The sequence below is a fragment of the Anolis carolinensis genome, chromosome 5, assembly GCF_035594765.1.
Source record: "Anolis carolinensis isolate JA03-04 chromosome 5, rAnoCar3.1.pri, whole genome shotgun sequence".
NCBI lineage: Eukaryota > Metazoa > Chordata > Lepidosauria > Squamata > Dactyloidae > Anolis > Anolis carolinensis.
The window spans coordinates 155585752-155657840 of record NC_085845.1 but is presented as its reverse complement, the minus strand read 5'-3'; the positions used below and the strand labels follow the sequence as shown (position 1 = coordinate 155657840).

The window sequence follows — 72089 nt, the reverse complement described above, 5'->3', positions numbered from 1 at the left end:
CTTATTTTCTGTACCCTACTTTGGAGTGCATAGTATTTGTTACCATATTGTATAGAGTGGGTCATAAGAGGCAGGATGGAGCCTTGTGGATTTTCGGAGGCTTCCGAACTGCAGAGTTTTGCCAGAATGCCTAGTTACAAGAAACAGTTCTAGAAATAAAGGCAATACCTAATACATTTGTTGCTAGGTAGCTTAAGACCAGGTTTGTTCTAATGCAATATAGACTATAATTTCTTCCTTTTCCTTTCAAAGACAGTTTTAAAAATCGGGCTATCCTTAAAAGAAAATACTACCGATAACCTCTTTGCAATCACCACGTGCTGCTAAAATATTAAAATGGGTGCATATAATAACATGATTACATTACAATTAAATATATTTTTGAAATAGAAAACTTCTATCATTGTACAGGTTCATAATAAAACATAATAATTACAAATGTACCAAAAAGGAATATAAAAAACCCGTTTGCAACTACACTATTATGAGTTCATTTCAAGCACGAATATCACAGTTGGATAGCATGGTACAATGGGTTCATACTTATTTTATATCCAGGCTCAAAAGGTATGTTACATATAAATATATCTATTAAGCTACCTATGACTAAAGATTTGAGTTTTAAAAAAAACTGTGGAGGAGGGATAATTCAACTGTCTTTTAGTTCTTTGATTATTGTAAGGACACCTCATAGAATCATAGAATCATAGAATAGTAGAGTTGGAAGAGACCTCATGGGCCATCCAGTCCAACCCCCTGCCAAGAAGCAGGAAATCGCATTCAAAGCACCCCCGACAGATGGCCATCCAGCCTCTGTTTAAAAGCCTCCAAAGAAGGAGCCTCCACCACAGTCTGGGGGAGAGAGTTCCACTGCCGAACAGCCCTCACAGTGAGGAAGTTCTTCCTGATGTTCAGGTGGAATCTCCTTTCCTGTAGTTTGAAGCCATTGTTCCGTGTCCTAGTCTGCAGGGCAGCAGAAAACAAGCTTGCTCCCTCCTCCCTATGGCTTCCCCTCACATATTTGTACATGGCTATCATGTCTCCTCTCAGCCTTCTCTTCTGCAGGCTAAACATGCCCAGTTCTTTAAGCCTCTCCTCATAGGGCTTGTTCTCCAGACCTTTGATCATTTTAGTTGCCCTCCTCTGGACGCTCTCCAGCTTGTCAACATCTCCCTTCAACTGTGGTGCCCAAAATTGGACACAGTATTCCAGGTGTGGTCTGACCAAGGCATGATTTCAGATATTTGGTCACTAGATAATTGGTAACCCCTCCCCTCCCTTTCTAGGTCATGGTTTGCATAAACCTAAATCCAGTTACTGGTCCAAAACAGAGTAGACCCATTAAATGAGTGGGTCTGATAGTTCCTATTTGATAGAAGATCCAGGTTCTTGTGTCTTGAGGAGATGATAATGTGAGCTCGTGAATTAAACTTCCTCACTTTTGTCTCTGATTTTATATGCCATTGTAACCTATGGCTCTTAGTGACCATAGCATTTTACCTCAAGTGGAAGGAAGGCCATCCTTTGTGGAAAAAATATGTTTTTCTTGTTGGGGAAAATCATATATAGATTCAATCATAGAGTCATACGGTAGAGTTGTAAGAGACCACAAAAGCCATCCAGTCCAACCTCCTAGTGTGCAGGAACACTCAATCAAAGCAATCCTGACAGATGCCATCCAACCTCTGCTTAAAAACCTTCAGGGAAGGAGTCTCTATCACACTCGCAGGTAGCAGTGTATTCCACTGATGAACAGCTCTGACCATCAGGAAGTTCTCCCTAATGTTTAAATCTCTTTTCCTGCAATTTCCTACTCTCTAAAAATCAGGAAACAAGCTTGCCTGCCCCTCAATATAATATCATTCCAAATATTTAATATTATGATTGTAGGCTGTGTTGCCAATTGACTTTAGAGTGGTTGAAACATTAATAAATCATCTGCAGACCTACCTTCTTTAGTTTCTTTAATCTATTTGCTAGAGCTGTCCCTATTATTCAGCAGGCTGGAGCAACCAACTCAAGCATCAGATTGGCTGGTGAAAAAGCATATTCCCATGAACATTCTACTTCAAATCTCTCTGGCTGCTCTGCTCCCCTGATGGACAAAGCTGTACAGTGGCATATATGTCCTTCAAGTGTTCCGAATTGGTCATAGGAGTCCTGATTAATTTTCTCTCATGGAAATTATTCAACTGCTTAAAAATGTCCCACTTTCTCTTTCCTCTTTCCACTTTTCCCCTTTGTCCTCAGCTTACTTCAACTGAGGCAAATTGACTTCAAAATTAAATACTAGTGAATATTCAATTATATTCAGCAGAGGGAAAAAGAGAAGAGAATATGTAATCTTCCCAAGACAAAAGCTTCTTAACTTGTTTGTTCTTCCTGACTGATAACTTTTGACTACATTTTGACATTGCATGGCCCAGCTTTCGTGAGTGAACTTTTGGAGGACATGTTTCATACTATTTCTATTGAGTCTCCAAATGAGCCTGCTGTCCATGGGCCTGGAGAAAAATGCTATTTTTTGCCATGGGTGAGATAAAGATTCAATTACAATACTCTTTGGCTTCTGCATGTAAAGCAGTAGTTCCCAACCTTTTTTTGGCCAGGGACCCCTTTAACCAGGGACCATGTTGACCAAGGACCACTCTCCAACATTAGTACCAAAAAGGTTATGAATCAGTTTTTGTTCAACTTTAAATTTAGTTTGGTTTTTTGGGGTGCTGATTCAGAAAATTGCATTGGATAGACCACATCAGCTCTAGTTTCTAATACAGAACATATGCCACCCAGTAGTCTCCATCTGCTCGCCCACAGAAAACCATATTTAATAATCTAGAGCTGATGTGGTCTATTACATGCAGTTTTCTGAATCAGCACCCCAAATAACCCCAGGAATAGGCCTAAAAACAAAGACACTAAGAAAAAAATAATAATTTTGTTTGATTGGGTTATGTTATGATCTGTAACGGTGGGGCTGCGAACCATATTTTAGTTCTTGCGGACCACTGGTGGTCTACGGACCACAGGTTGAGAATCACTGATGTAATGGAAGCAGAGTTTTATATTGCCGTTTGCCTCAGGCAGCAAAATGTCTCATAAGAGCCCTGTGTTTTGTATACTGTCACTTTGCTGCACTACACAATTGCTGCAGAATAATTATCTCAATCCATGGCATTCTGCCACTTCCAGATTTGCTCGAAGTTGTGATGTTGTTGCTGTGCAGCAGTCTTTGCACTCTATATTTACTGTTTCAGAGGCATTTATGAAAGGATAAGGTCTCCTGAAATCAGTGAAGCTTGCCTTTAAGTGAATTCCTTTAGGATAGAATTTAGAATATTCTCAGTTAATCCTTCCATCAGTTTGAGGAACAGAATGAGCTTGATTTAAAAGCAAACTGAAAAGCTACTGGCAAATAATGTGAAAATCCATGGGTCTGTAATGTTTACCAGCTTGGCTGGCTGCTTCAAGCTTGTTTTGTTTCTCCTCAGGACTATAGAAACAGAATACTGCAGGGTATTTCTTATCAGCATCAGATAGCCAGAGCACATCAGAAGGAAATGCTTTCCTTGACATTTCTGATAATACTGAATAACATTTAGCAACTGTGTTATTGTCTGGCTGAACCTCCAATCATGCAACAGAAGGTATATCTGAATGTAACACCAATTTCATCCATGCGTAACTTTCTCAAAGAAAAACAAAAATAAAACACACAAGTGGTTAGCTATAGCATACACAGTTGACCCTCCACATTTGCATGGTTAACTTTTGTGGATTTGATTATATGTGGATTTCATTAAAATGTCGACTTCTTCCGGTGTAACCCTATGGTCAGCTTTCAGTGGAAGTCAACCTAGAGTCATGCAAGAAGACCTAGAAATTCCTCTATAGCTTGGATTTATTTTTTTTGGCAAGGTTGGGAAGATATCTGTGGTCTGGGGGACATGCGTGGCTCCTACTGGACATTAAGACAACCATACTTACCTCACTATAAAACCTCATTAAAAAAAATCAGAGCCCTTGCATCTTCAAAGGGGGGGAGTGGAAGCATTTTGCGAAATTCTTCTCCCATTTATTTAGTCTTAGGGCGGATTTTTTCAAAACTGGAAGTGATTTCTTATAATTGCTAGATTTTAAACTCCCTCCTCACTCACAGGAGCCAGTGTGGTTCAGAGATTTGAGTGTTGGATTAGCTTTTCATCTGCAAGAATAATCTTGGGTCTAAGCCCTGGTTCTCCAAGTTAATATGCCCTATATCAGGGGTTCTCAACCTTCCTAATGCCACGAGCCCTTAATACAGTTTCTCATGTTGTGGTGACCACAAACCATAAACTTATTTTCGTTGCTACTTCATAACTGTAATTTTGCTACTGCTATGAATCGTAATGTAAATATCTGATATGCAAGATGTATTTTCATTCACTGGACCAAATTTTGCACAACTGCCTGATACGCTCAAATTTGAATACTGGTGAGGTTGGGAGGGGATTGATTTTGTCATTTGGGATTTGTAGTTGCTGGGATTTATAGTTCACCTACAATCAAAGAGCATTGTGAACTCCACCAATGATGGAATCGAACCAAACTTGGCACAGAGAACTCCCATGACCAACAGAAAATACTGGAAGGGTTTGGTGGGCATTGATCTTGAGTTGTAGTTTACCTACATCCAGAGAGTGCTGTGGACTCCAAACAATGATGGATCTGGACCAACCTTGGCACAAATACTCAATATGCACAAATTTGAGCACTGGTGGAGTTTGGGAAAAATAGACCTTGACATTTAGGCATTGTAGTTGCTGGGATTTATAGTTCACCTACAGTCAAAGAGCCCCTTGAACCCCACCAACGATAGAATTGGGCCAAACTTTCCACACAGAACCCCCATGACCAACAGAAAATACTGTCGGGATCTGGGTTCCTAAGACCATCAGAAATATGTGTTTTCTGATGGTCTTTGGTGACCTCTCTGAAACTCCCATCGCAATCCCCCCCCCCCCGGGGTCCCGACCCCCAGGTTGAGAAACACAGTCTTATATACTCATGTATCAGTCTGAAATTTGAGACAAAAATCAACCCAAAAAATCTGGATCTAACTTATCCACAAGTCAATGTGAGATCTCTACCTTGACTCTTATCAGAAAATGAATCTTCTCCTCTGAGTAGTGTGGTGAAGGGCAAGAGCTTATTCCATTCAGGGAAAACCTAAAAGAAGCACTGAGTCAGTGTACACTGTTTACAGTAGCACTGCTTCTGTTTTTTTTTTTTAATGTTTGGGTTAGGATATGGTGGTGGAGGTGGCTGGTCCAAGGTGGCATTGATACTTTCTCCTCTCCTCAGAGTGACCTTTTACTTGTCCATGGATCATCTCAAAATCCATAATGTTGACCTAATGTATTAGTTGAGGCAACCCCTATGGAAATCAGATCAAAAGGAGGACCATGAAAATTTAAAATAAATAATTAATATTTTAACTAAGTTTGAATATTACAAATATATAGATCTAGGCTATGCAAATGTATTTTCAACTGTTAAGATGTAAGCAGAACACTAATCTAAATAGGGCTAAGAGGATAACAAGCTGTACATCCGCTGCAAGAACTCTGATGCTAGAGGGCTGAAATGACAGTGTTAAGAATTAATCTGAACATGGTAGACCATAGTTAAAAAGAATGAAACAAAAAGGCTGAGAATTAATCAAATTGCAAAAATAGAGCCTGCTTGATTATAACAGCAATTAATAATTTATGCCAGCCGCACTTGATACGGCAAAGAGTTCCCACATCAGAGAGTACAAGGAAAAGGAAAGGCATTTGATAAGCTATGGGTAAAGATAGAAACTGATCCAGCAAATTTTAAAAGGTGAACTTTCTACAGAGGATTAAATAGGAATTTGGCCTGAATGAAAAACTGCATTGCCGAGATTTCTTCCTCAAGCCAAAGGGGCAATTGTAGAGCTCAGCCAATAGCGTCTTGTAATATGCAACCAAAAGCGTAGGAAGCATTGTGTTGCCGAGCCACAACACCCCTCCCCAAAAGTTTCTCGACATAAAGAGACTTAAAGCAAGAGATGTGATTTTTATTTTTTAAACATTTTCCACAGCTCCAAAGTTGCAAAATGTCAAAGCTGCTATAGGTTCCGGGATGGACCCAACAGGAGTTGTACCCTACATGCTCTATCAAATCTAACCCTTCAATAAAATGTATCAACTTGATGATTTATGTGTAACTTGTATCTTTTAAGTACTGTGTCAATTCTTAAAATGTATGCTGCTGCTGTTCAGTCGTTTAGTCGTCTCCGACTCTTTGTGACCTCATGGACCAGTCCACGCCAGAGCTCCCTGTCGGCCGTCACCGCCCCCAGTTCCTTCAAGGTCAACCCAGTCACTTCAAGAATACCGTCCATCCATCTTGCCCTTGGTCGGCCTCTCTTCCTTTTTCCTTCCATTTTCCCCAACATCATGATCTTTTCCAAGCTTTCCTGTCTCCTCATGATGTGGCCAAAATACTTCAGCTTTGCCTCTAATATCCTTCCCTCCAGTAGGCAGCCGAGCATTATTTCCTGAAGGATGGACTGGTTGGATTTTCTTGCGGTCCAAGGCACTCTCAGGATTTTCCTCCAGCACCAGAGTTCAAAAGCGTCTATCTTCCTTCGCTCAGCCTTCCTTATGGTCCAGCTCTCGCATCCATAGGTTACTATGGGGAATACCAAACATAAAATGAATAAACTGTATCAAATTTATGAATCAAACTATATCTTGAAGGCAGTTACCTTTCTGTGCCCTCAGTTTGCATAATCCCCTGAGAACAGATATTCTGGCCAGGATCCCTCTACTGTTTCCCAAGTTGAATAACATTAAGATCTTTGTGTATATATGTTAGACTGATGATCCTCTTTGTTAATAGAATGAGTTCAGGATGTTTGTCTATTCATTTAAGGTTGAGAGTGTGCCACTCCCGCAGAAGAGGAGTGTTGTGGCGTGGTCAGATTCTGAGTGCTCAGAAGAGGAAGTAGTCAATGCTAGGAGAGATTCAGAGGGCCCAGAGAGAAATGTTGTGGAATCTTCCGGCAACAATGTTTTGGAATCTCCTGAGTTCCCAAGAGAACGGTGAAGGCCGGTCCCATGGGAACCTGCCAGAAGTACAGATCAAAGAAATTTGGGAAGACGAATTGTGACGGCGCGAGTGGCGCCATCTATATGTCAAACTATAAGTTTCAAGATTTGAATTGTTGTATCATGCCTGATTTTGCCCTTACCCTGTAAATGTAGTTGGATTGGTTATTTATATCTGTCAATCAATGTTGTTTGCACCTGTTATATTGCTCATTCTGCTCAATTGTTTGGCTCCACCTCTTCCTGGAGTAGGACAGTGTTTCCTCCCTTTCATTCCACCAGCAAGCTCTCTATCGGATGGATGTGAAAGAGAGGCTTGGCTCTGAAAGCCCTTGAAAAGTTACCTCTCAGCACCAATTCTGAGGTTCTTACCCTTGGGACTCACACTTCATGTTCAGGGCCAACCTGAACAACGTTGAGGAGTCTCAAGCGCCTTCACATCAGTCCTTTGGCAACAGAGGAAGACTCTGTCTTCAGATATAGGTCATTGGACTGAGGCTGAGTTTGCTCCGGCATTCACAGCCAGAGAAAGAGGGATCTGGAAAATCTCCACGCAGATCCTAGCTTGCCTCTCTTTTTAGCCAATTAGGGAAGAGAGCAGGAAGCCTAAATAGCTGTTAGAACTGTACAACATGTCATGTGTTTTTATGTGAATTTGTGCTTGTACATTTTGAAGTGTATTGCTTGTACCTGTATCCTATTTGGCCAAATTGTAATCAACCTCTGTAGCTTTACCTTCAACCTGGAGTGCTTGTTCTCGATCTGGGCTGATCTGGTTTAGTGGAAGATGGGCATGGACCTCCTTATCCACAGTCTTAGCTGAAATCACTACAATTGGAGCAAAAGATAGGTTTAATGCAGGGCCAGGCCAAGGCTTTCAGCTGCTTAATGCAGAACAGAAAATTCCCATCAAGGTGAATAGTACTCAAAGGTAATCAAAGTATTTTGGCACATGAGGCAGAACCCCTCATCACCTGTTCCTCATTCCGCTAGTAGAAATACAGTAACAAGAAATGACTGTTTTCTGTCTTTTCTTGATAGTTGTATACCAAAGATTGCATTGAACCTCCATGCAAAGAGTTGAAGGAAACCCAGAAACCACTGAATTCCCAACCCTCTTCTATAGAAATGCATAAAAATGTTGTGGTTGCTTTCAAAGTTGCATAGTTTATTATCTGCCAGTAACTATTAAAGCCCTGAAGCTTAGTTTATACAGTCTGCTCCTTGCACGAGTATTCCCAAGGAACAAAGATAGATGAATCCCTTCTCCTAGGATTTGTAAAATGTAATTTTTCTTATAGGGTGGGGTTAGAATGAAACGAAAAGGGTCCTTTAAAATCATATGAAAGAGCATTTTAAATCTTAATGTTAAATAATTAAACAGGCACTTATTTAAATACAGAAGCATCAGGACTCAGATTTTTCTGCCTTTTGGCTCCACAAGCCTAGGAACTATTCAGTATACTCATGTACAAGTCTAGAAATGTTATTAAAAATATTGACCCGAAAAAACCTGAGTCAACGTATCCAAGGGTGAATCAATATAAGTACTGTGCATTAACACTTATCAAGAAATTCTGAGTTGAGTTGCATAAGGCAAGAGCTTAGTCTGTCCTCGGACAACCAAAAATGAGCATCTACAGGGAAAGGTAACCCTCTGTCCTTACTTCGTTTCTTCCCGTGTGCTGAGTTAATTGAGTGCAAACTACATCTGCAGTTTCAACTCAGTTTGCAGCAACTGATTTTAAGTCAGAATGGAGAGGAAAACAGGAGGAAGAGAGAATCAGAGACATTTACAAAGTAATAGAAAAAGTGAGCTGGTAGAGACCTAATAAGGACTATTTCTGCTTTGTCTGTTATGGCACCACTTCCAAAAATGTCTGGGCAAGAAAATGGCAATAATGGCAGGCAGGGATGGCTGGCCCCCTGCGGCTGCACTGCCATTTCTGTCCTCTGCAGAACGAACCTTGATTTATCTACGGGTCATATCAAAATCCATAATTTTGGCCTCCAAATCTCTTCTCTACTTGCTTATTCATGAAGTCAACTTATCATCTGTCCTGATTAATCAGAAATAGTCATTAGTTCTCTACCAGACCACGTTTTCAGGCTCCTTCTACACTGCCATATAACCCAGATTATCAAAACAGATAATCAACATTATTTGCTTTGAACTGGATTATATGAGTCTACACTGCCATACAATCCAGTTTAAAGCAAATAATATGAATTTTACATGGTAGTGTAGAAAGTATAATCAGTTGATGCAAAGTGAGTTGAAACTGCAGAAGTAGTTTGCACTCAATTCAGCACAGGGGGAGAAACGAAGAGAGGACAGAGTGTTAACTTTCCCTGCAAAAGGTAGACCACCTGCTTTTCTGTATGACTAGATATAAAATGTTCCTGCTGTTAGGAGACATCTGCCTTTCTTACAAATTGGCCAGATCTCACAGACAAATGTGTCTGTGTAAGAAGGACAATATAGGTTGAGTATCCCTTATCCAGAATTATGAAATTTAACATTTTCCAAAACCCAAAATTGTCCACATGGGTGGCTGAGAGTGTGAAACCTTTGCTTTCTGATGGTTGCACACACAATTTGTTTCAGGCACAAAATTATTTATTGTGTGCAAAATTACCTTCAGAATATGTGCATAAAGTATATATGAAACATAAATGAATTTCATGTTTAGACTTGAATTCCACCTCCAAGATATTTCATTGTGTATCTACAAATATTCCAAAATCTGCAGAAATCCAAAATCCAAAACACTGATGCATTTTATAAGTCTTGGTCAACTTGTAATCTGTACTTCTGACATATTGCTTCTGATCCTGACACATTAAGAGCAAAGGAAATATCCTGGTGGTTCTTGCATAAAAATGTCTTGGTTTACACAGATTTTTATGATAATGCAGTCATTTTGCATGATCAGATTTTAGCACAACAGGAAAATTGGCTTACTCATTTGTGGTGCATAGTTGAGTGCCTTCTGTCTTGATGTCATTTTTCTCTTGTGGTGACACTGTATTCTCCAAACAATGGATGAGCTATATTTTATACCTGAGGAAATGTGATGCCTTATCCCCAGAGACAGTGCATTCGTCACTATTGTCATTACTGAAATATTGTTACACAACTATCAGGGCTTCTAGCTAACATTGACCATAAAACCATTTGGGATGATTAGTTTAAGTCAGGTATGTGGACAAATTTAATGACAGTGTACCTATTGTTGGCAATTTTCAATTGAGCTTTTATTTCTAATAAACTCCAGTTTAGATTCTACAAACTGATTGTGTTGTCGAAGGCTTTCATGGCCGGGATCACAGGGTTGTTGTATGTCTTTCGGGCTGCGTGGCCATGTTCCAGAAGCATTCCCTCCTGACGTTTCGCCCACATCCATGGCTCAGAGGCTGTGAGGCATGCCTCACAGTCTCTGAGGATGCCTGCCATAGATGTAGGGCGAAATGTCAGGAGAGAATGCTTCTGGAACATAGCCACACAGCCCGAAAGACATACAACAACCCTACAAACTGATTGCTATGCACCACACATTAATTTTACTAAGAAGAAGAATATTGCAGCCACCCTCCCAGAGTTCAGCATGTTCTTAGAACCATTAAAGTTTCTATATCAGAACATTTTAAGAAAATTATTATACGAGTCATGGCTATTAAGCATAACTTTGTAACATTGTTAACTTTTCAAATGCCTGGAAAATATATTAGTTAGGACCAGAGCTCCGGAAATCCCACAACTAGCATTATTAATGCCTCTTCCAAAATGCTTGGGAACAGGACTTATAGTCCAAAAAATAACATTTCCATACTTTTTCAAGGTATAACAGCTGCAAGCAATAGCAATCACTCCCCAGCTGATCAATAAATGATAATATGTAAACCTTGCTAGGGATTAGCTACTGTGAATCGTTTCATCTTTCCATGTAAATCAACTTTCTAATAAATGGGGGGAAAGTATGAGATAACCTTGTTTGCTATAATTTAAATCATACCTATGAATACTGAGTCTGTTTCTTTGTTGTGTATGCTGACTTCAGTACTACACTGACCTTATATTTTTAATGTAATTACTCTACAATATTTGCAGTTCAAACCTCAGACAGTACAGAATACTGGGATGCTACAGTTATTGATCCTGTTCCAAAATAAACATTATTTCTCACCATATGATTCATTGGAGTTCATTTTTATCAAGCTACATTCTGCTGTAGATATTGAGAAAACAAATCTGTGCAGCAACTTTTTTTCAATCTATAGGCTGTCATCTGAATGTGAAGCTTGTATCTAAAATAGCCCCAACTGAGTCTCACAAAGGCTTCTCCCAAGACAATTTGCGTGTTTTTTTAAAAAACATCTCATAAATTAACAAATGGCCCAGGTTGTGTTTCCCAACATCTATTCTGCCAAATCCCCTCCTTTCTCTTATGTGTTGGAGGACCTAGAGATTTCCTATACGTAAAGATAAAGGTTTCCCCTGACATTAAGTCCAGTCATGTCTGACTCTGGGGATTGGTGCTCATCTCCATTTCTAAGCCGAAGAGCCAGTGTTGTCCGTAGAAACCTCCAAGGCCATGTGGCCGGCATGACTGCATGGAGCGCCGTTACCTTCCCGCCAGAGCGGTACCTATTGATCTACTCACATTTGCATGTTTTTGAACTGCTAGGTTGGCAGGAGATGGGGCTAACAGCGGGCGCTCATTCTGCTCCCGGGATTTGAACCTGGCACCTTTCGGTCTGCAAGTTCAGCAGCTCAGTGCTTTAACACACTTCGCCACCAGGGCTCCCCAAGAGATTTTCTATAGATGACGTTAAAAATAGAAATAAAACCTCAAACTGGATATATATTTTTAGTAAGACTTGTAGGCGATCAGAAAATATACATAAATGAGAAATCACATCAGTGCAATTTACCATTTTAAAATGACACACTGGTAGATTTGTAGTAACAATTTCTAAAGCCTTAAGATTTGTTTCCATGTTGCATAAAAGAGACGTGGGTGCATACTTCCATATCTAGAAATGTATGCTAATTTTTCCAAGTTCTATTTAAAGTACACCATAATGTGTGTGTTGCTTCAAAGAGACAGTACATGAATGCCTTTCCACCATTGTGTACCTTCTATTGGACACAGAAATATAATTCCATGTGACATTTTTTAAAAATTAAGATTTAAGTATATTATATCTTCCAAAATGAGAAGCAACCTTCTAAAGTAGGATGATTTGGATAAAGTCACCAAAAGAAGATACCAGGAAATACTTTATTTTGACATTCTTGAGTCAGGGTTGTTGTGCGTTTTCCGGGCTGTATGGCCATGTTCCAGAAGTATTCTCTCCTGACGTGTCTCCCACATCTATGTCAGGCATCCTCAGAGGTTGTGGGGTATATTCTTGAGACATGTTGAATGTAAACGTTGTTGTGTGCCTTCAAGTCACTTCTAACCTATGGCAAAGTGAAGCCAAATCTATCACGGTTTTTTTCTTGGCAGTCTTTGTTTAGAAGGAGTTTGTCATTGCCCAAAATTACCCAGTAGGTTTTCAGGGCAAATAAAGGTTCAAATCCTAGCCTCCATTGGCAGAGTCCAAATCTCAAACTATTATGCCACATTGGCTCCTGATATGTATAAAACATATTCAAGGTTTTAACAGACAAGCAATATTCAAAGGTGCTAGTACTTTATATACAAATATACAAAGGTGTACTAGTACTCACAGGTACGGCTGGTGGGGACGAGAGACAGGGCCTTCTCAGTGGTGGCTCCTTGGCTGTGGAACTCCCTTCCTAATGACATCTGGCAGGCTCCATCCCTTTTGAGTTTTAGAAAGAAAGTGAAGACCTGGCTATGTGAACAAGCGTTCAAAGAATAAGTTTTGTTGGCTTCGTCTCGGTCTGGACTAAGGTTTATGTACAAGGTTTTTGTGGATGAATGGCTCAAGTATTTTGTATTGTTTTAAATCTGTATTTAACTGCTTATGTTTTTATTCTTTTGTATTGTTGTGTATTGGCATCGAATTCTTCCAGTTTTGTAAGCCGCCCTGAGTCCCTTCGGGTGAGAAGGGAGGGATAGAAATGATAGAAATAAATAAATAAATAAATACTTTCCTCTAAAACAGTGGTTCTCAACTCCCCAGGTGTTTTGGCCTACAACTCCCAGAAATCCCAGCCAGTTTACCAGCTGTTAGGATTTTTGGGAGTTGAAGGCCAAAATATCTGGGGACCCACAGGTTGAGAACCATTCATCTAAAATATAGCGAACAGCACCTGGTATTTGTTATTGATCTCCCATCCAATAACCTGGTCCATCCAAGTACCAACAAGATCTGATACTACTTGGCTTCCAAGATCAGATGGGATCTGTGCCTTTAGGGTATTTAGGCCTTCTACTATCCAACAAAGTATACCAAGGAAATACAAAGATAGCTTAGCTATTGGTGTGTATTTAACAGCATTCCATGCAGTCATGCTGGCCACATGACCTAGGAGACATCTACGGATAAAGCCGGCTCTCCGGATTAGAAATGGAGATGAGCACTACCTCCCAGAGTCAGACTTGACTAGACTTACTGTCAAGGGGAATCCTTTACCTTATTTATTTAATGTCATCCAGACACCACACTAGATTCACAGAATGCTAGAACCACTGAACTGGAAGCACCCAAAAGTCCAAGCCTCAGTCAGTAGAAGAGTCCACTGCTTCAGCTCCTTGGAAGCTGGACATCTGTTTAACATCTTCTACCCAGTGAGAAATGGTCCTTCCACAGTCTCTCTCATTTTATCTGGCCCTCCAGGCAACATCTCCTATATTCTAGAGCTTATGGGAGTTGTGATACAGTAACACCTGGAAGGCTGCAGTTTCTTCTGTTTGTAGCGGATCAATGATGATAAATGGAAGCTCTTACGTGTGCCCGCGATCCATAATCACCCGCAGAACACTAACATGCCACTCAGGTTTGCAGAACAAAAATACAGGAACTTTACTGATTCCAAGAGATCAAAAACAGTAGTATTTACAATGGTCCCTCTGATCACTTACAGAAGTCCACAGTCATAAATGGTCCTTTCTCACTCCACAAATCTGTTTCAGAGAAGAATACAGTCCTGGTTTTTCTCCCTCTTTTCGCAGCAGCAAACAGGCCTCAAAATAGCAAGGCCTCCCAGTCAGCACTGTAAACTTGTTCATACTGGTTCTGCAGCAGCAGAACAGAAACAGTATCAAATTAATCCCCAGATCTTTGCAGGCTCAGCCAATCGGCTTCATGCACTTCATTTCCCAGTTAACACACAGCACAGTGCCTTTGCAAACCATGACACTGTTTAATAAGGATAGTGGCATTTGAAGTTCAATACAAGACTTGTGGATAGGCTGACTGATGTTAAAATTTCCTTGAACCTTTCCCCAAACTCAGAGCCACAAGTTGGGCTGCAATGCTCATTATCCCCAGTTCACATGGTGGATAATGAAAAGTGATGAAGTCTCGTTCAAAAACATCTGGGGACCCAAACTGAATAGAAACTAAAGAGCACTGACCCATGTCTAAAAATTTAGTTGGCCCTCTATATCCATAGATTCTCCGTGCATGGATTTAATAGTCCTTTAAAGACAATCATAAGGCTGATGTGGCCTTAGATGAAAATGGGTTTGACACCCTTGCAGTACACAATCGTAGCACTATGATTCTACTTTAATGGCATGGCTGCATCTCATGGAATCTTGAGGTTTGTAGTTTGGTGAAGCACTATAACCCTCTGATTGAGAATTCTAAATACCTTTCCCTGTAAGGCAAATCATTGTACAAAGAAGAGTATTGCAGCCTCACTACAGGAGTTCTGTGCATGACACTCCGTTTTATGAAAACCTCTATATTTAATCTTTGGGAACGTAATATGGCCAGTATGCTTCACTACACTAGCTGCTTTTCTGATTGTGTTGCAGACATAAATGGGGTTCCTCAGAAGAAAAAGCAGTTTAAAAGTGAAGATGGTGGAATCTACATTGATTTAAAATGGAATGAGAAAGAAAGGGCTAAGTAGCCACTAAACCCACAGCCTTTGCATCAAAAACTGCAGCCTCCCACTGCTTTGTTTTTAAAAATCTGACAGGTCTTTATTATAGGCACATTTTTTGCCATGTAAATCATCCTGAGGAGGGTTTGTCACAATGGGCAGTATAAAAATAAGTTGATCAATAAATAAATAAATAGACTGCAGTATATTCTTGCGAAAGGGTTAAGGAAGTCTCTGCCGTTCTCTGAGATTTATTACATTGGTACTATTTTGCATTTTAAGCTGATTTCTGGTCCGCTTCAGGCATTCTTGATCTCTGTCTGCGTGAGCAATCTTTGTAGTGTTAAGGCAAGAACCATGATTTGTCCCAGAAGAGCTAAAAAAAACCCCTAAGAAATAGATACTTTAAAGAAAATCTATTTGCGTCGCAAAAGGTGTATAATCACATTTCAGCCTTTCATTTTTTCCCCCCACCATACCATATCCTTTTTCTTTTTCATCAGGTTTCAAAGGTTGCATATATTGTGTTTCTCTGCTTTGCTACTGTGTTCCCTGTGGGGAAATCTGCTCTCTTTTCACCAACTTGGGGGGGGGGGGGGAACAAGTGTAAAAAGAAGAAAAAATATGAAGGAACCTAATTCAGACATAGGTAGGGAATGAATTCCTTCCCTTGTTAGTTTGATAAAGTCTCAGTCATGCTGTCAGTCTGCCTTTTTCCTGATAAATTATTAGGCTGCATCTGCTCTAAAAATATCAATCAGGAAGTTTAAAAAATGGTAAGAGTCCTTCCCTGAAATATTTTCTTGATCAAACATGTCGCGGGTTCATTATCTAACATGGAAATATCATGTTTGATTCCTCAAAACACCTATTGTGTGTGTATTAGATACTAGTAGACTCGAAGTCTGTGGTTCTCAACCGGGGGTCCCCAGATTTTATGGCCTACAACTCCCAGAAATCCCAGCCAGTTTACCAGCTGTTAGGATTTCTGGGAGTTGAAGGCCAAAAGCATCTGGGGACCCACAGGTTAAAAACCAGTCATCAGGGTCCTAAGACAATGTTGGTATTATACATTGCCAGTTACCAGCGAAAATCTGTAGCCAGATTGTTAATTGGGGCCAGCTACAGAGAACATACAACTCTGTTGTTGCAACACTTGTACTAGTTGCTAGTTTGCTTCTGGACAAAAATCAAAGTACCATACTGATGTTAATCTATATAGCCCAATATGACATGGGCCCGTTGTAGATATCCAACTTTTCATCCCACCACTTTCTCAGTCATCATGGTTGAAAACAGGAGAGAGGACCTTCTCGATGGCTGCTCCAATTTTGGAGCTTCTTCCCAAGGAAAGTCTGGCTAGCTGAATCCTTGCTCGTTTTCTGTCCTTAGGTTAAATCATTTTTATCCCTTCAGGCTTTTACAAACTGACTGGGATGGATTTTTTATGCTGTGACATGGTTTTATTGTTTATGTATAGCTTTTTTTAAATGAATTTTAATGTTTTGACTTCCTAAATTAACTTCCTAAATGTTTTCCAGCTGTTGTTGTATTCTAATTCCCATCGGTTCCAGATAGCCTACACAATGTAAGACATTATGGATGTTGTAGTTCAGAAACATCAGGAATGAAATACATTCCTAATCTCAGCTATACATATTATTAGCTCCATTTTTTAAACTAACACATTCTCATCCTGAGCTGAATTTTCTTATTTTTTTCTTAAAAATTATGTAGCACAATAGTGCCAACTCATGATAGCTCTACCTCTAGATTAGGTAGGAGGGGAGAGAGAGCAGAAAATACTGTAATACTTTTTTGGTCTGATATGTCTCACTTGAGTGTGGGAACAAAATGTTGCTAGGAAATTGTGCTAGAAATCCCAGAAAACTGTCTGAGACAACAGCAGGAATAGTATTTATGTAACTCTTAAATAGGAATGTTTGGATATATCACCTGACACATTTCTTATTTCCTGATCAGCCTTGTTAATAATTACATAGATACCATTTTACTTGTATTCAGTAAAGCTGAATTCTAAATAAGCACACGCAGAACTGCAGTGCCATAAATGCAAGACCTAGAAAATGGAAAATGGGTTCAGTCCTGGTTCAAACCAGATCATAGAGTTGCAAGTTGGGCTAAATACCTGCAAAAGTAATAATGGGATTGTTTGGATGACAAATTAAGCCAAGATCTGTGAAAAGTCTTGCTCATTGCCTACAAGCAGTCATAACATACAAGAACTTTCATGTTTTAGCCAAACTGTAGTTTATGGGAGACCAGTTTGACACTTACAAACTGCAATTTCACTACAACTGGAAATATTTTATATTTTACAGTATGTGTCTTGATTTTGAAGCCAGCTAAAAGTGTAATTCTCATGAGAATTGGCAGAATTATGAAGTGAGGTACTGGCATGGTTTCTCTCCAATGTACCAAGAACTGATAACATATTTGTGTCCACAATATAATTGTTTCTTTCCTGGAAACTTGCTGCAGATTGGCAGCCAGAAGTGCATGGATTGGCACTTGTTCATGGATCCACTCTCAAGCAGCACTGTGGATGGATTAAAAGACTCATTGTTCCTAGACTCTCAATGTACACCAGATTACAGTGGGAAATGCTGTCCCGCTGCAATCGTGCTAGTTTAATTATAGAAGTATGCCATTTTGCATTACTCTTTCTCACAATAGTCTCTTTAGCTCCTCAGTGATCCATTGTTGCGCAATCTGATTTTGGCGCCATTGTCATTGTGCTGTCTTCAGACCCCTGCATATCCTACTCTGCAAATGCATGCCTGTCCCCTGTGAAAAAGGGCTGTCATGGCTTCTTTGGTGTAGAGGGGAAATTCAGAAAGGCGATTGTGGTTACTAGCTATGAAAACAATCCGTATCTTTCAGAGGTACTTTCCTATTTGCTAACAGATGTGTCCATATTTGAATATTACTTCACAAACACCAGGATTGTGCCCTAAAACAAAACTAGTCCTGATGCTGGATCTTACCACAAATTAATGTTCGACAATGCATATCAGGATCTATGTTCATTGCCTATTTTAGCATAAAGATTTTGTGGATATAAATATAATATACACCTAAGAAAGCTCATGCTAAAATAAAATCTAGCTATTCATAAAGATGGTGCTACATCCTTTTTTCCATCCTCCGTCTTCCTTCCCTTTTTATACTGCAAGAATTAACAAGGCTACTTCTTGGAAATCTGTTTCAATTGCTTAGAAACTCAGATGTGAAGTGGTGGGGCTTATTTTGAAAGCATACATCTTGGTTTAGGATTCTTGCTAATTCCAGGAATGTAGGCAGGTAGTGTTGACAGCAGTCTTTAAAAGTGTTAAGAAACGTTTACAACAGACAGTATGATGAAATATTTCTCTTTCAATACAAAAATAAAATCTGAGACAACTTTTCTGTTAGTAAAAACGTGCAAAAATAGTGTACTTGGTTATTTCAAATTTATTCCTTTCCTTGTTCCACTTTGGTAATCTCATCTCTATCCAGCACTGTGCTGCTGCTGCTGCTGTTGTTGTGTTTTTTAAACTTTGTTTCTGCTTTCAAATACATTACAAATTGTACCCGCAGTTCACTTCTGACATGATAAATAAATTGTACTGCCAAAACTATTCGAAGTCGCACGGCTCTGATCATGTGGTTCCATCTTTAAAGCACATTAGCTTTTGTTCTATTCCCAGGTGCAACAGGCCTAATCCTCTTCTTTACCTTCAAAGCTCTCCACAGATTTGCCTCTCCTCTCCAGATTTAGAATCATAGAATAGTAGAGTTGGAAGAGACCTCATGGGCCATCCAGTCCAACCCCCTGCTAAGAAGCAGGAAATCGCATTCAAAGCACCCCCGACAGATGGCCATCCAGCCTCTGTTTAAAAGCCTCCAAAGAAGGAGCCTCTACCACGGCCCGGGGGAGAGAGTTCCACTGTCGAACAGCTCTCACAGTGAGGAAGTTCTTCCTGATGTTCAGGTGGAATCTCCTTTCCTGTAGTTTGAAGCCATTGTTCCGTGTCCTAGTCTGCAGGGACGCAGAAAACAAGCTTGCTCCCTCCTCCCTATGACTTCCCCTCACATATTTGTACATGGCTATCATGTCTCCTCTCAGCCTTCTCTTCTGCAGACTAAACATGCCCAGCTCTTTAAGCCGCTCCTCATAGGGCTTGTTCTCCAGACCCTTGATCATTTTAGTCGCCCTCCTCTGGACGCTCTCCAGCTTGTCAACATCTCCCTTCAACTGCGGTGCCCAAAATTGGACACAGTATTCCAGGTGTGGTCTGACCAAGGCAGAATAGAGGGGGAGCATGACTTCCCTGGATCTAGACACTATACCCCTATTTATGCAGGCCAGAATCCCATTGGCTTTTTTAGCTGCCGCATCACATTGTAGGCTCATGTTTAACTTGTTGTCCACGAGCACTCCAAGGTCTTTTTCGCACACACTGCTGTCAAGCCAGGCGTCCCCCATTCTGTATCTTTGATTTCCATTTTTTCTGCCGAAGTGAAGTATCTTGCATTTGTCCCTGTTAAACTTCATTTTGTTAGTTTCGTCCCATCTCTCTAGTCTGTCAAGATTTGCTTTCATATCCTACTTATTTACTTAGACAATCCCTTGTTGTCTGAGTATGATGGCCTTCCAAGTGTAGTGTCTTGGCAGTGGATACATAGGTGACTGTGGAGCCCTATTCTTGACCCGCATGTTCTTCCACAGTGAGGGCATTGGTTTCCAGGTGGAAGGTGGTCCTGGTCAGGGTTGGCTTGATGTGCCTTCCTCTTGGCATGTTTCTCCCTTTCGCCCTCCATTCATGCCTCTTCAAATCCCACAGCACTACTGATCACAGCTGACCTCCAGTTAGAGTGCTCAAGGGCCAGGGCTTCCCAGTTCTCGTGTCTATGCCACAGTTTTTAAGGTTAGCTTTAAGCCCATCTTTAAATCCCTTTTCCTGTCCACCAACATTCCGTTTTCTGTTCTTGAGCTGGGAGTATAGTAACTGCTTTGGGAGACAGTGATCAAACATTCAGACAACGTGGCCAGTCCGGCAGAGTTGGTAGCGTAGGAACATCACTTCAATGCAACTTCCCTCCTCCACTGCTGGCCATGACTGACATTAGAAGGAGAAAGGGCCAGGACCGGCATGCCTGTATATCCCTGTGTTTTGAATTTTGTAACATCTTCATAGCACTACAGTTCCATATATGAAGGAAATTCCAATGCATGATTACAACCATGCTTAGGAGTGTGTGTCCTGGCTTTAAAAATGAGATCTGCAAGGTCTGTTCACTTTTACCTTTCTGCGATGAAGTATGGTTTTCACTGTGTAGATCAGGCACAGGCAAACTTGGGCCCTCCAAATGTTCTGGACTTCAACTCGCACCATTCCTAACAACCTCAGGCCCCTTCCTTTCCCCCCTTAGCTATCTCTGAATCGGGTTACATGGTCAGCGTAGACGGGGCCTAAGGCGATTTTATAACATGGATTTCTTGGCAAGATTTTCTCAGGGAGGTTCGACTTTGCCTTCCTTTAAGGCTGAGAGAGTGTGTCTTACTCACGGTCACCCAGTGCATTCAGAAGGATTGGTTTATAAACCAAGAAATTTTAGAAAACACCCCAAAAACCAACAAATTCTAGAAAACAATAACAGTTACAGCCAAGTACGCGTAAATACTCCATAAAAATTGAACAGCTGGAAGATTGGATGCCCTCTCTGTTAGGGAACACTATCCAAAAATATAGCAGAGCATCCAAAAATACAAACAGGATACTAAAAGTTGAGCATTGAGCTCACAGCAAGATTGTGAAGTGCCGTTGATTGTGCCTGAAAAAGAATTTAGAACATAGGCAGGCAAAAATACAGAGTTCAATATTAAAAATCACAAATACAGTAGAGTCTCACTTATCCAAGCCTCGCTTATCCAAGCTCCTGGATTATCCAAGCCATTTTTGTAGTCAATGTTTTCAATATATCATGATATTTTGGTGCTAAATTTGTAAATACAGTAATTACAACATAACATTGAACTACTTTTTCTGTCAAATTTGTTGTATAATATGATGTTTTGGTGCTTAATTTGTAAAATCATAACCTAATTTGATTTTTAATAGGCTTTTCCTTAATCCCTCCTTATTATCCAAGATATTCGCTTATCCAAGCTTCTGCCGGCCCGTTTAGCTTGGATAAGTGAGACTCTACTGTAGTTTATTTTACATAAAAAAGAATAACATTTCTCTAATAGTAAACCACTGGGTCTGAGCTAATCTAACACCAATCTCTTCTAAGGCTTCTAGAGAAGGAAATAACACCAATAACTACATCTCTCCTGACACACAGACACACGAGATCTCAATTCACACATCAAATACAGAAGATGTAAAAATAGAAATCAGAACCAAAAGCATGCACCTGCAAAGTATCCAACCTACACAACCAATCAGAATGAGAGCAGAAATAGAGAAGAAATAGATACATTCCAACTGTCATTCAGGAGAAAGGGGGGAGGAGGACTTCCTCAGCCTATTCTAGAGCTAACTAACTGTTCCTCATTGAGGACTGGAGACTTGGGCAGTGTGGGGACTGGAGACTTGGCCAAGTGTTTGTGGAGGCTCCTTCTTTGGAGGCTTTTAAGCAGAAGCTGGGTGGCCATCTCTCAGGGGTGCTTTGAATGCGATTTTCCTGCTTCTTGGCAGGGGGTTGGACTGGAAGGCCCATGAGGTCTCTTCCAACTCTATGATTCTCTGAATCCCAACACGCCCTTCCCATTTAGATAGCGCCCCAGAGGCTGAAGGATAATATTAATTATAATAAAAACTTTATTTGTATTCCGCCCTATCTCCCCAAGAGGACTCAGGATGAAGTTTTGAGGCCAGCATGAGCCACTCTGGCCACTTCGCAGAGCCGGGGCCCTCCTGCTTTCTCTCTCACTCTCTCTCACTCTCTCTCCTTCCCAACTGCCACTGTCATCCTCTCTCTGCCCTCCTCCTTTCGCTCCCCCCCCCATCCTCCTCACGCGCACGCGCACTCTTGTTTGTCCTGAGGAATCCGGAGGAAGCACGTGTCCAGCCCGTGAAAGCGCGCGCCGGAGGGGGGGGGGGGCTTGCCCACTCGGGGCCCGCTGATTGGCTAGGACAGGGTTTGGCGGGTTGATTGGCGGGCAAAAAAGAGAGAAAGAGAGCTAGATTCTCCCCCCCTCCTTCCCCTTTTGGCTTGTCACTAGGCAGCGAGTTTGGCCATTCCGAGAGGTAGGGAAGGCGGGTGTGCGCGCGAGCGCGGTTGCCTAGCAACAGGAGCGCGCGGGAAAGGCGAGAGGAGGGGAAAGAGAGGTGTGTGTTTGTCTCTCTACGAGGGGAGGGAGGGAGGGGGAAAGCGTTACGTGGTGACGTTAATTCTATATGAGCGCGAGCGGCGGGAGCTTGGGTCCTTTCCTACTGCCAGCCGCGCGGCGCTGCTTGCTTCCTCCCTCGCTCCTGAGTCACTGCGAGACTGAGAGGAGAGGAGACGAGAGCCGGCCTCGCGCAGGTATTGAGAGAGAGAGAGCGCGCGAGCGAGCGAGGGCGCGTGGCGAGGGAGGGGGCGAGGGAGAGGCTGGGGCTGCCTGAAATGGCGGCATGACGACGATGTTGCGTTCGATGAGGCAGGAAAGAAAGCCCACTTGAGGGGGAAGCTTGGCGCTGAGGGGAATGAAGGAAGCAGGCGGGCAAAGGCGGTTCTTCCTGCTCTCCCGTCGCGTGTTTCTGTGGCTTTCTCTTTTTATTTGAGGCCACTTTTACCTCAGGAGAGCGAGGCAGGATGGGCAGGCACCTCTGCCTCGGCTTGGCCTAGTCCATCCGTTTGAAGCCACGGCCAAGCACGTGGGGACGAGGCCTCCGCTTCCCCGGCGCCACGTAGATGGCGTGGCCGGGGTCGAGGTGGCTTGCGAGGCCTGAGGCGCAAATATAGACGCCTCTTCTGTTGATTTTTTGGGGTCTCAAACGGAGAGAGGGAGGGAGGGAGAGAGAAGGGCGTCTCTGTTTGGCGGGAAGGTTTGCTATACTTGATAGCGCATACTAGATTCCTACAGGAATAAAAGCAACCACGGAGACCCGCTCAGGGCTTCCTCACACTAGAGCGGGCATGGGCAAACTTAGGCCCTCTGGGTATTTTGGACTTCAACTCCCACAATTCCTAACAGCCGGTAGGCTGCTAGGAATTGTGGGAGTTGAAGTGCAAAATACCCAGAGGGCCTAAGTTTGCCCATGCCTGAACTAGAGTGTGGATCAACTTTAGGGAGGAGCCTTTAGGGAGGAGCTCAACCAAACAGGTCCCGGGCTTCATCAAACTACAAACCACAGGATTTTGCAGGAGGCAGAAACCGGATTTAAAGTGGATCCATGCTCAAGTGTCATGAGGCCCATAAGTTGTTAGGAGAGCTATGAGAATCTGGTGTGGTTGTCTCCACAGGTGACGCAAGACCTCTGACCTCCATTTCTCTCCTTGGCTGTTGATTCTAGGAGGCAGAAAGCCTCCTTAGCCAATGGCAGCTATTTGTTTAGCGGAAGGAAACAACAATACATATATCTCAGAAAGACATTGCTGCTACCCTCAGTAAAGCTAGCACATTGAAATGTCTTGTCATTTTAAATTTTTCAAACAGTCAAAAATCTAAAGACAGAAATGCCTAAACCACCTTAGGGAGGGTGTTTACCAGAACTAGATTTGAACAGCTAGGTAAAATGGTCAAACATGGAAGGTTTAATCAAGTTCATATAATGAACGATTTTGTATCTGTGGAGTAGCTTTCTCTTACTACATCACGCCAGAGTTTGCATCCACTTTAAATCCACTTTAAGGAGGGGCCTTTAAACAGCTCAGCCAGACAGGTCCTGGACCTCACCAAACTACAAACCCCAGAATTCTGCAGGAGTCAGAAACCGGATTTAAAGTGGATAAATGATCAAGTGTGATGAAGCCCTTAGTGTTAAAATGTTGCATATGCATATGTTTAATTGTTTTATTTATTTACTACATTTATATCCTGCTCTTCTCACCCCCAAGGGGACTCAAAGTGGCTTACAAATCAAATGTACATACAATATATTATTAGAATAGCACAATATGAGCATTAAATTACTATATTGTATTATATCATTATATGGTAATATTATTAGTAATATTACATTTAATATATTATATATAATTAATATTATATTGTATTATTAGTATAATATTGTATTACATTATATTATTATCAATATATGCATATACAGTATATTATATATTTATAAATTATTGTATATTATATATGTATATGTATATAAAATTAGCATAGCATGTTGCTATGGCACAGGAGACAAGATGGAACTACAGTAGAGTCTCACTTATCCAACACTCACTTATCAAACATTCTGGATTATCCAACACATTTTTGTAGTCAATGTTTTCAATACATCATGATATTTTGGTTCTAAATTCGTAAATACAGTAATTACTACATAGCATTAATGTGTAATGAACTGCTTTTTCTGTCAAATTTGTTGTATAACATGATGTTTTGGTGCTTAATTTGTAAAATCATAACCTATTTTGATGTTTAATAGGCTTTTTCTTAATCTCTCCTTATTATCCAACATATTCGCTTATCCAACATTCTGCCGGCCCTTTTATGTTGGATAAGTGAGACACTACTGTATCTTATTTTAATTACTTTAATTTATAGCTATATGTTAGTGTTTAGTTATAATTTTTTTCTATTATATGTATATTGGCACTGAATTTCTGCCATTAAAATGCTGTAAACCGCCTTGTGTCCCCCCCCCCCAAAGGAGTGAGAAAGGTGGTATTTAAATATAGTAAATAAATAAAATAGAAGATATCACACATGTACTGTTTACTTGTAACTTGTATAAGAAAGAAACCAATATCTCAGGCCATATGTTATTCCAAAGACAGACAGGGATCCTTATATTAAAACTACATTTTTATTGGCCGTCTGGAGTGCTAAAATAACATACGAAACAGCCCTTTTTCTTTTTAAAGCAACTCAGCTGAGAACTGCATATTTGGAGGCAATTGGTGCAAATTGTAGGGGTGATGCAAATATTTGATCTGGTTCAAGATTTTGACCCATTGTTGTAAACAGCTTGTTTATATTAACTTTGGTTGTAATATGGGATATATGTTGTATGTGTTAAATGTGTTTGTCAAGTGTTTTGATACAGCTGATAGGCTAATCAATACAATGTATTTATTTATTTACACTGAGAACAATAGGCACACTTGAACAACAATTGCATTGTAACTAACTGCACAATTTATCCTATTGACATCAAATGCAAATAAAAGAAAACAAACCTACACATACATAACATAGACAGACTTGAACAACATTATAACTACAAAATTTATCTTAACATCAAACACAAAGAACACATCAGTACTTATATGCATACATAAATATAATGTACTTAAACTGTGATTGAATATGCAATTCTTCATACCAACATCAAGCATAAATAAAGAAAACAACAATGCACATAAATGCTGGAGCACTCTTAACAACCACCATGCCAGACTACAGAGAAGCCATTGAAATTCACAAGCATGTGGACAATTTCAACAGAAAAGAGGAAACAATGAGAATGAACAAAATCTGGCTACTAGTATTAAAAACTCTAAAATCAGGACAGTAAATAAAGAAGTAAACTCAGAAAACGGGAATTCCAGTTATGAAACAATCAGGGCCAGCCAACGCCTCCGAACAAAGGATTCCCCCAGGCAGGAAGCTGCCAGGCTTTCAAGCTGAAACGCCATTCAGTGCTAATCAAGGTGATTAATTGCAACACTCACACTTGCCTCTAACAGACACGAGATCTTTCTCCCACCCTGGATCTTCCACAAATGTATAAACCTCCCTTGTCTAGTTTTCAACAGACTTCACAACCTCTGAGGATGCCTGCTATAGATGTGGGCGAAACATCCGGAAAGAATGCTTCTGGAACGGCCAGACAGCCCGGAAAACTCACAGCAACCCAGTGATTCCGGCCATAAAAGCATAAAACAACACATAAAACAACAATACTAACGCATACATAAGCATACTTCAACAAAAATAGCATAACTACACATTTTCTCTTAGCATGAAACATAAAGAACACATCAGTACTTATATACATACATGATATGCTGTACTTGAACAATGATTGCATAACTACAATTTATCTTAACATCAAACACAAAGAGTGCAGCAGTACTGATATACATAAATCTACTGTACCTGAACAACACTTGCATAACGATACAATTTATCTTATTTTGTTTATATCCTGCTTTTTCTCTCCATACAGAGACTCAAAGTGGCTCACAACTAAAAGCATTTCAATACAACTTAAAATATACAAATATTGTATACTGTATTGTATACAGTAAATACTGCGTTGTATACTGTAAATAAATAAATAAAATATACAAATATTAAAACAGGTTAAAACATAAGCATATGAAATCACCTCACAAAATCACAGCAGTCCTTGATGTTCTTATCAACATCAAACACAAATAGAGAAAACAGAAGTACTTACATGTACATAAATATATTTGAACAAAAACAGTTGCTCTTAACATGAAACACAAAGGACACAAGTACATATATACATACACAAAATGCTGTACTTGAATCATTGCATAACCACAATTTCTCTTACCAACATCAAGCACAAATGAAGAAAACAACAGTACTTACACATACATAAACGTGCTTAACAATTCAGTTATAACATAACTACATTTTCTCTTAACATACATCTCCAATTACATGTAACTAAAATAAACATATACATAATTTGTTTTAAAGGCAGATTTTGTGCTTAATATAGTTTAATATTTTTTCCTCCACTTTATATCCAGCAAGTTACTTGCTTCTGTGTGCTTTTATGTTGACAAATGAATATCCCAACAGTTTATATTTCCACAACTGTACATAAAGTCTTTCTCTTTCCCTCAGATATATGTTGATAAAAGGGTTTTAATTCTTCTGAGGATGTGTTCAATGATTTATCCTTCAGTGAAATTGTTAACATCCATTTCTCTTAGTTCCCATATCTTCACGGTCTCATCTTTAATAGTTGACATTTCTGTTATTTTCCATCTTTGAACATATAGGATTCTTGCAGCTGTTAGTATGCACTTCAGTATTCTCATGTTGCGGGGTTTATTTATTTATTCATCTAACAGTCCTAGTGAAATGAGTTCTGGCTTGAAGCTGATTCTTATTTTAAGAATTTCTTGGATTACCCTGTCACCAGTGGCAGCTATTTTGAGGAAGGACTCAGGAAAAGGGGAAAATTCTTCTGCTTTCTTTTTAGGGCTCAGTAAGTCTAATAGACATGTACTAGTTCTGCCTCACTGGGGTGATAGAGCAGGGTAAATCATTCCAAGTTTTGTTCATATTAAAGGGTTATGTTTTTTTTTTGCCTCAGATTACAGTTGCTGTATTTTAACCCTGATGCTGGGGATTTCAGGGGAAGTGAGGACACTTTCAAGTATCTGGAAGTAATGTCAGCTGCTAGTTGACTTTCCAACTAAACAGGTCTTTGTATTTGCCACTAAGTAGGCCGCAATAACACGTGTGTGTGTTGGGTATATAAAGGAGTATATAATGGAGTCAGGAAAGGGTGGGTGTGATCAAAGAGAGAAAAGTCTAGTGAATGTTAAAAATATGTAGGTTGGCTAATGGTGGGTCATAATTTGAAAAGATTGCTGAAAAAGGCTTGAAGGAGGAACGATTTATTGTAGAACTAAGATTTTCAAGGCATGGTTGTTTTCTGCACATATAGTGGGCCCTTAATGTTATCTATAGGTTGGTTTCAGACCCACTCATGGATTCCAGAATCTGTGGGTGCTCAAGTCCCCTTTATACAATAGCATTATAAAATGGTATTTCTTATATTAAATATCAAAAACTGAGGTTTGCTTTCAGCATTATTTTTTTAACTATTTTCGGGCTGTGGATGGTTGAATTTGTGGGTACAAAGCCTGTGGATACAGAGAACCAGCTGCATTTATTAAACATTCTGTCCCAGTGAAGGTGATCAGAAAACTGGGAAAGCCCATAAAATTCTGACAACAATTTGAGGTTGCTGGCACATCATTTTATCTGGAATAAATTTTAATCAAACTTTATATTTACTATAAATTCTTAGTGGGGTTTGAGTCAATACAAGTATACATTAGTTACCAACCTCTGACAACGAAACTCATTTTACAAAGTCTTTTTATACCCCCTTAGTCCCTCACCCTCTAACTGGCAGATTTTTTGTAGCAGCATCAGCATTGGGTGGATATGGAGAAAAGGAAAATTTGTGTTGATTTGCAGCATCATGCATGCAGTAAAAAGCAATAAAACCTGAGTAAAAACGTAATTTGGTGCTGTTCCATTATCTGGGATGAGGCCAAAAGGGGGTGCTAGACAGAGAAGGATAATCCCTTTTTACAGGGAAGAGGGGTTTGAAGGAGTAAAACCTGTTTTAAGGAGTTTGAAGGAGTACTACCTCCTGTTTTCCTATCATCCCCCCCATCCATGTCACTGTCATGGGAACAACCCTTGTTTATGAAATGGGAAGAGGGGAGGGAGAATAACAAGCGAAAATGGGCCATAGACGTGTGCCTGCCTATAAGCAAGTTAAATAGCAAAATCTATTATTGCATGAAGAACAACACTGAAAGAAAGGGGAAAGTAGAAAAGAATGCCTTACCAGTTACCCCACGCGTCTTAAAAAATATCTCTAGGTTTGGCCACCAAAATAGACATCAGAAGGAAGGGAAAACAGGGCTTGATGTGTTTTGCAAGAAGCTTCTAAGTGTTATCCAGAGGATTTGCAGTTATGCAAGATGTACCAAACCTGGTTGATTCATTTCACATGTAGCTATTATTCATTGTGGATAAAAAGTGGGCTGTAACATATTGAACTACTCTTTTTTGTGATATAGGAACCTGTCCCTCTCCTTTCAGTGTCATTTCTGTTTCTGGTCCTCAATTTCTGTTAAAGGTGTAAGGCCTGAATATGCATCTGTTTCATTACCTGAAGTATACCTGTATTTACTTTGAATTTCTAATCTTTTTGGTAAGTAGTGGCTAATTTGGAGGGGGTTTTTTACAGGTGAGAATTTTTAACCTTTAAAAGCATGTAGTTTGTGTATTACATGCCATACTTAGCTAGTACTGTATTACAAACAGAAAACACTAGATATAGCCAGCATTTTACTCCTTAATGCATTATTTGATAAAGAAAAAGTAGAAAAAGCACTAGAAAAATCAAGGGAGACATCATTTTCCGGATGCCAGTTTATATTCCTTAATCTGCTCAGTGTGATTACATGATAAAAAGCCTTATCTTGGAGCATCCTGCATATTGTTGTGCATTTTCAGTAATGTAAAATATTGAACCCCATTTTATCATTGCAAACAATACAGCAGTATAATGCTGTGAAAGTCTTCAGTAGGCATGTTGACAGCTTCTAAAGTACTCTGGCTTTCAGTATTTGCAGTAACATATTTTTTGTTCCTAAGTGGCCAAGATAATGATTTCTGAATAGGAAGATGGTTTTAATGGCCAGCAAATTAGAAGCAGAAAATATTTAAATATTCAAGAAGAAAATGCCATACATTATAAATAGTTAACAGCTTATGTTGAAAGCAATGTCCAAATTAGATATACCAGTGGAGTGTCCCTTATCAAGAAATCTAATATCCAAAATGCTTACTCTATAATGGTTCACATAGGTGACCGATATAGTGACACCTTTTCTTTCTGGTGTTTCAGTGTACACAGACCATTTCAAGTGCAAATAAAAATATTGCATATAAGATGACCTTCAAACTATGTATATGATGTATATATAAAACATACATTATTTTTGTATTTAGACTTGGGTCCCATCTCCAAGATACCTAATGATGTAGCGTATATACAAATATTCCAAAATTCCTCCCACAAAACACCCAAATTCCCAGACATTTTTAGTTCCAAGTATTAAGAAAAAGGCACACTCAATCTGTATTACAGGTTGTTCAAGGCATTCATGTGTTAAAACTTGTGTTAAAAGAATGTTATGTATAATGAAAATACGGGATGAACATCCATTATCTGGAATTGTAAAATTATTCACATAGCTGGCTGAGTAAGTTAACACTTTGCTTTCTGACAGTTGAATGTACATAAAGTTTGCTACATGCACAAAATTATTTTAAAAATTGTCTAAAATTACCTTCAGGCTTGCACATAAAAAGGGTAAAGGTTTTCCCATGATGTTAAGTCCAGTCGTGACTGACTCTGGGGGTTGGTGCTCATCTCCATTTCTAAGCCGAAGAGCCAGCGTTGTCCGTAGACACCTCCAAGGTCATGTGGCCAGCATGACTGCATGGAGCGTCGTTACCTTCCCGCCGGAGTGGTACTTATTTATCTACTCACATTTGCATGTTTTCGAACTGCTAAGTTGGCTTGCACATAAGGTGTATATATAACAAAGATAGTTAATGTTTAAACTTGGGTCCCATCCCCAAGACATTCAATTCTGTACTTATGTGCAAATACTATTCCAAAACACTTCTGGTCCCAAGCATTTTGTATAAGGGATACTCAACCTTTTAATTTGGGTTTGACACATTTTACAATATATGAAGTCTTGGGGAGTCGAGTGACTATCTCAGGATATAATAATAATATAGATATATAATAAAATTTTATTTCTAGACTGCCCTTTCTCTCTGAAGGGACTCAGGGTGATTTACAGACACAGAAACAAACAAATCAAAACAGGATAATGCACAGTAACAACAGTAAACTTACAACAGAGGAATTAAGCATCGAAATTAAAATGAAATAGAAACAATGATACAGATCTGTTCCTTTTTGTCAGTATGTGCGTGAACAAGCGTATTGAAATTGGACTGATGGGAAATTGAAGACCCTCCATGTTCCTTACTGACAGATAAGTGTCTGGACAGAGATAAAAAAGCTCTACACAGGTCTCTCTTTACTGTAATGGCCTTATATGTGTTTTACATGCACAGTAGAGAAGTGGGGCCCTTATATGTTAGAAGAGTCCCTGTGCACATAAGCACTTACCTGTGGTTTGCTACTTTCAGTATTGTTTCTTACCTCCTGTGAAAACTTGTTCTCGCGTCCTTTTCGTATCTTCAGGCATTATTTACTCTCCATTAAAAGTCACATATTTATGTTTACACTGGACATGTGTCTAATTACTCTTACTCTGAAGTGTGGACACTTAAATGAATAGAAATTCTAAACTGACTGTAACTAGCATTAATCTTCCATTAAACTATTTTGCAACTAGATAATCAAGCAAGGTTTAATTTTTTTAATCTTGCATTTTCATATGGATAGGATGTTGGGACACCAAAAAAGGGACACCTTTTTCAAAAATGACACATCATTTTTTACTTCCCTTCCCCCTGCATGCTCAGATGACAACTCTATATTGGGTAGGAATGCATGTTTTATTTTATCCTACCACTTTGAGTTAACAGCAGAAGCAGCTGGAGACCTACATCCATCTGAATTTAAGTTTGCTGAGCTGCTTTTCTGCTGCTGTCCTGAGATGGAATAACAGAAGATAAATTGGGACTATCCTTGTCAAATTGGGATAGTTGAAGGGTATGCAAGCCCATTGATTGGGTGTATATTTCAGTGGGGTGTAGAACCTGGGCTGGCTTAACCCTGCACTCTAGTCACTACACCATGTTGTCTCTTGTCAGAGACAGCACTAACTGGGGACCAAGTAGTTTGTCCATCAAAGTGTCAAGGAGACATGTTTTTTGCTGTCCTCCTCCCGCACAGGCTCAAGCATCAACTTCCCCTTATTTTAGGTAGGAATACATGCTTATTAGATTTTATCCTACTCAAGGAGTTGCAACAGAAGAATTGGGAAACTCGCAATCACTTGAGTTTGGCTTGGAAGACCAGCCAGGGGAGGAGCGATGGTGTCCTGTATCTTCAGAAGAAATTCTATGAGTTGTTTGTGGCCTAGTAGCAGCTCACCCCCCCCCCCAAAAAAAAACAACAACCCCTAAAACAAAACAAGAAACCAGGTCTCTTTTCCAGGCAGGCATCTATACTCTTTCATGCATGCTCATTTTCATTCATCTGGCTGGTTTGTCCAGCAATCAAGCAAATGATTCTACTCATGAGAAAGCCATGACAATACAATAATTCTGCACCAGCCAAGGAGGGGGAGTACAGCTGAGAAATGGAAACAAAAGAGTGGTCTGGGAGCAAGACAGAGGTTGCGACAACGTGAATGTTGTGACAAAGCGGGAAAGGGAAGCATGGGCTAGGAAATTAGTTGAAGAGAAGGGTTATGAAAATAATGACACTGCAAGAGATTTGCAGTGGAGGCTTGTTGACTGCTACGGAGACAACTACGAATTTATGAATAATTAAATCCTCAAAATTAAAACCTACAAAAGTTAAGAGCTGAGGGCCAACTGTATTAATCAAAACTATTAGCACCCTGTGAAGTTTGAGGTAGAGGCTGTAGCAGCAGCATGTTACTTAGGTTTTTGTCCCTTTATTTAAGATGAATAGTCCTTTCTGGATTGCATTGGTGTGTTATAGTGTTAGGGGATTGGAGTGTAGGTCTGAATGGATGAAACAAATCTAGTTCTTTACATTTAGAACATGAAACTCATCTAGCTGGTCTGTATTTTGTTTGTGTTTGAGTAGTGGAAGGATTCCCAACCCAATCCTTGCATCATGTAGCCTGACAGATGTACAAGGCCAGGCTGAATAGTATATTGAATTAATTGTGTATTCCAGTACTCCATGCTAGACAGATTATTTTGTGTGCTTGGCACCATTTTCATAAATAGGGTATGGGGTATGGGGTATGGTGTTTGCATCAGCATCTCAATCTTAGTTGTATTCCATAGAAACTGTTTATTACACCAAATTAATTTATTTTATGTCATTTAAAATAGCTAAAAATGTAAAAAGTTTAAGTTGGAGCCTATTGAAATGCATACAAATAGGCTAAAATATAACCCCTTTATAGTTCCTTTCTTCCTATGTATATCCTACTATGACCAAAATTACCTACAAAAGTCTACTTGGCATAAACTAGATGCTAGTAATTGAGATATTTATTACTTAAGGTCTTAGAAATTGCTACTTTAATGGCCAGGTAATCTATTTCAGAGTTTTGTGATGAGTCTGTAGACACATTGGATAACTTTATACATGGTTACCCTGTATAGCAGGGGTCCTCAAACTTTTTAAGCCGAGGGCCGGTCCACAATCCTTCAGACTGTTGAGGGGCCGGATTATCATTTGAAAAAATATATACAAACAAATTCCGATGCACACTGCACATGGCTTATTTGTAGTGCAAAAACAACAAGAAGAAGAAGAACAATGAAAGAATACATTATTTAAAAATAAAAACAATTTTAACCAACATACATTTATCAGGATTTCAATGGGAAGTGTGGTCCTGCTTCTGGCCAATGAGATAGTCAAGTTAATTAGGGTTGTTGTTGTTGTTGTGTGCCTTCAAGTCATTTCAGACTTTGGGCAAGCCTAAGTCTAAAATTAATTTATTTATTATTTATTTATTTACTGCATTTATTTACTACATTTGTATCACACCCTTCTCACCCCAAAGGGGATTCAGAGTGGCTTACAAATTATATGTACATACAATATATTATAGTATTAGCATAGCACAATATTAGCATTATATATTACTATATTAAACTATACCACTATACTGTAATATTATATGTAATATAGAATATATAATTAATATTTTTATATTATATATAAATATTATTATTATTAGTGTTATATTGTATTACATTATAATATTATCAATATTATATGTATATACAATATATTATAAAACTGAGGGTGGGGACCAGGTAAATGACCTCGGAGGGCCGCATCCGGCCCCCGGGCCTTAGTTTGGGGACCCCTGCTGTATAGTCATCCAAATGTGCAGTGATATCACTTGTGAATTATCTTCCCTTAGTTCTAAAACTTAAATCATGAACCATATTTTTACTTGTAATCCCAAGGTTAATTGTGCTTAAGAAATACTTGAACTTTGGCATTGCTCTTTATGCAAGTTGCCCGGGCTGTCTTGGTGAAAATTTGATATTTCAGAGTGAGCCCCGATGTTGCCTGTGTGTTTTGCTGCTTGATGCCAGCTCTGACAGAAGAAAGCTGTTCTAGAATCTTAAATGAAGGACTCTTGAATATCACTGCAGTTACCGTTCCAGTGCTTGGGTGAAAATGCTTGATGGAAAATAGAAGAATTCCAATGCCATATTACATGCTAAATGCTTTGTTGTGCATAAAGGTAGACAGACTGTATGAGAGAATCTGTTGGAGTTTTTTAAATGCTACAGGACTCTTGTTCTTACTGATACCGTGTTTCCCCGAAAATAAGACAGTGTCTTATATTAATTTTTGCTCCCAAAAATGTGCTAGGTCTTATTTTCAGGGGATGTCTTATTTTCTATGAAGAAGAATTCAAAAAAATGAACATTTATTATATACTGTACAGTAGTTGTCATCATAAACCAGCATAAACAGACAAACTGTGAATCCTATCAAGAATTTCTTGTTACCACCATTATTTCCATGTACAACACTCTATGGTACGTACATTTCCCAGTCCTGCATGCTCTGGTGTTCTGTTTGGCAGGCATGCTTCCAAACAAAAACTTGGCTAGGTCTTACTTTCGGGGGAGGCCTTATATTTAGCAATTCAGCAAAACCTCTACTAGGTCTTATTTTCTGGGGATGTCTTATTTTAGGGGAAACAGGGTATTTTCTGTTGAAAATTGCTTATTTATTTATGGTACTACCCTTGGTAATCTGTAACTTTTATTCTGTTTTATTCCCATGGTGTGCTAGGTAGCTATTACACAGGCAAACTAGGATGCAGACAGCTGTTTACTATACATAGTCAGTCCTTCTTAAGCTAGCTGCTGTCAGGGGATCAGAGTTATTCCCCCTCTAGTATTCTAGGGACTAGTATCATGTTCGTGCCTCTTAGCTACAGTCGTTTCTTCCTAGAAACTTCATGGATTGTCAGATGATGTGACATAGAAAGGGTCTGGTCCATGGAAAATCAGTTTAAATACCACTGAACTACATAACCCTAGGCCCCTTCCACACAGCTGAATAAAATCCCACATTTTCTGCTTTGAACTGGAATATATGGCAGTGTGGACTCAGATAACCCAGTTCAAAGCAGAACTGTGGGATTTTCTGCCTTGATATTCTGCCCTGATTTATATGGCTGTGTAGAAGGGCCCCTAGACAGTGGAATATAGTGCCAAATGTGTTTGCAGATAAAATAGAATTATAGGTATAGGAGAGCACCTGTGTCGCATGTGCAGAACATTATAATTATGTTTGTTTATACCCTGTTTTTCTCTCTCCACAAACAGAAGTATTTATCAGTGATAATGTAGAGGTTTCTGTACCTGATGAAATTTAGACCTAGGGAATTCTTTTGGTACAGGCTTCCTTAATACCACAGTTAATTTATGGCTGCTAGGCATATTTGGAATTTTGGTAGTGTTATGAATGCTCTTGCTAAATGGCTGCTGTGATGTTGGTGGGATTTGCCATGATTGATATGTTGCTAGTCTCATTCTCATAAAAATGTTCAAGTAGGTACAAGGCAAAAATCTGGGATCTATTATGACGGGACTATTTTCTGGTTCATTATCTTTTTTACATAGACCAAACTCTTGTGGTTCAGAGCTCACTAACAAATACAAAAATAGAATTGTAAGCTTCAAATGCCAAATTACACTTTTGCTTCCAAGAAAAGCAAAGAAATGCCAGTTTCATAGAAGCTATACTAGTGCTGCTGAGAGAAACATAAGTGAGACAGTCACATCATATATCTTTCTCTCAGGAAAACATACACATGGTGCAGGCTCATATACAGTCCTTATAAATGCAGATAAACTACAATCACCAATTATCAGTATGTTAAGATCTATGAGTATGGCCACTAAAATGGCAATCATAAAGAAAGTTGAGGCTGGAGAAAGAAAGACATTCCTGGATGTATTTTGCAAGATGTCAGGTGGTCTGGTTCAAATTTTTCTTATACAAAACTTACCTGACTTGATGGTTTGATTTCATCTGTTCTTAATATTGGTTTGACATTTCTTGGGAAAGTTGAGCCTTGCCAGATCTGATGGACATTCAGAAAATGCTCAATATACTTCAAGCAGCTCTGGTACCTGCTTATTGATACTAGCTTTAGTTGTTATGGTCCCTTCAAGATTCTCATTAAACTAGAATGTGTAGTGCAATCTAGTGAAAATTGGCAACCTTTGTGTTGATCAGAACTTTTCAGGAGAAAATGTAGTTTCAGTTATGAGATATTAAGTAGTATGTGTACACAGTGTATTAGATGTAATAAGGTAGTATGTTAGAAGTGATAAGAGCGCTTAGAATAAGTTGTGATTGGTGAAATGTTTGAGAGGATTTTGAAATGGCTATAGTATAACAGTTGGTGCAGGGATAATTGTGTAGTCTCAGAATTAGGATGGGTTAAAGTAGGTTAAAATTTCTGTTCAATGTTTTGTGTGTGTGTGTTTTTGCCTCTGGGGATGTGACATATTGGAAAGTTGAATTCAGAGACAGTGTCTGTGGTGGCAGGACAACTGGTAGTGTCCTGTGAAGAAAGAAAATAACATCTCATACAAAAACCATGAAGGGATCTAGGAAGTTTTCATAGTCAATGGTAACAGCAGTGTGATAGGAGGAGGTTCCTCACATTGGAGATAGTGGTTGGGAGAAATGGAAGACTTCACATTTGGTGGCACTAGTTGAGATAAGCTGAAGTCTACAGTTAGAGTAACAACAGAGGGATAGGAAGATCCTCACATTTGGTGGCAATAGATATGGTCTTAGAGGAAACATCACATTTGGTGGCAGTGTTTGGAATAACTGGAAGTCCATACAGGTGGTAGCCGCAGGGGGTTAAGCAGAACCCAACATCCCCATTAGTAAGTTGTTTCTTCAAGTACAAATTTACCTCAGCATCATGGGACGTCTTTGCAGGCTGTTGATGCCTCTTGTACTGTCAAAGATTCAGATACAACAAATGCTTGTAACATCAGAGTCACCTGTATGATGTGTCACTGTTGTTTGGAGACCTCATAATTAGTGCTGGAATTATTATGCCAGAGGATTGGACCATTCATCATGGCTGTTCAAACTAGTATGTTCCCTCAGATACCATGGACTAATTTTACATGTCAGTGTATCAGTAGAGTGTATTCAATTTCTACCAAATATCCTTTGAAATATCAGGCAACCACCGTTTGGGCAGAACTGTCCCCTATTTATCAGTCTTTTCAAGCAGCACCACACATAGTGGTTATAACAAATGGGGCTGTACATTTAGTTTGAAAGCTGCTGCAGTAGCAGAAGATTTCAAACTTGAAAACCTTCACAAGGGTGCAGTGTTGATTCAAGCATAATTCATTGCTTCAAGCTTTATTTAACAGTAAAATAATTCTTTCCTTTCTCTTCCAGAGATTTTCTGAGGTCTGGAAAAATGGCAGACATTGACAAGTAAGCATGATCTTTAACTTTGACTTAAGTTACTATTATATCTTTTAAAGGGGCTGTGATCAGCAGTTTTAACAAAACATCTGTGGTGTCATGCTGGTGCCAGATGCAGGGTACAGAAAAATTTGGCATGCATTTTTAAAAAGCAGACTTCCTAACTTCTGGCTGTGAAGAGCTGCCTGGAATTGTAAGCAATACATGATCACATTCATTTGCATTGAATGTTGCTTTGCATATGTTGTGAAGGAATAGATATATATCTTTACAACACTCACAGCCTTGTTTTTTCTTCACTATATAACTTATTTGAAGTTGTAAAATGAACAAAATCTGTGTGCTTTTTAGTACGATTCATAGATACTCGTATTAAAATAGTGCAAGTGAATATATAGTGTTACATGTTGAACTTTGCATTAAGAGCTGTTCTTTGTGTTCCTGGTCTTTGACTGAATACAGATCGCACCTTACATTTGATTTCATTAGTAGGAATATAATAGGTAGTACATTGAGTGAGCTCAAGGCTTTAACACCCATTGTACAGTTGTGAGATCTAGCATAATTTATGCTATGGTTAAAATGGAAAGATTTGAGTCTAGTCTTTATACCCAAACATGTGAGAATGTAGGTGAAATGTGAAGCCCAAATAGAAAGAATGAATGAAAGGGAGGAAGACAGACGGACATTGATCTAACAAATTTGGTTTTGTTTTGCTGGCAATAAACATTATTTGTACAAAAAATAATTACAATCTCTCAAATTGTTCAGAAGTCATAAAATAACTGTTTGATTTGAGATCCATTTTCAGTTAATGCTATTAAGTAGAGGGACCACAGTAACAGAAGAAGGCAAGTTCATCAAAATAGCCTGAAACTGCAGTTCAAGTAACTGTCCCTTAAATTTCTGGGCACACTTACAAGCAGATTTACCAGAACAGTAAAAGGGGTCTATGAAAATATTTATGTCTTTCATAAAGACATACTTGTGAAAAATAATTCTCTACTCACCTTTATCTTAAAAAAGTTTCAAACTTCAGATTGATATAACAAGACTTGTAAGAAAAATGCAGCACCAACCTTATTATTAATTCGTTGAAATTAACAAGTAATATTAGACCATAATTCAGTGTTCAGCAGGTGGTATTAATAATAATAGTAATAATAATAATATGTATGGAATACATAGACCCCGGCAACCAAAGATATTTAAAAGGGGTTCATGGTAAATTAAAGGTTAAGAACTACTGCTACACACAGTACAGAATGGAAGATTTTACATGCCTCAAGTCATGTCACATTGGATGTTAGTCAGTTCCCAAGTCTAATGTACATTTTTGAGGTTTAATATGTCTGAAGTCAGTAGTGTTGTATTTGAACCTGTCTCTTCTCTTTTGAATTTGGCCAATAAAGCTAAATCAAAAGGACAGTGTTGTCTTACCTGTCCTAAATAAGCCAGTTACACTTGATGGTAAAGGCAAGGTAGTACACATTGAAGGGGAAATAGAAAATGGAGAGTATTTAAAGGCACACATAGATGAATCCATTCTCAGGGCAATTATCAAGGTAGAATTTGAATTCTGAGCTGGGTGAATAAGGTGGAATATATAGTTTTATTAGTTGAAAAGAAATAAAAATGTAGATATCAACTTGTAGAATTCTGATTGCAGTATCATTTATTGTTCTTGGAGTACAAGAACAAAATTACCTTTAGTAATCTTATATTGCATTCATGCCAGCCAGTTCAGGAGTGTAATAATAAAAAAAATTGTATGATGCAATTGTTACAAAGAGCAGAGATGTCATATAATCTGATACCAATATATGAAAAAAAGTTTCCTCCTGATTCTGAAATGACTGGTTTTTTTTAGTATAATTCATATCTTAAAAATCTCTTAATTAGAGGGATTTTTAATTGCAAAAGGCTTAAACCAAGTACATCCTGATATGTGCTTTGTATTGCAGTATTTTAAGTTAGAATGCACATAATTCCAGACTTTCCTAAAATTCTGGCATAACAGTGGAATTCTGGCATTTAAGCATAAATGTGAAAGAAAGATTACAGGACCTATGTCAGCTGTTATGCATCATGAATCTGTACTATAAATGAGCTCCACCATGAAAGTATTTGGTTATATTAGCTTTTGAGAGATAAAAAAAGCAAATGTCAATGACGAGAAAACTTGCGGGTTTGCCTTAGAGCAACCATTTGAAAAGTTTTTAGCTCGATAGTATAATCTGAACTAGGATGTTGCTAGATTCTGTCGGATGTAACTGTTTAGAAAAACTTGCATATAGATTCAGAATCCTGGTTTGTTTATAGCAAAGAACAAGCTGAACTTGATCAGCAAGATATGGAAGATGTTGAAGAAGTAGAAGAAGAAGAATCTGGAGAAGATGCTAATAGCAAAGGTAAGGATGTAATGATCTGACGTGAGATCATCAAGTGTTGTTCTGAACATAAATACTGTATAAGATACGCTTTCTCCATTTTATACAGAAGTCATTCCACAGAGAGAACAACTTGCAAACACTACCTCGGGGTGGGAGAGGGTGGCACCATCTGTGCACTACCATTTTCTCGGGCATTCAAAAAAGCTAGAGGCAGCACCACAGCAACATTAGATTGTCAAGGTGGAGGATTTGTTGTGTTTTTGGTGCTTGTCTTCTGAACATGGATAAGAAATGCAGATGATACTATACAGTGGGCCCTTGGTATTTGCTCCCCCTCCCCGTGGATACCAAAATCAGTGTGTGCTCAAGTCTCATTATATACAATAGCATAGACAAATTATGTCCCTTATATATAAAATAAGCAAAATCAAGGTTTGATTTATGGATTTTTAATTGGGGGGTTATTCAGTGTTTTTCTTTAGTTGCAGAATATGTGGATACAGATAGCAAAATGAATGCCTGGGTTGAATGATTAGATTACAGTGATTTCTTAACAAGTTTGTGCATTTTTAAAAGTTTCATATTTTGTTTTTGTTAAGCACGTCAGCTGACTGTACAAATGATGCAGAATCCTCAAATTCTTGCAGCCCTTCAGGAAAGACTTGATGGTTTGGTTGGAACACCAACAGGATATATTGAAAGGTACTGTGTCTTATTTCACTGAATATAGAATGAAATCCAAAATTTCATCCAAAATCATAAGAACACTACCTTGATTATAGTGTTTTTGCCACTTGGTATTTGAAATTGTTTAAATTATGTCAAATAGTGATCATTTTGCAAAAGATTAGCGAGTGACGACCTTTTGAATAAAAATATTGTAACATTAAAGCCAAAATAAGGGAAGGAACAATCCTCTTCAGATTTTTATTCTCAAAAAAGGTTTCTGTGTTTGCTTGGGCCTAATTATTTATTTCACTTGGACTCTGCAAATGGAAATGGATAGAATTGCACTCATTCTGTTGGTAAGATTAAGTTGTGGATATTTGGTAAGAGATCTAGATTCCATCTCTTGGATCTGGTTGCAAACAATTGTACAAAGCTTATATTTTTGAAAATATTAAGTTTGTTTCCCACCTTCTCTTAATAATAGCACAACCCCATTCTCAATTTTAAAAACCTTGAGTAGGGGAGGAAAGAGGAAATACGTGCATCTGTTCTGGCCTGCTACCTCTAGTTTTTATTTCTTCCAGGTAGCCAGTGGGATCTTGAAAGAGCTAATTTAATAAAAGTCAGAAAAAGATTTATTTCTCTCTGTAATTTGACTTCCTAGGGATGAATGAACATATTTTGTTGGCTAGGAAAGACTGTCAGTTCAACACTTAATTATAATGACACGACCAAATTACAAACAAAATATTTAACCAGACTCAGCCCATCTTACATGCCAATAAAAGAAAACCAAACTTTCTCATGCCATCATTTCTTAATTTTCACTGTTCAGAATAATATTGGCAATGTATTACAGAGTTCAGCCCACTCCTTTTTAATTGACTGAACCATCGTTAGACTACTGATAATATAATCTGAATTTTTAAGAGCAGTATTGAGGGAAAGCCAAACAACTAATTAGCCACTTTGTTAGAAATGCACAGGCCATTTGGCTTTTTTACAGTCTTGGTTTATATGCATTGATAACATGTTGCACACAAGCTGCAATCTCTCAAAGGTTTCTACTGCCAGTACTGAATTTGCCATAATGGCAAAATAATACTGATTTATCTGCATTGGATGTCATCCTTTACATCCTGTAAATAAGCACTTTGCTACTTGATAAGCACCTTATTAAAAAGCCACTTTTGATCCCTGAAATGTTTCTTATGTTTAAAGTTTTGTTTGCTGCTGCTACATTTTCAATAGCGCAGGGATGTGTGATCTGCCCGATAAGTAATGGCAGATAGCAATGTGGTACCTGAGCACTATTGTATCACACATTACTGGTGCATTTATGCCTAGGGTCAGGCCCAGGCGATATTCTAGCCAATGCATAGCCATAGATTGAGCCAAGAAACTGCATCAAAGAGATACGATGTAATTTTAAGTTTACAGGGATATATATTGATTGTGCTATGCCATTTTGTGATAGAATTGCTTAATCAAATGCATTGCACACTGATGTATAATGCACAAAGCACAATCTTCATTGGGAAGTAATGAGCAATGACACTACATGCATAATTCTGTTTTTGCAACCTTTAGTTACAAAAAAAAGTGCTACTGCATATGTAAGGGAACCTACACTTGCATAAGACATGAAAAAGAAGACAACCTTTGTTTCCTTGGGCAATACAAAACATACATTAGAGGACCCTTTTCCCGTTAAAAGGAACATGCTTCTCTGTGGATAAAATCTAATAGGGACACATGCCAGTATGTCCACAGCCTTTTCTACCTTTCTCTCCTTGCCACAGTTTTAAAAGTGAGTGGAGCTGTCATGGTCATAATTGACGATGCAAATTCCCTTTCTGCATATGCGTTAAAACACTGAGCTGGAGACCGAAAGGTCCCAGGTTCAATCCCCGGGAGCGGCGGGAGCGGCTGCTGTTAGCTCCAGCTCCTGCCAACTTCCTGTTCGAAAACATGCCAATGTAAGTAGATCAATAGGTACTGCTCCGGCGGGAAGGTAACGGCGCTCCATGCAGTCATGCCGGCCACATGATCTTGGAGATGTCTACGGACAACGCCGGCTCTTCAGCTTAGAAATGGAGATGAGCACCAACCCCCAGAGTCAGACATGACTGAACGTCAGGGGAAACCTTTACCCTAAGACCATATCACCCTACCTGTCGTTCTATGGAGTAATAATAGTAGCCATACTTCTAACTGTACTGAGTGATGAGTTTTCCGTCACTCATCAAAATAGTAATAGCCTCAATCTTGAAAGTAGAGTAGAGTCTCACTTATCCAACGTTCTGGATTATCCAACGCATTTTTGTAGTCAATGTTTTCAATGCATTGTGATATTTTGGTGCTGAATTTGTAAATACAGTAATTACTACATAGCATTAATGTGTACTAATGTGAACTACTTTTTCTGTCAAATTAGTTGTATAACATGTTTTGCTGCTTAATTTGTAAAATCATAACCTATTTTGATGTTTAATAGGCTTTTTCTTAATCTCTCCTTATTATCCAACATATTCGTTTATCCAACATTCTGCTGGCCCGTTTATGTTGGATAAGTGAGACTCTACTGTAGTTGCATACTGTACTTTGCTAGTCTGGAAACTGGAGGCATCTTGCAATTAAGAGTAGAAAGCGAGAGAAGGAAATGTTTGTTCATTTCATATGGATGCCATACTAAAACCAGTCTCCCAGAAATGTCTCATCAAATCACTGCTTTTCTGAGTAAAACAATGCAGCAGACATAGTTGCACAGACCTATGTGTAATGTGTTGCTTGCCCCATACTTTTTCAGTTTCTGGGCACAATTGACCTTTGATCTCCTGTGAATCTCCTTTTCTCTTATAGTATCTAAGTAGCCTCTCCTATTCTCCAACGTCCTTGATCCAAGATTAGTAAGTTGTAAATGATGCTTTCACTGACATACTGTTGCTTTAGAGAGTTTTTAAAAGCAAGCTTTTGATTGCTTCAAGTGCAGTATCTCACCTCTAAAACGTATGCAATTGAAGTTAAATTAACAAAAACAATACTTTGAATTGGAGTTGATTTTTGCATGCTTGCTTGATTTTACAACATTTTGCAAGTGTCCTTTCCCTGTCTTAATTGATATCACTACTGGACCTGAATAAGAAGTACAAGGACAAATTTAATCCAATGCTGTTTATGTGTTTAATGCACAATACTTACTAGCTACAGCAGTTAAAAAGAAGACTTGTTTTTCTGATTAGTGTTTTTTTTTCTGCTAGTAGAGCAATTTCATGTTCAGAATGTTCAAATCCAAAGTTGTAGTGAATCTAAGTAATTAAGTCCCAAACAAGGCTCACCATGAAGGAAATTCCTCAACAAATGTTTCTTTTCACTATGCTTTGCCATAATTCTTAATATTTCTTAATGGATAACTTTTTCTATTTGTAAAATAAAAGTATACTACTGTTGCCCAGGTAGTAGTAGCAGTCAAGGAAAAAACCTTTTTTCATTAGTATTCACATTTTTATCTTCCCCCAGCAGCTAAGATAAGAGGAATTGTCCCAGTGGGACAAAAAAAGACTGCATACAAAGCAGGTGCACCTCTTCTCTGTTCTTGGTTCTCATGATGCCACTTTCCAGAAAGTTGGGATACTAGGCTGTTCTTCTGCCCAGTTGATGAGACCACTTGCACACAAGCTGATTAGGAAGCAGGCTCTTTTCACAAAACATTGTCATCTTCAACTTGTAACATAAACCTTTACAATTTTCAAAGCTTGCTGAGGAGTAAAATATGAAAATATGAATTACATCATGAAAGACCTATAAAAACTAATAATCTTTTTTCATTAGATACACACACACTTTCACATAGACCTTTTTCCCTGGTTTCTAAAAAGTAATGTTCATCTCTGTTCTACATAGCCTTCAGAACAAAACATAAATGGTTAGTTTCTTTCTTTACTGTAGTCTATTTGGCCTCTTTCTTGATTGTTGTATTTAAAGACTTTTTGAACTCTGAAATGTTATCAAAATGAAATTAGCTCATTGAGTTTTTATCAGAAGCTACCTGTTTGTCATCCTGATTGCTGAGTATTAAAATGTACAAGCTTTCACACAGTATAATTGATGTTTTCAAATGCAATGTGCAACAATCTTTGAATTTTATGTGTATTCATTTAGTAACCTCCAGCACCTTTCCCTTGAAACATATACTCAGCCTTTCATCTAATGCAAATACAGTTCGCATGCTAGCATGACATTTCCCGAATTAGAGATGACTGATCAAAATCTTGCAATTATAAACTTTGTCTATAGTTACATATCGGATAAAGTTATAAAGACGGATTAGTTTAACATATTTACAATAACCGTCTCCCATTGCAGCTCCCACAATCTTCAAGATAATAGCAATGATAAGCAGCTATTTATATGTACAATGTGGATTTATACAGTGGGAATATTTAAAGTTTAAAAACTGGATTTGAGTGAAAATTTTGTGGGTATGTGTATAATGCATGTGTTTGCATTTGAAGGCATGCATTTGAAGTATTCTCTCTAACCCTGGACCCCAAGAACTACACAGTATTATTCTTTTTATTTGGAGAAATAGAAAATCTTATCCCACACACAAGTGGAACAGGTTAAGCTATGTAGATTATTCTTGGGAACTCTACCTTGCTAATAGCAAAAGAAACTAATTAGGTTATAATTCCCCTATGCCTTTTGCTTGTATGCTATGTGGCATGAACAGGTGGCATGAAAGGAGGACCTCATGTACAGGTGCTTACTTACTTCAAGATTAGGCTTTATAGTAAGAGGGGGGGAAAGGGAGGCACAGATTGGGCACTGTTTAAGAGGATTCAATACTAGTACAATACTATAGTCTTAGGTGGCCTAGACGGACACAATAATTTTGCCAACTCTACCTTTCAGTTAAGCTAGTAAACATAATAATACAATTTTTAAACAGTGTGCAATTCACTGCACAGTCAAGATTATAAACCGCTGTTTGATCTTACTTTTTAAGGTGAGCAATAAGAGTATTGGCTTCTAAAAATTACGTTAAAATGTAGAAATTTCAGCTAAGAGCTGGCTCTTGCTGTGCTGCTGTTATGTAAATAACACGGTGCATCATGAGTTAGCTCTTTTGTTAACCTTGGATATAAATGGCCTGGTCCCACCAACATATTTTAAGGAAGTTTTCTTTTTAGAGCTTAACATGATGGTCGTGTTTTGACACTGAAATATGATTTATCCCTCAGCTTACCTAAAGTAGTTAAGAGACGTGTAAATGCACTCAAGAATCTTCAAGTTAAATGCGCACAGATAGAAGCAAAATTCTATGAAGAAGTTCATGAACTGGAAAGAAAATATGCTGCTCTTTATCAGCCCCTATTTGACAAGGTAATCCATATGTTTTCATTGCTTTGTATTTGAAAATGTAAAATGGAACAGAATTCTGCTTGGATCAGCAATCCTCCTGTTTTTATTTGCCAAAAATATGTGTGCTCCATTTCTTTGTGATAAGCATCAAGTCAAAGTAACAAGGTAACCTTAAATAAAAAATTGTTTAATCTTTCAGAGGAGTGAAATCATCAATGCAGCATATGAACCTACTGACGAAGAATGTGAATGGAAAACAGATGCTGAAGAAGACATTTCAGTGAGTATCTCAACATATTTCTTTTAAAAGAAAATACTTTTATCAATTAGAAATAAATTTATTTTAGCAATGAATACAGTTTATAATTCAGAACATATAAATGATTAGCTGTTTCAGAGCCAGTGACCATATTAATCAGATTACATAATCTGATACTGCATGTGAGCTTTTAAAAATATCTCTTAGTGGAAGATTCATACTTCAGAGGTGCAGGGATTCTGAATATAACTGACTCTTTTCTTATTCATTATAGTTACTAGTATAACATTGAATTGCTTTATTAGTGTGCAATACTCCACTATTAGAAAGAGAGTAACTTCTTAATTTTAACAAGGAGGAAATGAAAGAGAAGGCCAAGCTTGAAGAGGAGAAAAAAGATCAAGAAAAAGATGATCCTAAAGGAATTCCTGAATTTTGGCTGACTGTATTCAAGAATGTTGACTTGCTCAGTGATTTGGTTCAGGTAAAAAAAAAATCCACTTGTAATGACCTGAAACACTGATGATAACATTTTCATGACCACAGGGAATTTAGTCATTATTAAGATATTGTTGCTAAAATTCATGCTAACTTTTCAAAATGTTCCGAAAATCCACTTTGGGAATAGTGTTCTCAGCTTGCTTGCTTATCAACTAGATGAATCAGCAGTAGACTTGACCACTTAGTTCTGTACTAAATAATTCTCAGCTTACATTTTAAACATTTTTACAAATTTCCGCGTTTCCTTTCTAAGTCGTGATGACATCTACAGTTAACATGTTGTAAATAAGAATTGTAATTCTTTTTAAAAAGAAAACGTAATTTACCACTAAATACGACTTTTTTTTGCATAGAATTGTGAAATATTTTGTGTTAGAAAATAGTATTTCTGTATATAACTGTTCATGTTTTTCTATGCACTACACAGTAAGTGCACAGTAAAAACTGAAGACAGTCAGCTGAGTATCAAGTATTCCCCTGAGCACTCAAGAGTAAGGTAGACTTTTACACAATGAAGAGAGCTCTGTGTTTGGCTTACAGAAGTCTTGTGAAAAATGTCTGGCCATATACAATTCCAAAACACTTCAAAATTGTGTTTGATTTAGGTTGTGTGGTGATACATGGTGGTAGATCTGAGGTATACACTTGCATACCTGTCTTCAGTTTTAGCCTCATGAATGTCCAGCTTCAGAGGACTGATTGAAATAGAAAATGTTGACTTTACATCCTAGATTATTGTTGGATATATAGATGATAGATATTTAACTACATTAAATACTCTGAATGTAGAAACCACAGCCTGATATTAACTTGTATTATATTTCACAGGAACATGATGAGCCAATTCTGAAACACTTGAAAGATATTAAAGTGAAGTTTTCAGAAGCTGGGAACCCTATGGTAAGCTTTTGAAATTTAGTGAGAGTAATAAAATTGAAGGAACTGAAAAACGCTTTCTGTATACAGTGGACCCTTAGTATTCATAGGAGTTTGGTTCCAGGATTCCCTGTAGATACCAAAATCCATGGAATCTCTAGTCCATTTTTATTTACAGGGACCTAGTAAAACGATGTCCTTTATAAAAATGGCAAAATCAAGGCTTGCTTTCGGGATTTTTAAATCCTTGAATGCAGAACCCATGGATATGGAAGACCAACTGGGGCTCATTATGAATTAATTCGTATGTTGTCAGACATGTGTAGACATGGCTATGCTCCTTTGTATACAATGCATACACATTTAAGAGAGAGTTGTAGAAAAAAGTAATATTGCTTGCTGTTCTTCCTCATATAAAGTAATATGAGGCCTAACAAACCTGTCAGTAACACTACCTTGACAGAAGATCTGTTCTACTGCAGACAGTGTGAAAAGTTTTCTGGGCTGCTGATGCAGCTTATGTGTAATAGACTTGCTGCAATCTGTTAGCAAGTCATGAATAATGTCAGGTTGCTCTTATTATTTAAAAGAGAGTGAGTCCTTGTTATTCCCATTAAGAGAACAAAGGACAACCAGTATTAAAGAGAGCTCCACCTCCAAGACTAGATGGCAGTCTCTCAAAGCAGCTTCCTCTAGAAGTAGCAAGGAATTCCCCGACTGCTAATTCACATTCTGTTGATAGAGAAGGGAGCTCCTTGATTTTCTACCAAACAAATGGTAGTGTTGCAAATATTGCCATCCCTCCCCCCCTCTCTCCAGGTTTTTTTTTGGGGGGGGGGGTTCCTAGCACCTGCTTTCCCACTAGCAGTCATTCTTAAAACAGTGGTTCTTAACCTATGGGTCCCCAGATGTTTTGGCATGCAACTCCCAGAAATCCCAACAGTTGCTAAATTGGTTGGGATTTCTGGGAGTTGTAGGCCAAAACACCTGGGGACCCACAGGTTGGAAACTACTGCTTTAAAATGTTCTATCTCATGAAATAAGTATCCTTCCAAACAAAAGTGATCTTAGTATCTTCAAAATGTAGTGGTGACCTTTAGCTGATAATGTACCTACCCACCTTTGACCACTTCTAATCTAACTACTATTTTGCCTGATTGGATCAGCATATAATAATATTTGAGCTTTCTGTTTCCAGCTAAAAGGAAGAAGCAGTCCAAAGACTTTCAGTCAGAGATTAAATTATTTATATAAAAGATGGGGCAGGTCAAGAAGCAATATTGTTTAACGTTTCCTCCTGTGTTAACTGCTAGAATAATCCTGTCAAACTAGATTTCACTCTTAGGTCACTTTTGAGCACTCAGATCAGTTTTGAATAATAAAGATTCATGTTTTGAGATTTCTTAAGAATTTCTTTATAAAGTATTTCCTTTCCAGTTAAGCATTGCTGCATGATTTGTTTGAGTGAGACTAGAACTGAAGTTCACTTTCTTCTGCCATGTAAACCCTCAAAAATGGAGCAATTGATGCCATGCAGAAAATGACCTGCCCTGTTTTTTTTTCTGTATGGAGAACTGAAATGTTTCTGGTATATAACAAAACACTTTCTCTGGTCATTTGCCATACTGGCTGGGGCTGATAAGAATGGCATCTGAAACATTACAGATCTGCCATTAGTCTAGGCCAGGATAGGACACTTACAGCCTTTTTAGTCACTGTCAGTCCTCTTTCTGGACTCTCCCCTGAACGTCCTGTGTTGGAGAGATGAAATACTTAAATGTTACCTATTTGAGTAAGAAATAAAATGCTAATAGCAACTTCCAGTTATGAGTCTTGTGCTTCCTGGAGATTAAATGGGTTGAATTCTGATCACAACATCTGAAGGACTAGAGTTGGGAATTACTGGAAGAATCATAGTAAAATTGGGCAATAGGATGTGTTTGTTTAGTGTAGTTGGGATTTGTGGTAAAGATTTACATTTTTCCGTTGTTCCTAATGTTGTTTTCTTTTCTTTAAAAGACCTTTATATTAGAATTCCACTTTGAACCTAATGAATTTTTCACAAATGAAGTTTTGACAAAAACATACAGAATGAGGTCAGAACCTGATGATTCTGATCCTTTCTCCTTCGATGGACCAGAAATTATGAGTTGTTCAGGGTAAGTGTATTTCCCTCTGAAAAGAATTGATAGCCTTCTTCAATGCAATGTTGTGTTAGACTTTTGGAATGCAGGTTTATTGCTTTCCTCTATCACAGAGATAATAACAACTGCAAAAAAAAAAAAAAGATTCAAGGTTAACAATCGGTTCATAACAATAAGTACTACAATACAGTACATGTTCCCCATTAAAAATACATTTTCTACAGCTAAGTTAATTGCAACATGCCTACCTAAATGGTTTTTAATTGCTGACACAAGAACAGAGAGGGTTCTCCAGTCTAATCTCTCTGAAAGGAAATCCACAGCCTGGAAACAGCTATAGTACTGAGAAAGGCCTCATGTCTCCTCATCAAATGGATCTGTGAGAAGTGGTGGGACTGAGAGAGTAAAGCCTTCCTTCTTGGACAGAATTGTATTTATAAACCTAGTTGCTTTTGTAATGTAAATGTTTAGAAAGTACTTTGTGGTAGTTTGAAATTTTAGAACCTAGAACTATGCAACTTTACTTTGAAATTTTGTTGTCTTGAGTCAGGTGGAATTGTAGGAGACATAAAATTATAAGTGGTAGGTGAATGGCAACTCTTCTCTCTTTTTTGTTATCGCTTCAGTTAAAAGTATCTACATTCTAACTCATTAAAATGTCTTAATAGTCTCAAAACAAAATTCATGTTTACAGTATTCTTCTGTTTATCTGTATGTCTGATGAGCTGTACTTCAGGGCAGAAATCTTTATGCAAAGAGACTCCCAGCAATGTTTTTAGGTTTATTGCTATAGTGCCACCTGTCAATATAACCAGGGTTATCAGAGTGCTGGATGCCATGAGGAAAAAGAAGATTCCACAATGTGATCTCCAGTCTAACCTCTGCTGGAATGGAATTCCACAACCTAGGAACAGTCACTGAGAAACCCTTAAGCCATGATTTGAGAAAAATTCATAGTGTTTACATTAAATTCAGATGTAACTATCCATCTGTAAAGAGATCCAGATATAGAGAAAATAACACAAGGGATTCGCAGGCCAGATGACTGGACTACTATTTTTAGATCCAAATTGGTGAGGTGTATTTAAACCAAATCTTCCAGTAGTATAACTACCTAGAACATGTGTATGCTTGGCTTGATAATACTGTTTTCTCATAGGTGCCAAATAGACTGGAAAAAGGGGAAGAATGTTACTTTGAAAACCATCAAAAAGAAACAAAAACACAAGGGCCGTGGAACAGTCAGAACAGTGACGAAAACAGTTTCCAATGACTCTTTTTTCAATTTTTTCAGTCCTCCAGAAGGTAAATTTCAATATGTATATCCTGCTTTTTACATATAAGGGTTCTCAAAGTGTAGTGTAAAATATATATGAAGAGCATATATAATAACATGCTGATTATTCCTTATTTGAAATGTTTGAAATTAGAAGTCTTGGGAGAGGGGGATTTTGGATCACCTATATTTGCATATATGTACATAATAAGATAACTTGCAGATGGGGGATCTAAGTCTAAGCACAAAACTAATCTATGTTTATATACACATAACCTTGAAGGCAAGCTGTTGCAATATTTTAAATAATTTTATTCATGAAACAAGGTTTGTGTACACTGAACAACCAGAAAGCAAAGGTATCACTCTCAGCCATGCATGTGGACAATTTTGGAGTATTTCAGGATAAGCAGTGCTCAACCTGTATCATAGGAACCGTACATACTTATTTCACTGTTCAGTAGCTTTTTTAGATAAGAGAAATAAACTTAAGAACAGTATTGTGAATATTCTAAAGAAGAGAAAGATTTATGGTGATTATATCAACCCCTGAACTCCCTGACACTCACTTCCCCAACATGGTACCCGACAGGTATTTTGCCTGTTAACTATACTAGTTGCACCTCAAAACATCTAGAGAGCACACAATTGAACAAAGCTTCCATGTAGATAAACTGATACACTATTCTTAAAACTAATAAAAGAGTAGCAAAAGACAGGAATAGGATGTCTGCCAAAAAGCGAGAAAAAGGGAGCAGAGAAGGACTGTAAGAGAAAGGCAAAGCAGGGCCTAGGAAATAGTATAAATGACCCCCAAAACACAGACAAAATTCATATGTACGTATCTTTCAGATTGTGTCTTCATTTCCTAGCTGTTCTTAAATGTTTGGTAGCTCATATTCTCTGGCTTGCAGGTTTTGCTTAATTTCAAAAAAATTAATTTAGAATAGATAGCCAAAAACAAGGTTAACAAAAAACAGTGGGGCTATCAAATGAGGAATGAGACAGTGGCGGGAAAGTAAAAAATAATCAATGTATGTAGATGATGCAAGACCTTAGGATGACCCAGCCGAATCAAAATGTGCATACAGACATGTGCATAATTTTTTATTGGCTGTTTCTACTGTTAAAACCAAACACGTAGTCATGAAATAGCTTCCCAGGACGTAACAGTTTCTGTCTTGTCTGAAATAGGCCTCACTTATATTTTCCCACATGCTGTTCCTATAGCTGTGCTGAAGCAGTGTCCAGGACTGTAAAGCCTTTCCATAAAAACGAAAGTAGAAAATTTAGTATTTGAAGGTTTTATTAAGTAATGCAATATCAATATGTTTTAAAGCATATATAATTGTATAATGTTGCAATATAATGAACACACTTTTATTTTGTTTTGTTTTTTTGCTTTGGCAGTCCCTGAAACTGGAGATTTGGTAAGTCCTGTAATTCCATTTGCCTAATGATAAAAATGCATAGGGGCATTTTTGAATTCTGGATGTTAATAAAATAAAGGCATATATTTTGACAGTGATTAAACAAACTTAACTTTTCTAAAATGACTATGTGAATGTTTAGTTGTTTTTGTATTTACTTACATAAATATGCTGCTGATGCAAGTTGTATTTGTCAGTAAATATAGTCTAGCTTGCTAGACAGATTAGCATATGTGGGCAGTGGTAGGAATGAAAATCAAAATGAAGGTATAGCGTAATATACACTATTACTTTGGTGCAACTAAACAGTAAGATGCCTGCTGCTAGCTTGGTGGTAGAGAGAGTAAGATAAAGTTGTGTAATCATATGTATAAACTAATGGGAAAGATCTGGGCAGGAAACAATTTGTATTCTTTAAATACAAATTAATGGAACTATGAATTCTTATACTTGTGCAGGACGATGATGCTGAAGTCATTCTTGCAGCTGATTTTGAAGTTGGTCACTTTCTACGGGAGCGCATCATCCCACGATCAGTATTGTATTTCACAGGAGAAGCCATTGAAGATGATGATGACGATGTAAGTGGCAATTATTTTCATCAAATGCCATAATTACTTTGAGTAGCAGCTTGGCTGTGTCTAAGGGTTTGAAAATGAAGCTATAATTTGTAGGTCTTAGTAATTATAACTGAATTCTATGTCAGGTATTTCTTCAACCTGAAGCAGAGTTTGTCAGCTCAAACCTTCAAGTAAGATTAAAGTAGTGTCTATACTATGTGGGCAATACTTGCAAAAAACAACAAACGTAGTTGCTTATTTCCACAGGAAGGCTTTATCTTTTGTTTTTTTAGTATTCACGGCTCTCCAAAATCCACCAATTCAACATACATCATTGGCACACCTGACCCCAACTTATTCTGTTGGTATTCTTATATACACTTACATGATGCAATGTTCCATTCATGCATTCATATATACACTTGATGCAAACCTAATGTCAGGGTTTCATTCTCCTCATGCTTAATCACTGTAGCAGGGGCTAAGCACTTACAACACTTAAAGTAACCCAACATTTCATCTTCAAAATAGGTTAGTATATTTTTAAACTCTCAATATTCTATACCTAAGTGCACAAAACTACATGTAGATGGGATGGATATTGATGATGTTTAAGGAGCACATTTCAAAAACTCAGGTGGTACATAGATTTGAGTTTAAGATGAGGTGGTTGGGTTATTTTTTTCCCTAAACAGAAATCTTTGGAGCAACTCTAATGACAGCTCAACTACTCTCAGCAGTGGAATCATTCTGGTGGGGCAGTTTGTTCCAAATTATAAAGGGAAAGCTTCTGAGTGTTAAATAGAATATGCTCACTCTCTGTCCACGCTGTCTTTATCATAAGCCCAACCTACCTGAAAATTCTTTATATTCTTATTTACCAAGATTATGAAGTGTTTTTACTAAGCCATAGTGAAATGTTTTGGGTCTTGTGCTTCCCATATTTGACATCAGTTAACATTTCCCTTAAGAAGTATCTGTTATGCGACTCACTTGTATTTCTCTCTTTTCCCCCAGTATGATGAAGAGGGCGAGGAAGCTGATGATGAGGTAAGGTTTGTAGGGGGTTAAATACAAAATTATGAAAAATTTTCATTTTGTGTTTAATTGTTTTGTGTGGTTAAATTTACCCCAAGGGTGTTAATAAATATCAGACGTATTTAACTTCTAACACTTTGTGTTTCAGGAAGGGGAAGAAGAAATCGATGAAGAAAATGATCCGGATTATGACCCAAAGGTGAGCAATCAATATGTATGTTTTTGATAGTTGCATTGAAAGGATGTTTTATGTAATATGCAAATTCCCCCAGCAGCGCACCTATGATCTTTAGACTGATGTGTGCTTTTCTTCTCTCCAACAGAAGGATCAAAACCCAGCAGAATGCAAGCAGCAGTGAAGCAGTGTATGTGGCCTTGAGGATTATCTGCACTGTAATAGCCTAAACACAACTATTAGTTACTTACAGCCTTATGTTTTGTATCTTGGTAGAATTAAGTAAACATTTTGTTAAAACAAACTGACAGAACCAGTTTAAAATGTAGGTTCCTTGTACCTAGCATTTTAATAGTACTTTTCTGCCAATATGTAGAATGCAGTAAATCCCTAAAGCATGAATAGTTAATTCATTGCTGTATATAGTTTGGTTCTTGTGAAGTCTGTTGTCATGTAGCTATTAGACTGCAGCTGTGAAGATCCCTGAACTGTTGACAGAGACCACTATTTGTTTAGAAAGGATCCTTTCTTGAAGAACCAACCAAAGTCTTTTTTCAGCCCAGTAGTTTAAATGGGTTTAAGTCTGCTTGCACTAGCTGTGCCTTCATTACTTTGTCATAGAAACGGCGGTGACTCATACTAACTAGGACGTGACATGCATTTTTTAATTTGACTACTTCCATATAATCTGTTCATTTCCATCAAGACCACATGGAACATTCATAACTGTCTGCTTGTTTACGCTCCTTAAGTTTTTGTATTTTGTGATGGTGACCTACAGAAAAACTAGAGACATCATATTAAGGTTGTTTATCACTGGGGTGTGAATAAACCTAGTATTTTCAGAAATTAGTTGTGTGCTTGTGTAAACAGGTTTTCCTTTTTAGGAAACATAAAACAACAAGGCAGAATCCAGGAGGAAGCATTTGCTAAATAAAACTTTCAGGTACATCTATACAAGTATAGGGTCAAAATGTAACTTGTCCTTTTAAAGCAGTAATGGAGACCTTTTGTTCTTCCAGATACTGGTTTCCAATGTGTAACATCCTGGCTGCTGGTTGGGAATGATGAGTGAAGAACATCTGAAGTTCTCCTTGCTTTACAGTAATGCTGTTTAGAAAATTACTTGATTGGAGGTCATTCACTGCCTTTTGAAGAGCCTCCACCTTTATTTATCGGTACATAAAGCTTTCTGACATGTTGAATATATAGCAGTATCTTCACTCCTTAAAAAGAGGGGTTCTTAATATTGCATTTATTTTTCCATAGAAGTAAGAACCAATCCTTGATTAAGCTGCATCTTCAGAGTTATTTCAGACAGCACGACACTTGCAGACATGAACAAAACTGAACTGAACTTCAAAGTTGTGACACACAAACTTTGTTGATTATCATGAAAATTTCCCAGACTATTGAGCAAACTGCATCAAAACATCAGCTTTGAAGGCCTACACACTCGAAATACATATTTCACTTTCTCCTTGTGCAACTTATGCTTCCACTTCTGACAAAGCATTGGGAATAAACAAGGAAAGCATCTTGCACACATTAAGCCGGCATCTAATTTGGTGGGGAAAGAAGGTGGGCACCAGAAACGATTGTTCAGTGAAGACATGTTCTCAAAGGTGTAACACATTTTGAGTTGCAAAGAAAGTATAGGAACGTGTATGTGTCTATTTTTGGGGATCAAGGATAAATTGATTTATTCTCACCTTAGATTGCATTAAGGGTTCAAAAAGATAGCTGAATTTCTGTTGTAGGCAGGGCTACTTTTATTCCGGCATAAGCTTGGCCTGGTATCAAAATAATACATGTAAGTAAAGTGCAGATGTATTTTATTATATTCATTAATTGTGGATAAAAGCAATTCAGGAGATGGCAGTGTGCATGCATGCAGGACTCAAATGAACATGATGTTTAGTTTAACACTAGATGGCATCTGTGTGCTATGGTATTGAACACTAAATTCATATGCTGCCTCTATCTGATTCAAAAAAAATGTACACAGAATGAATAGTCTTCTAATCTATATAAATAAATGAGTGATGGCATCACGGCAACCGTCAAAACAACAAAACTACAGGCCCCCCAACCTCTAAATTTGACAACACAACCCATCATCCACGCCTCTAGGTTGATACAACAAAAAGAAAAGAAAAATAATGTCCTAATTAGAGGGAGAGGAATAATTGTTTTTATCCAATTGCTGCCAGTTAGAGGGTTAATCTCTGCCCACTTGGTCTCCTAGCAACCAACTCAGCCCAGGGGACAGGCACACTTAGGCCTCTTCCACAGATTATCTAATTTGCACTGGATTATATGGCAGTGTAGACTCAAGGCTCTTGCACACAGCTATATAACCCACTTGTAATCTTATATTATTTGCTTTGCACTGGATTATCTTGACTCCACACTACCATATAATCCACTTCAGTGTGCATTTTATACAGTTGTGAAGAAGGGGCCTCATATAAACCAGTTCTAAGGAGATAATATAAGATTATCAATATACAGTAGAGTCTCACTTATCCAACATAAACAGACCGGCAGAACGTTGAATAAATGAATATGTTGGATAATAAGGGATTCAGGAAACGCCAATTAAACATCAAATTAGGTAATCGTTATACAAATTAAGCACCAAAACATCATATTATACAACAAATTTATCAAAAAAAATAGTTCCATGCGCAGTAATGCTATGTAGTAATTACAGTGGAGTCTCACTTATCCAACACTCGCTTATCCAATGTTCTGGATTATCCAACACATTTTTGTAGTCAATGTTTTCAATATATCGTGATATTTTGGTGCTAAATTTATAAATACGGTAATTACTACATAGCATTACTGCGTACTGAACTACTATTTCTGCCAAATTTGTTGTCTTAACATGTTTTGATGCTTCATTTGTAAAATCGTAACCTAATTTGATGTTTAATAGGCTTTTCCTTAATGCCTCCTTATTATCCAACATATTCGCTTATCCAACATTCTGCCGGCCCGTTTATGTTGGATAAGTGAGACTCTACTGTATTTACAAATTTACCACTAAAATATCACAATGAATTTAAAACACTGACTACAAAAACATTGATTATGAAAAGGCAGACTGCGTTGGATAATCCAGAACATTGTATAAGCAAATGTTGGATAAGTGAGATTCTACTTTAATATGAAATAATTACTGGGATAGAATAATGCAGAACAATATAATCTCTAAAACCAGGACAGTACATAAAGACCAACAGTCTGAAAGCAGGAAAATTCCACAAAGGAAACAATCAGGGCCAGCTAACACCTCCCAAGAAAGGAAGCTGAGAAGGGAGTGAAGCACTGTGTATTACCAAAGTCATTATTATTACTACCATTACTATTATTATTATTGTGTTGCGGTCAACCGTGAAAATGAATATAATCTGAATTCAAGTATTCAAAAACACTAAAATCAGAATATATAAAAATTAATGTATAATAAAACAGAACCATACAATCTCTAAAATCAGAACACTAAATAAAGAACAACACTCTGAAAACAGGGGAATTCCACACAGGAAACAATCAGGGCCAGCTAACACCTCCCAACAAAGTATTCCCATCATCAAAGCCTGGCAAATCCTCTGTTTTCTCAGGGCCACACAGTAGAAGCCCATAAAATATCGCAAAGAACACCACTCTGAAAACAAGAATTCCAGACAGGAAACAGTCGGGGCCAGATAACACCTCTCGACAAAAGATTCACTCAGGGAGGAAACAGCCAGGCTTTAAAGCTGCATGGCCATTACATCCTAATCATTTTCCCTAATTGCAGCATTCATACTTGCCTCCAACAGACAAAAAAACCAAAAACAATCAGAAATAATGTATATTCACAACCTTTAGGAAATAATATCACCTGATGGCGCAGTGTGTTAAAGCGCTGAGCTGCTGAACTTCTGGACCGAAAGGCCGCAGGTTTGGATTGGGGGAGCAGAGAGAGCCCCCACTGTTAGCCCCAGCTTCTGCCAACCCAGAAGTTCAAAAACATGCAAATGTGAGTGCATCAATAGGTACTGCTCCATGCAGTCATCCCACATGACCTTGGAGGAGTCTACAGACGACGCCGGCTCTTCGGCTTAGAAACGGAGATGAGCACCAACCCCCAGAGTCAGACATGACTGGACTTAATGTCAGGGGAAAAGGTTTACCCTTTACCTTAACTACCACCAATTCCTCAATACTTTATTTCCCATACCACCATACTTCACCACAGCAACGCATGGCCAGGCACAGCTAGTGATCTAATCTAGACCTTCATTGCTGACAATATATATTTATAGTTGAACTGTATGTTTCTACATTGAAATACTTAAAATTAAGCATTTCTGCCTAAATATTTCTATGGCCTATATGAAGGGTTTCTTCAGAATTCTCTACTATCCTTAAAAGAGTTTTTAAATATCATCAAACCTTTGTCTTACTGAGATGAGTGGTAAGACTGGTAAAAATATGAAAAACAATTTTGCAGCTGTTTCATTTGGAAACATTTGAGGCCCTTAGAAATTGAATTCCAGAATGGCAGGATGACCGTGTCACTATTTCTGTTGATCTTTCTTCATGCATTCAGAGGTGGATGGTATAGCTGGCACCCATTGTTGCTTGTCTGCTGTTGAACTTTGTAAGGCATCATAGAATACAATCCACTGCACCACACTGGCTCCATCTCTACCATTTCTTAAATCTATACCGGCTTCCTGTAATACCCCATATCAGCTCACTTAGAAGACGAAAGTTCACAAATTTCACCTGCTCACTACTTTCTGCCTTTACATCAGTGTCGCATCGACTACATCTATTTTTAACAGTACAGTAGGCCTGTTTGCAGGGGGTAGGGGTTCAGGATGCACACAAAAGTGCAGAAATGAAAATTTCAATTTTTTTAACCTGTGAGAACACATCACTAAATATTGAATCCATGGCCAAATTCTGCTGCAGAAATGCCTTTGTCAAAGTGTTTGTGCTTCAGCAAACTACAACTCATGATCCTATAGCATTGAGCCATGCGAGTTAAAATGGTGACAAACTGCATTAATTCTACAATATAGATCCATCTTATGTTTACAAATTTGCAATCTTATTATTAGTGGGAATGATGAAAAAATCCTGCAGAGGTTTAGCTCTGCCTTTTGAAATGTAAGTTCAGTAAAAGTGAAAACAGTTCTTTGGGAATTCTGTGGATTTTCAGATGTGAGGAATAAGGAGTTGTGTATCATAAAACCTTGGGTGAGAGGAACCTTTATGATTTGGAAACGTGCACATTCACCTATGTGTAAAATCCTCCTTACATGTGCATTGGGGTAGATATTTGTTGCTTAAAGTTGTTTCCAATTTATGGCAACCTTTTTTTTTTAGCAGCAGTTATTCAGAGGAGGTTTATCTTTATCTGAGGCTGAGATTGAGTGACTTGCCCAAGGTCACCCAGTGGGCTTCCATGTCTGAGTGGAGATCCAAACCCTCATCTCGTGTTGTCATCCAAGTCTTAAACCATGACACCACGCTACCTCTAACAGTGGAGTATATAGTTGCTTAAGCATATTAATATGCCAGAGTAGTACTATTTAAAGTGATTATACCTAAACCAGTGCTAGTAGTTCCAAGTTCCCAGGTAAGACAATTGTAGCCAATGGGTAAAATACGATGCTAGCAGAAAAAATGAAATGCATAAGAGGACGGGTGATGCTTGGCTTGAAAACAGTACATGTGAAAACGATCTAGAATCTTAGGAATATGAGTTATGGTGTGATGTGGCAGCTAAAAAAGCTAATGCCAATCTAGACTGCATCAATAGATCGGTGGTAGCCCCTCTCCATTCTGCTGTAGTCAGGCCTCACCTGGAATACTGTTTCCATATCTGGGCACTACAATTCAAGCAAGATTGACAAGCTGAATATGTCCAGAGAAGGGAGACATTTAAATATTTGAAAGGAGACGACAATGAGGAGGGAGGGCAAGCTTGTTGCTCTGGATAATTAGAGCAGGGAGCAATGGATTCAGATTAGAGGAAAAAGATTCCACCTCACAACCTCTGAGGATGCCTGCCAAACGTCAGGAGAGAATACTTCTAGAACATGGCTATACAGCCCGGAAAACATACAACAACCCTGTGATCCCGGCCATGAAAGCCTTTGACAACACATTCCACCATCAGATTAGATGGGCCAAAAGTAACTGAAGTTCAACAGAAAAAAGCAAGATACTCCACTTAGCCAGAAAAATTAAATGCACAGATACAGAATGGGGGACACCTGGCTCTATAGCAGTATATGTGAAAAAGATATTGGAAGTCCTCGTGGACAAGAAGTACAATGTCATGGCAGATTAAAAGGCCAATGGGATTATGACCTGAATAAATTATAGGAATCATGTGTCTAGATCCAGGGAAGTCATGCTCCCCCTCTATTCTGCCTTGTTCAGACCACACCTGGAATACTGTCCAATTCTGGGCACCACAATTTAAGGGAGATGTTGGCAAGCTGGAAGGTGTCTAGAGGACGATGACCTGTCTGGAAAACAAGCTCTATGAGGAGTAACTTAAAAGAGCTGGGCATGTTTAGCCTGCAGAAGAGAAGGCTGAGCAAGGACATGATAGCCAAGCATAAATATAAATATATGTGAGGGAGTCATAGGAATGAGGTAGCAAACTTGTTTTCTGCTGCCCTGGAGATTGGGATTCAAACTACAGGAAAGGAAATTCCACCTGAACATTAGGAAGAACTTCCTAACAGCTATTCAGCAGTGGAACTTTCTGCTCCAGGGTGTAGTGGAGGCTCTTTCTTTAGAGGCCTTTAAGCAGACTGGATGGTCATCAGTAAGGGGTGCTTTGAATGCGATTTTCCTGCTTCTTGGCAGGGGGTCGGACTAGATGGTCTACAAGGTTTCTTCTCACTCTGATTCTATGATTCTAAAACAGGAAGAACTTCCTGGCAGCTGTTGGGCAGTGGAAGATCTTTGTTAGAGTCTCCTTTGGTGGTTTTTACAGAAGCTGGAGGGCTATCTGTTGGGGAGCTGCTTTATGTATTCCTGCCTGGCAGGGAGATGGACCCTGATGGTTTCTTCCAGCTATGATTTAGTAGTACAGTGTATGACTGCCAGGTTGTTGAGGGTGAATCCTACAGCGACTGCAAAAGCCTATCTCCGGGTCCCTCTTTTTTATTAGCTGATTCTAATGAATGACACTCGCGTGTGCGCAGGAAAACCTGCGGGGATGTCAGGAGGAGAGCCTTTGAGAAGAAATGCTTTGAGGAGCAGCAGAGGAAGACCGGCAGAGAGCCATGCCTGCCCTCTGCTTTCCAGGCGCGCCTGGGTTTCCTTGAGGCAGAAGTTGGGCCGGGCTTCCTTCGCAGTGAGCCAGCCTTTCCGTGGGAAGCGCATTCCTGCGGGGGCGCCCTGTCTCCGTCCTGCCTCTGCCCATTAAAAAGTGATTTCCCCTCCTTCCCTCCCTCCCTCCCTCCTCCTCTTTCCCCTTCCCTTCCCATCCTGGAGGCGGACTCCTCCGGAGTTTAAAGGAGCGCAAACGGCCAGCGCGGGAGAAGAAGCAGCAGCAGCAGCAGGAGGAGGAGAAGCAGCCGCGCTTTGTTCTTGGGCAGAGGAAGGAAGGAAGGAAGGAAGGGGAGCGATTGAGGCAGCGAGACCCACCCGGGAGGCTCCTTTGGGCGAGCTGGCGGAGGAGGAGAGCATCCCAGGGCCGCTGCCTCCCTGCCTGCCTTCTCAGGCCTCCCTGGCTCTCTTCCCGGGAGGATGCTGGAGAGCGGCGGCGTGTGCAAGCCGGTGAAGGAAGGCGTCCTGGAGAAGCGCAGCGACGGCTTGCTGCAGCTGTGGAAGAAGAAGCGCTGCGTCCTGACCGAGGAAGGGCTCCTGCTGATCCCGGCCAAGCCCGAGCCCGGCGCCCCCTCCTCGCCGCCCTCCTCGGAGCCGGCGCCCAAGATCAAGGAGCTGCCCTTCGCCACCATGAAGACGGTGGACTGCGTGGAGCGCAAGGGCAAGTACGTGTACTTCACGGTGGTGATGGCCGAGGGCAAGGAGGTGGACTTTCGCTGCGCGCAGGAGCAGGGCTGGAACGCCGAGATCACGCTGCAGCTGGTCCAGTACAAGAACCGCCAGGCCATCCTGGCCGTGCGCTCCACCCGCCAGAAGCAGCAGCACCTCGTCCTCCAGCAGCAGCAGCCACAGCAACCCCCCATGCCCGGCGGAGGGGCCCGGCTCCGGAGCGCCTCCAACTCCGCCTGAGAGGGCCCGGCTGCTCCCCTCTCGCTCCTCCTCGCCTCCTGGAAAGCAGCCCCCCTTCGCCCCCGTCCCAGATAGAAGCAGGACGCTTCCCCGAGCAAAGCCTCTGGACAGCTCGCCCTTTGCTTGCTCCGTCCCGCAAAACGCGCCTTAATACGCCTCCGCCGCCTTGGCCCCCCTTCACATCCAGCGCCCTGGACCTCCTCCAAAGCCAAGGCAAGTCTTCTTTCTTTCAGGTCTCCTGGAATGTGGGCTTCCCTTCCTCCGCCCCTAGGATTTCTTGATCCCATTTTGCTGGGGATGGATCGAGGTAAAGGTCAAGGTTTCCCCCTGAAGTGAAGACTAGTCGCACTAAACGACATCTCAGAATACCTTTAAGGCATCTAAACAAACACAAAAAAGTCTACTATGCAAAAGGAGAACTGTAATGACCAAACAGCATATAAGGTTCAAGTAAAGGTTTTCCCCTGACATTAAGTCCAGTCGTGTCCAACTCTGCGGGTTGGTTATCATCTCCATTTCTAAGTCAAAGAGCCAGTGTTGTCCGTAGACCCCTCCAAGGTCATGTGACCAGCATGACTGCATGGAGCACTGTTACCGTCCCGCCAGAGTGCTACCTGTTTATCTACTCACATTTGCATGTTTTCGAACTGCTAGGTTGGCAGAAGCTGGGGCTAACAGCGAGTGCTCACTACGCTCCCTGGATATGAATCTGCGACCTTTCGGTCTGCAAGTTCAGCAGCTCAGTGCTTTAACACGTTGCGCCATATAGTGATACCAAAATCCCCAATACAAAGCTCAGTACAGTAGCATGAAAAAATACAGTGAAAAAGGAGCAACTGCTCTCAAAGAGAAAGTATCTCAGTCTGATATCAGTCCCAATGTATGCAAGCTTCTGGAGTCCAAGTTCAAGGAGAAATTCTTCCAAAAGAAGTAGACAAGTGAACAGAGGGTTGGTCACGTAGCTATATGCAAGATAGAGAAGATAATCATGGATCACCACTCTCAAAACAAAAAGTCTTCGCAAATAAAGTCAGCAGGGATGACCAGGGTTTTTTTTAATACTCTGCTTCAGAAAAAAAACTCCCCTTCTTCAGGTGATTCACATATATAACAAGATATAATATAACAATTAGTTTGGTCATTACAGTTCTCCTTTTGAATAGACTATTTTATGAAGACTAGTCATGTCTGACTCTGGAGGTTGGTGCTCATCTCCATTTCTAAGCTGAAAAGCCGGCATTGTCCGTATACACCTCCAAGGTCATGTGGCTGGCATGAGAGCCGTTACCTTCCTGCTATTGATCTACTCACATTTGAACTGCTAGGTTGGCAGAAGCTGGGACTAACAGCAGCAGTTCACTCCACCCCTGGATTCAAACCACCAACCTTTTGGTCAGCAAGTTCAACAGCTCATCAGTTTTATCCACTGCACCATCGGGGGCTCCTGAGGCTGGATCTACACTGCCCTATATCTCAGGAACTCACCCCAGATTATGCAGCCCCCAGTGGCGCAGTGGATTAAACCCTTGTGCTGGCAGGACTGATGACTTGAAGGTTGAGTTGCTGACCTGAAGGTTGCCAGTTCGAATCCAACCCAGCAAGAGCGCAGATGAGCTCCTTCTGTCAACTCCAGCTCCATGTGGGGACATGAGAGAAGCCTCCCACAAGGATGGCAAAAACATCAGAACATCTGGGTGTCCCATGGGTAACGTCCCTGCAGACAGCCAATCCTCTCTCACCCCAAAACCCAGATAATCTTCTTATCCCAGATTCTCTAGCTGTGTAGACTTAGTTTCGGCATGGGCAAACTTGGACCCTCCAGGTGTTTTGGACTGCCAACTCCCACAATTTCTAACAGCCGGTAGGGCGGGAGTTGTTTGCCCATGCCTGGCTTAGTTGCTGTGAGTTTTGCAGGATGTAACAACACTCTGAAAACAGGAATTCCAGACATGAATCAATCAGGGCCAGCTAACATCTCTCAACAAAGGATTCCCCCAGGTAGGATGTAACCAGACCTTGAAACTGAAAGGCTATTCCATGCTAATCAAGATGGCCAATTGAAACATTCACACCTGTCTCAAACAGACAAGAGTTCTTTCTCTCACTCTGGATCTTCTACAGATATATACCCACCCCCTTGCCTAGTTTCCAACAGACCTCACAACCTTTGAGGATGCCTGCCATAGATGTGGGTGAAACGTCAGGAGAGAATGCTTCTGGAACATGTCCATACAGGTCGGAAAACTCACAACAACCCAGTGATTCCAGCCATTAAAGCCTTTGACAACACAGTGTAGATTTATATAATCCAGTTCAAAGCAGATAATCTGGGATCAAATCCTGGGATATAGATCCAGCCTTAAACATAGAAAAAAGTGAGCTTGGGGAATGGAGCCCCTGTGACAGTGCACCAGACCTTTCCGAACATTTCATGTTGGTGACACATTGCTTTTTAGACATGCATCTTTGTGACACCATCATTCACTTTTACTAGCAAACCAGAGGTTAAACCAGCCCCTTACAAGAGATAGGGACATGAACATAAATTGTGAGGACGAAATGTATGAGTATATAACATATCTCTTAAAAATTATATCACACAGTATTATGATGTATTGCTTATTTCACATAGACTCTGATGTTTCTTGTTGCAGGCACACAGCACACCTGCACACTGCAGCCAACACACTAACATGTCACATAGTTTGGAAAGCTGTGAGCTACACGGGATTCAAGTTGACATCACATTTAAGTGCCATAGCTCAATGCCAGGGAATCCCAGGAATTGTAGTTTTATAAGCTCTTTAGCTTGATCTGCCCAAGAGTGGTAGTGCCTCATCATCAAAATATCCCAGAATGCCCTAGCATTCAACCATGGCTCTTAAAGTGGTGTTCAGTGCATTACCTCTACCGCATAGATGTATCCCTGAAGCGCATCTGCCTTTTGCTGGACTGAGATCTGTCTGTGAGCTCTCCCTTTCCTCACAGTCCCATTTAGATGGCTTGTTTAGCTGGACTGAAGTGGGTAGCAGAGAATAGTGTATTAGGGCAGTGGTTCTCAACCTGGGGTTCTCAGATGTTTTTGGCCTACAACGCCCAGAAATCCCAGCCAGTTTACCAGCTGTTAGTGTTTCTGGGAGTTGAAGGCCAAAAAGATCTGGGGACCCCAGGTTGAGAACCACTGCATTAGGGGTTCCTTAGAATCTGTTAACTAATCCATCCCAGGAACTGAACCCATGTTTCTTTCCTTCTCTCTTGTAGCACGCCATCTCCATATTGCCTCCTCTGCACACCTGCACAATTCACCCAAAAACAAAGCCAAGGAAGGTGCCGACGGTGCTTCCCTCTAGATATGGTTGAACTGTGGTGCCCACCAACCTTAGCTGGAAGTGAGGAATGCTGCGCACAGCAATTCAACTGCATCTGGAGGGCCATACAATTCATATAACATTTCCTTGATGTGTATGAATGGCCTGATATATCAGACAGATAAGCTGTACATCTAGACCAATGATGCACTGCTGTTATGACCTCAGTACACGTTGAGCATCTCTTATCTAGGATTCCAAAGTTCTTCAAAACTCAAAATTGTCCACAGGGGTGGCTTTCTGATGGTTCAGTTCACAAAATTATTTTAAAATATTGTATAAAATTACCTTAAGGCTATGTGCATAACATGTATATGAAACATAAATGAATTTCAAGTTTAGGTTTGGGTTCTATCTCCAAGATATCACACTACAATAGTTTATGTGGCTAAGGTAAAGGTTTTCCCCCTGACATTAAGTCTAGTTGTGTCCGACTCTGGGGGTTGGTGCTCATCTCTATTTCTGATGAGCTCCCTCTATCAGCTCCAGCACCATAAGGGGACATGAGAGAAGCCTCCCACAAGGATAGTAAAAACATCAAAACATCTGGGTGTTCCCTGGGCAATGTCCTTGCAGATGGCCAATTCTCTCATACCAGAAGCGACTTGCAGTTTCTCAAGTCGCTTCTGACATGAAACAAATAAACACTTGTGATTATCTTTTTGAGCACATAGCTGTGGAAGTACCGTATTGCGCTTTGTGTATGCGCTGGAAGACTTAGTGAGTAGACCTTGGGGTGAGGAATACTGTTTCACTGGGACCTAAACTACTGATCAAACACCCTTCAAGAAAGACCCAAATATCTTCTCCTTCCAGAAGAATATTTTGCAAAAGAGCCTTATCCTTTTCACAGCTGATGTTGCATTTATGGGGGAAAGCAGTGGGCTTGTCTGTCATTGTCAAAGTAGAACGTGGCTAGATTTTTCAGTTCACTGTCCTGTGTTGTTATAGATTGAATTCAAGAGGCACTGCTGGAAGCAAAAGAGACGCTGTTTTGGTGGATAACAAACTTGACAAGCATAAAGATCAGAGACACAAAGAGGAACATCCATTGAGCCACTGGAGTCTTCTCAGATTTTGACACAGACCATAATTGATCTGAAGAAGTATTTCAACTCTTCTAGGTTTTGATTGTGACTTACAAAATGATTGTTTGGCCTGCTGGGCCTCGCAGGACGGATGCTGTGCTCTCATTTTTATGCTAATCTGTTTTATTTTTTATGTTTATTTATTAGCAGGGAGAGAGGGGAGCTTGTTTGCAAGGTATTTCTGAATGTGGGGCATCTATAGAGGACGAAAATTCAAAGCATATTTACAGATGGGATGTGTACATTGCCACCTTTGGAGAGACAAAACAATGGAAGAAAAGCTAAAGACATTCGCCAGAACTTTCCAACTGGATTTTCCTATATGATTTTACATCACTTCATGTTAACACGTGGAAGCCCTTTTGTGAGCTGAATGTCTGATATATTTGTTTATTAAAGCATTTCTATCAGGATCCTAATTAATAAGGAAAAAATAACTCGATTTCTGGATTGTTTTAAATTTTGTTTTCCATTCAGGATATGCCACTTCTAAGTGTTTCTGCTTAAGGCCAATTAAGTCTGATTTGATGGGCTGTCAAGGAATAGAGATTTGATGTCTTTATTTTTCAGCGATTGGGAAAACACAGCTCTCCAGGTACTGCTGGACTCCTTTTCCCAGCATTCTCCTTTGTTGGCATGTGGTTGCTGGGGGTGGAGTCAAATAGCATTGGGGTATGTGGGTATAATTCCCATACTCTGTTTTACATTGGATCCAAGTAGTGAACCATACTGAAAATTGTATATTGCACTTCTTTCTGTAATTTCTGCCCTTGTCCATAATGTTTCACTTGATTCAGCTAATGTCATAGGAGCCACTGTGGTGCAATGGGTTAAACCCTTGTGCCGGTTGGACTGCTGACCTGAAGATTGGGTTGCTGACCTGAAAGTTGCCGGTTCAAATCCACAAGACGGGGTGAGCTCCCGTCTGTTAGCTCTAGCTTGCATGGACATGAGAGAAGCCTCCCAGCAGAGTGGTTACACATCTGGGCATCCCCTGGGAAACATATCTGTAGTAGACGGCCAATTCTCTCACACCAGAAGTGACTTGCAGTACTCAGGTCGCTTCTGACGTGATAATACAAAAAACGAATGTCATTTTGAAAGTTCCTCAGCCTGTATTCTAAAATTGTCCCACAATGTCTTAATTTTTTTAGCCAATTAATTTATCAGTCACTCTTATAATTGGGTTTCCTGGATGAGGTTCAGGGTGGCATTTTCCTTGCCATGGTTAGAATTCCTATTTCTGGGAACAACTACTTGGAAAAACTACCACGCATTATGAAGTTTCTATGAACATAGGATATTTCAACAGCTGATGTTATTTGCTTAATAAAAGGTCCAACGCTGGTTTTCTTGGCCTTACAATTAATATGGCACAAGAAGCCTTCTGACATTTTAGAAGCATGGTTATTAAGAAATTCATTCAAGTATAAGGTTTCTGTTTTATTTTTGATTGGATAAAAGGAGATGAGGAGACCTGTGGACCTCACATTATCTATTATATTAAGCACTATACTCGGTTTATGGCTCATAATTGTTATACATTTCTTAATACATTGTAAGCATTAAGAAAGTAAGTCACAGATGTCTCAAAGGATATTATCTTCCTCTATTTTTTGCAAGACAGTTGTAAAACTTAGATGACAGCTAATTTCTTGTAATAGTGGATCCCAATATCCACTAAAATGTTAGCAAGCTACCATGCATAGTTGAAAGGTCATTGATGAAGGATACATTCTCAGCAGTGGTTCCCAACCTTTGGGCCTCCAGATGTTTTGGACTTCAGCTCCCACAGTTCCTAACAGCTGGTAAACTGGCTGGGATTTCTGGGAGTAGAAGTCCAAAACACCCGGAGGCCCAAAGATTGGGAACCACTGATCTCCATCACAGCAGATCAAAGTATAGCAAAACCAGTGTCAAAGAATCCATGCTTATCTTCTCACCCTGATCAATATATGTCTTAATTTTCTAAAATACAAACTTCATTGCCATCCTTATTTTGTCTTTTCAGTATTGATAGTTTATGACTTGTATGAACAAGTTGCTATGACTATTTCTATTTGAGCTTGTCTTGAACTGTATATAATTACAGCACGGTAATACCAGTTTAAATGCCATGGCCCCATGCTATGGTATTCTGGAATTTATGGTTTGGTAAAAGTGAGCCAGTATGATGTACTGGGTTTAGAAATTGATTATGACTCCGGAGACCAAAGTCCACCTTGGACTCCATCAGAGCCTACAAAACAGAGGAGGCAATGGCAGATAGACAGAAACATTTCAGATTGAAAGCTAGCCTGATAGCCTAACTTTCTATATCAGGCATGGGCAAACTTTGGCCCTCCAGTCACTTAGTGGGTTGAGCAAGTCACACTCTCTCAGCTTCAGAGGAAGGCAGAAGCAAACTCCTTCTGAAAGAATCTGGCCAAGAAAACCCTGTGCTAGGTTCATCTTGGGGTTAAGTCAGAAACAACTTGAAAGCACACAACAACAAAGTGTGGCAAAGCACTTAGGATTCTCTGCTGCAGGTCAGAATTATGCATTAATCTCAATAAGCAGAGAATGAAATGTGTTTCTACCAAATAACAAATCCCATAATTCTGTAGGATGGATTCTTGGCAGTTCAAGTGGTTATCAAAGTGCTATAATTGTGCAGTGTCAATGGATACATTCTTCATTCAGTGTGCTTCATGTTGTATTTTATTGTAAAACTTCAAAATACATACCAACAGGAAGCAGAGCAGGATACTACAGTGTGATGTCCTCTAGATCTTTTGGATCCTTACTCCTACTATCCTTGATCTCTGACTATACTGACATGTGTTATAGGGAATTATAGTCCAAAGCATCTGCTTGAGGAAGAGCTTGGATGCTGCTTGGTCTCTCACGCCAAGAAATCCTTTGTAGTAAATATTAGGCTATTGGATGTCATGTCTGGAGTGTTTTAAGACTTGAAAAACAATAGGTTCGTGGTACAATCCCATGGGCATTTGCTTTGATGCAATCCCCATTGAAAACAATGCAATGTATAACTGGTTGACATGTATAGCATTGTATAATTAGGTTCAAATCCTAATGTCATATCCATTACACTGTAAAGCCTACCATATTTTCTTATCTGGGAGTATGCTCCATTGTTTTCAATGAGTATAGCCACTTGTACAGCCATGCGGAAAACTAGATTCAATTGCAAGTCTTATTAAGCCTAGTTTCTTTCTTCAAATGCATGCTTGCCTTGGATTATGGCTATCAATCCCACTTGGGCTCAGAAGCAATGTTGTACCAAATCCTCATTGTAAGGGACCATGAGCATAAAGAATAGCGGGCTGAGACAGGCATCTTGGAAGTCAGATTGTTATTGCAGTTCATAAGGAATTGCATTCCAAGTTAATTAGGTCTCTTATGAGAATATTTATTAAACAAAAAAGCACTCAGCTGAGAGCCGCATAGATTCCGTTCTGTTTCTTTATGCAAGACTGGCGCCATATGCACTTCATAAGGCATGGCCATAATCTAGCAAAGAAATTTGGCCTGTGGTGATATAATAACAATATGGTTTTGCACATGTGCCTTTATGTTATTTCCTTGCCTTTCTGGTGTTTTCCACAATGCAGAGATCTAAACAACTGAACGCGGATATTATGACTCATTTACCAATATGTTTCTATCTTGGTAAAGCAGCTTTACATGTTTTAACTCAATTGATGAGGAATCACAGTATCCTGCTTTATAATTTGCTTCTCAACAATGCAAGTAAGATACTATTCTTAGTTTCAGAAGAAAGACAAAGCAAGCCTGTATTTTCTCTGTCATATGTTGGAAGTAACTGTTCTCTTCAGCACAAAGCATCTATTTTGTTTTGTTTATAAAATTTATGATTTGTGAACCTTGGCTTCTGCAAAATCACTGCAGTGATGTACCAAAACTTTTCTGGCATATTGTGAACTGAAACAGATGTCACCAAACCAATGTGTGTAAATATGATTCGAATACTTTCAGAGAAATGTGATTTATTTTTCAATATGCATTCCATTTCAAATAAAGAAGTATCTATTGACATATTTTGATGAGGTGGTGTGAAAATGTAAAGCCTACGATGTTGACGAAAAGCATTTACCTACACTGGGAAATCTTGAACAAATTGCTCTAAATCTCATTGCGGTTTAGGGAGCTGGGTATGTTTAGCTTGGAGAAGGGAAGGTTAATAGGTTAATGAGTCCCTTCGGGTGAAAAGGGCAGGATAGAAATGATGCAAATAAATAATAAATAAATAGGGACATATTGAAAGGGTGATACACTGAAGAGGGAGTGTATCTTGAGAGTAGGACACAGAGAAATGGGTTCGAATTGCAAGAAAAGAGATGTTACTCTGACATTTAGAGTTGCCTGGCAGTGTGGTGGAGCCTCCTCCGAAGGTTTTGAAGCAAAGGCTGGATGGCCATGTGATTCTATATGGAAAGAGATGAACTGAATGGCTTTCGTTGTCTCTTCCAGATCTCTGTTTCTATGATTCATTCACATCACTGAAAAATCATTTTCATTTATTCCATTGAATTTACTCAAGCATGATTTTATGTATATAGTAAACATCAAAAAACATTTTGATTATGTACTTTCGGGGTGTAGCTTGCATGCTCACCATATGGCACCTTCCACATTCATTTGGCATCAACTAATTGTGCTGTATTTGCTCATGTTGTTACTTTATTACACAGCTTGGATATTCTGGCCTATGAGAGGCCAAATGGTTTGATTTGTCATATAACTGCATTGGCCACATTGAACAGAATGCACAGTTTAAGTTACAGACTCCGCTTCCTTACTTTTTGGCTACATTCTTGTCCAAAAGGAAGGTTCAATATTAGCTGAATTATACATCTGTCCTAACACAGAAATAGGGAACTTTAGCCCTCCAGGTGTTGATGA

General features: G+C 39.2%; 2 protein-coding genes across 6 annotated transcripts; both read left to right on the top strand.

Moving 5' to 3' along the window:
* Nucleotides 1-22309: 22309 nt before the first annotated feature.
* Nucleotides 22310-55291, top strand: nap1l1 (nucleosome assembly protein 1 like 1). 5 transcript variants are annotated; one of them, XM_062982644.1, is made up of 15 exons: nucleotides 22310-22406; nucleotides 37728-37766; nucleotides 40080-40168; nucleotides 40750-40852; nucleotides 46063-46204; nucleotides 46383-46463; nucleotides 46798-46926; nucleotides 47772-47843; nucleotides 49839-49978; nucleotides 51123-51268; nucleotides 52650-52669; nucleotides 53128-53250; nucleotides 54247-54279; nucleotides 54416-54466; nucleotides 54591-55291. In XM_062982644.1, exons 2-15 carry the CDS (start codon nucleotides 37750-37752, stop codon nucleotides 54624-54626), a joined length of 1182 nt encoding a protein of 393 aa, XP_062838714.1. In that variant the 5' UTR covers nucleotides 22310-22406; nucleotides 37728-37749; the 3' UTR covers nucleotides 54627-55291. The 5 variants fall into 5 exon arrangements, with proteins under 5 accessions (XP_062838714.1, XP_062838717.1, XP_062838715.1 ...); XM_062982647.1 differs by having other exon boundaries at nucleotides 22311-22406; nucleotides 46801-46926; XM_062982645.1 differs by having other exon boundaries at nucleotides 22403-22487.
* Nucleotides 55292-61773: 6482 nt separating this feature from the next.
* phlda1 (pleckstrin homology like domain family A member 1) lies at nucleotides 61774-62919 on the top strand. The gene has a single exon (XM_016993763.2). It carries the CDS (start codon nucleotides 62219-62221, stop codon nucleotides 62705-62707), a length of 489 nt encoding a protein of 162 aa, XP_016849252.2. The 5' UTR covers nucleotides 61774-62218; the 3' UTR covers nucleotides 62708-62919.
* The last annotated feature ends 9170 nt before the right edge of the window (nucleotides 62920-72089 follow it).

Bases quoted from the DNA above. Each gene is read 5' to 3' on its own strand.
- nap1l1 (XM_062982644.1), top strand. The intron at 49,979-51,122 runs GTAAGTGTATTT...GTTTTCTCATAG, and splicing joins GAAATTATGAGTTGTTCAGG to GTGCCAAATAGACTGGAAAA. The intron at 52,670-53,127 runs GTAAGTCCTGTA...ATACTTGTGCAG, and splicing joins TCCCTGAAACTGGAGATTTG to GACGATGATGCTGAAGTCAT.
- phlda1 (XM_016993763.2), top strand. From the start codon at position 62,219: ATGCTGGAGAGCGGCGGCGTGTGCAAGCCGGTGAAGGAAGGCGTCCTG.